Source organism: Lactuca serriola, chromosome 2 (assembly GCF_051521515.1).
Source record: "Lactuca serriola cultivar US96UC23 chromosome 2, Lser_US96UC23_V15, whole genome shotgun sequence".
NCBI classification, from domain to species: Eukaryota; Viridiplantae; Streptophyta; class Magnoliopsida; order Asterales; family Asteraceae; genus Lactuca; species Lactuca serriola.
The window spans coordinates 149,920,547-149,992,635 of NC_136409.1; the positions used below are offsets into that span (position 1 = coordinate 149,920,547).

The 72,089-nt window shown below is 34.2% G+C and overlaps 2 protein-coding genes across 2 annotated transcripts; both read left to right on the forward strand.

Moving 5' to 3' along the window:
* Positions 1-2,707: 2,707 nt before the first annotated feature.
* LOC145086994 (phytyl ester synthase 1, chloroplastic-like) lies at positions 2,708-35,251 on the forward strand. The gene is made up of 13 exons (XM_079024879.1): positions 2,708-3,291; positions 31,764-31,815; positions 31,907-31,962; positions 32,050-32,208; positions 32,294-32,398; positions 32,501-32,601; positions 32,939-33,060; positions 33,178-33,286; positions 33,368-33,498; positions 33,588-33,957; positions 34,364-34,477; positions 34,744-34,829; positions 34,939-35,251. The coding sequence occupies exons 1-13, from the start codon at positions 2,862-2,864 to the stop codon at positions 35,237-35,239; spliced, it is 2,136 nt and encodes a 711-aa protein (XP_078881005.1). The 5' UTR covers positions 2,708-2,861; the 3' UTR covers positions 35,240-35,251.
* Positions 35,252-71,048: 35,797 nt separating this feature from the next.
* LOC145089649 (protein FAR-RED ELONGATED HYPOCOTYL 3-like) lies at positions 71,049-71,855 on the forward strand. Its single transcript, XM_079028060.1, has 2 exons — positions 71,049-71,468; positions 71,586-71,855. The coding sequence occupies exons 1-2, from the start codon at positions 71,049-71,051 to the stop codon at positions 71,853-71,855; spliced, it is 690 nt and encodes a 229-aa protein (XP_078884186.1).
* Positions 71,856-72,089: the final 234 nt, after the last annotated feature.

Consider the following 72,089-nt stretch of genomic DNA (forward strand, 5'->3'; position numbering starts at 1 on the left):
GGTCTACGGACCCACAAAGTTGTAGCCTCAAGTGGCTAATATGTGTTATATGTGGTATTTTGGGGAACTCACTAAGCTTTGTACTTACAGTGTTAGTGTTGTTTGTTTTAGGTACTAGTGGTGACCGTGGGAAGGCTCTGGCTTGATCTGTACACACGCATGAGATTTTTATGATATGTGATCTTGGGATTTTGTATGGTGTGAATTGGAGATTTAAACTTGATGTTTTATGAAAATTAAATGAGAAATGTTTTTATATTTGCGAAAAATTATTTTGAAATTTACGGTGTTACACTTTAAGTAAACAAGCTTACAGTAAAGGGACTTCTCATACACCCTTTCGGGCATGGAAGATGTTGAAGAAACAATGTCTGCTAAAGCTCTCCGAGCGATTATATCGCGTTTATAGTCCCTCAAAATCAACAATAAGAGAGATCAAAAAACTACTGTAAGTAACTTGAGTTTGCTGCACAATGCAACCGAATCAAGGATATTTTATATATGAGAAAAATTTGAAAAAAAAGTATAAGTTGATGAAAGAGACAAGGGCAAAATGGTCATTTTGACAAATTCGACAACTAGGCTGTTAAACTTGACAATCCAAGAACATAAAAAAACGCTTTATCAAATTGCAGCTTGCATCACTCTCGAGACTACACTCTATTTCTTTCTTTTTCACATGGGAAAGAGTTGCACTAGGACTAATTTTTTTTAAATGTTGCATTAGTCTATTTCAGATACAACCACAACCACCTAATGGTTGTGGGTGGTGGTAGAGAAACACGTCGGTAGCCTAGGCTGCCGGCCACGACGGTAGGTGGTGCTTAATTGACGTAAAAAACAAAAAAAGAAGGAGAAGAAAAGAACAAGAATCGATACCTTAGGCTGGAGCAAAGTTTGTCTTGAGGTCCTCTTCCGTCTTCTCCCTCGATGGTGACTCAAAAATCCGACAGCCCTACATAAAAACTTGAACAACTCCCTCTCTAGCCACTAAGATGAACGAACGAAAGATTAGGGTTATTTAATTTGGGATGCTAAGGGTTTGAGAAATCGGCCCTAACATAAGAGCCCAAGGGGATCTCTACATCAAAATGAGGCTTTCATCTCAAGGGTACCTGACGTCAACATGTGGCTGCCAATTAGGGTTTTTTTTTTGTTTTTTTTTTCATGTAGAGGATGTAGTTGGAGGTTTTCTTGCAGATTAAAGCCCGAGTTGTGTTGGACGAACAAAGAAGGGTTGGAGGTGCTGGATGTAGGTGAAGATGAAGGCCCTAGGGTTTCTTTCTAGCTAATTCAAAGATTAGCATTGGTGGAAGAAGGTGGAGGCATCAGTAGAGGGAACAAGGGAGACTGAGAGAGGAGCAAATAGGTTGGGGGGGGGGGGGTGTTTAATTTTTGGGATGCCATTTCCCCTGACTAAAAACGTGCGTTTCATTAAAAAAATTATAAAACGACATGTTTAGATGACACACATTTTATAATATGCGCCCTCCGTGTTTTTTTTGTGAGACACTGATTTTAGGGCCCGCAAAAATGCGCGTCCTAAATTCTTCAAATTTCTAAAGATCTAACATTATTTTTAGGGCACGCCTTTTGCGTATCATTAATCGGTGCGTGTCGTAAAAAGCGCATCATTAAAGGTCTGTTTTCTAGTAGTGATTGGTTGTACTATCACAAGAAAAAGTTTTATTAGGACAAAACTTACATCTCGCTTGTGTGAAAACCATATTTTTCAGTATACTTAACAAATAATCCCAACCACTTGATCTTTGGTTCATTCGCTTTCTTTTTATTCTGTCTTTCAATGGTTTATCTGGACTTCTTGTTGCATATCTCTGATTGAACTTGGTTCTTGATTCATTTTGGTTAATATATATGCATAAATAAATAAAAAAAAACAAAATTATGTCAAACGTTAGCTTATGTAATCTTACTTACTAATCAATGGTCATAGCACGAAATTGCAAAACACACGAACATAATATACACGATTGAATCAATCGACAACCAAAGGAAGCGCCGAATTAATCAATGATTCAAAATTTCATATGCTTTTTGGAGTTGTTTTGATAGACATAAGGTAAGCGACGTTTGATTTCCTTTGGCATTTGATTTTTTTCCAATTAATTGTTAAAAGGTTTACATTAAGGGGTTTGATATTTTATTGCATTATGCATGATTTAAAAAAAATAAGCGAAGTCCATTAATTACTATATAGTATTAAAGATATAACTTACAAATAATAAATTTAAAGATTTATATTAAATATAAATAATATAAATAAATAAATATCAAAGTTTTATTCGGGTTTTTTTTTGGACTAATTGGTTTTTTAACATATCCAAAACCAATTTAACATATGAATTTGGTTTTACTCGAATCAATCCAAAATTACAAATATACTAACCAAATAGTCTAATAAAAATAATTCACCTTTTTATGATAGTAGTTAAGTGTCCTATTTCAAAATCAATCAAGCATACACTTAGGTACGCCAAATTTAAACTGCATTAAGACTAACATTAAAGGACGAAATACATATTCTCCGCTGTACTTGCGCATCATTCCCTTTCTAGGATTCTATCTCTACCACTTTCCATGGTGTTAACAGTTGTTGCATGTGGAAGCTTTCTGTTTGGTACTCGTACACCCACTCACCTTCTGCTTTCTATTTTTGTTCAAAAACCTCACGTTACGTTTCGTTGTCCTTGTATGGGTTTTCACCATTCGCTTGATACAAAACTGGTAACTGTTTTTGAGCCATTCTTGCTGAAGCTACAACCCTCAATATTTAATGCAAACTGCAAGTGGTTATAGCAAATTGTGATACAAGAAACCAAATTTGAATCTGGTCTAAAGATATGTTTGTAGAAGCTACAACTTCAGTTGTGAATTTGTCACCATGTTTTGCTTTGAAATCAGGTTATTACAAGAATCCATCCTCCCGAGTTTCAGTTAAGTGCACTAAAACAGCATCAGATTCATCTCTTGAGAAGTCTGCAAATTCAGTTAAGGGAGTTTCTTTAAATAAGAGAGTTGGGTCTTTGAATGATGTTGAAAGGAGGGAGATACTTGGTTCAAATGTTATTGATGACAAGAGTAGATGGAAAGAAGAAAAGCTTGAACCTTTGTGGGATGATGGATATGGAACTCAGAGTGTGAAAGATTACCTTGATTTAGCCAAAGACATCATTAAACCTGATGGCGGACCTCCCAGGTGGTTTTGCCCAGTGGTAGCAGATGGGAATGAAAGTCCTTTACCCAATTCACCCGTTCTTCTGTTTTTACCAGGTAATGTCATTTTTCTCTTCAGTAGATTCAGTATACACATGTACATATAGTTCTCTGTTATACATGATTGCAATAAGAATACTGGTATAGTGGTGCATGTTATGTATTCTATCTGTTCCTGATAGAAAGAGGTAAACTTTGTTAACCATTTTGGAAGTTAAACTTATGAAGAACGATGCTTGAGTTACAGGGCCAATATATGCACATTCTGGGAATCTGGGGTGGGTGCTGCTTGGATACTGATTAAAAAAACGAAATCACATTAAAATGATAAGGGTGGCATGCTCGTTTGCATGGGTCCCACATCTTTCTTATAGAGAGTTTGGCTCATATTTTGTCATTACAAATTCTTGTACGCTTTCAAGCAAAAAAATAGACATAATACTTTAAATTTTTTTGATTTCTTATATCTATGGTTATAAAACATAAAATATCTAACTCCCTCCCTTCAAATGATTTGTTTTGACAATTTGTCTTCTACTTTTCTCTACTACGTACTTTATTTATGTTCTTCTTGATACATACTTGCTTCTTAGCTTTCTTTTTACATGCTCGTGTTTTACTGAAACATGAAGATATAGGAAGAAAATGTGGTAATTACTTTTGGTCTTTATTTGGTAAGTCAACTTTATTTGTGAGGGATAAGAATGTGGAGAGCACTAAAAGACTCCAAAAGACTTAAGGTGAATGTTTCTACCCAAAGATTAAAAGTGAGGACGTGAAAATGCATTAAGGAGGCTAGGAAGGGACAAAGACATAAGGCCAAACCAAATCCCTATTAGTGTGTGGTTGTGCCTTTGAAAGAGGGAGTTTGGTGGCTGATGAACCTTTTCAACATTTTAAAGACAACAAGATATCATATGTAGGAGTGGAGATCTAATATTGTGATAGTAATAGGGCTGACAATTCTCGACATGACACGCGATACGACACGAAATAAATGAGTTTGGGTTGAGTTTTTCAACCCGCCAACCCGTTTATTAAACGGGTCATATATGAGTTTTTCAAAAAATAAATATTCTTAATAAAAAAAATATTTTATTTTTAAATGTATTTATGTATCAAGTATTAATATTTAATAAGTATTACAAAAATATACCATTTATTCATAGACCATTTGACTGTTTTAATATTATGACTCGTGGTGAATGGTCTAATGTCATAAGTCGTAACCTATAAGGCTAAGTTTGTAACATGTTTCTATGAATGTTTTTAATTTTCATTTGGATGTTTAAGACTTAAATATGTAAAATTCAGACCCATGAACCCAAATCTGACACACAAACCCGCCAACTTGTGAACCCGTTAAAATAAATGGGTTGGTGGGTCATATATGAGTTTATGTTCCAAACCCACCAATCCGTGACCTGTATATTTAAATGGGTTGTGTTTGGGTTGACATATTTTGACACGCCAACCCGCCAACCCGCGACACGCCAACCCGAACACGACACGATTGCCAGGCCTAGATAGTAATATAAAGCTTCTTAGTAACACAATGAAACTATAGGAGAGAATGGTAGAGGTCATGTTGCGATGTGAAACAACTATATCAGAAAATCAATTCGATTCCATGTATTGGATGGGAGAGCAACATCTAACGTGCTCACCTCCTATACACCTTTTAGAGAAATTTAGAGAAAAATGGGATATATAATGCTCATTGGCGTAGAGAAGGCATACAGGGATGTACTACGGGAGACGATTTGGAGGACCCTGGAAGCAAGAAGGGTAACAAGGAGGTATATAAGAGCTATAGCCTATACATAATATTTGCTAGTTGTAGTAGTCTGCTACATGTATGGTTGTATCTGAAGCCTATTCGTTGACATTGACTTTTTCCTGATCGAATTAGATCACGTCAAGGATTGCCTCTTAGCCATACATATTTGTTTTAATGATGGGCATGATTTCTCTAAGCCACGATGTATGTTTTTTCTATGACATTGTGTTGGTTGTAGGTATCAGGACCGAACAAAAGGCTAGATTAGGTATGTGGGGATCGATGTTAGAAGAAAAGGGTTTATAATTAAGAAGGAATATTTTTGGTGGAATTCCAACAGGGTGCGTATGATGAAGGAGTAAAAGTACATATCTTTGAGAAAGTACTATACCTAAAGGAAAGTTTCAAGTACTTGGTATCTATTATCTACAAGGAAAGGGTGTTAAGGACAATATATATATATATATATATATATATATATATATATATATATATATATATATATATATATATATATATAGTTTGTGTATTTACTTCGTGTTTTTTTCTCTCAAGTACAAACAAGTATTCTTTGCATTATAGTTACTAATTAAATGGTATTAGAGCTAATCTTAGGGTTAAAGAATTATTTGTGTTGAGCACCCTATAAGTGTGGAAGCACTCTTCATCCGAGTGAGTTATTATTCGTCATGAGTATTGTTCATGCTAATTCAGTATTCATCTTGAGTGTTGTTCACATTAGCTCCACTGTTCAAACTGAATATTGTTCACGAGCGACTTATCACGGACATTGTTCATAACAAAATTAATGTTTATATTGAATTTACGGTTCAAAACACATTCATTATTCATATTTTCTATTTTTTGGCTAGGGCGCCCTATGAGTATGTCGTTTTCTTCTATTTAATTTTTAAGTTTTGATTCGGGCACTATGTAAGTGCAATGTATTATAAGTTTTCTAGCCTAAGAATCATGTGATTGTGTTGTTTCTTCTGGCAAGATCATATTTTTCTTATTGAAACCCCTTGGAGTTGTGACCTAGTTTCCAGAAAGATTAGAAAATGACTAAGGATGGTCAAGTAGTTCCTGGTTCTGGTTCTATTACTATATCTTTGGAAGTGTGTGTTCAAATTTTGGGATACAAATATTCACATGTGTTGGATGCCATTTTTCTTGAGACAAACATCTATAGTAAATGTTTGTTATCTTATGCGTCTAAATGGGTTATTGATTCTAGTGGCTTCAGATCACATGATATGTAACCTTAGTGTCTTCTCAAACTTACATACTCATATGTCTATATCCTATGCTACCATTATTGATGGGTCTACCCTTAAAGTTATAGGATTTGGCTCCATTGATCTTACCCTATCTTTTACATTATCTCTAGTTTTAATGATTTAATCCTACCTAATTTCTCTTTTAATTTGCTACCAGTCAGTGAAATTACTCATGGATTGAATTGTAGTGTCACATTTTTCCTGATTATTTTGTTTTTCAAGATCTTTCAACAAAGTAAATAATTGGTAGAGGACAAGAATCAGGTGGACGTTATATATTTGAACTTTAGAGACCTAAATCCCCATTTGGATTATTGTCATTATCTCCATTTAAATTACATTTTCATTTGGGTCACCGATCTCTTCAATTTTGAAGAGATTATATTCCTAATTTGGTCATCTGTCAAACCTAAATTATGAGTTGTGATAGTTTGCTAAATATCAACATGTTTATTTGATCCCTAGAGTTAATAAATGAGTCACATACTTATTTGAATTGGTTTACTCTAATGTCTAGGGTGCTTGTAAAATCTATGCAATGTATTCACTTATTTTTTTTGTACCGGCTATATCCTACAAAAATTGCACCAATGTATTCAATTATTTTACAAAAATTGCACCAATGTATTCAATTATTTTTTACTGGTTATATCCTACAAAAAATCGCTCTGATGTATTCACTTATTTTTGTTCATTTGTTGCTGAGATCAAAACACATATCAGTGCCTATGTGAAAACTTTGTGTAGTGATAATTAAAAACAATATACCTTTAAAATGTTTCAGTCTTACATGATTCAACAATGTATTCTTCCTGAATCTTCTTGTGTTGACACACCTGACCAAAATAGAGTTGCTGAAAGAAAAAAAAATCACGACCATCTTGAAGTAGCTCGATCCCCATTATTTCAAATGACCATTCTAGAACCATTTTGGGTTGGAACAATCACGCTTTCTCATTAAGCATACACTCATTGAAATTACTGGAAGTTGTGTTCCATATTATGTATTTTGTTTTAGTTGTTTTGTTCGGGATTCTTGATCTCAAATAAGGAAACTAGATCCCAAGTCCCTAAAATTTGTTTTCCTTGGATATTCTTGCATTCATAAAGGTTATAGGTGCTTTTCTCATACACTCAATCAATACATTGTTTCACGAGATGTCATTTATTTGGAGAACGTACATTTCTTTCCGGTGACCACTTCACATGAATGAATTCCCTTGATCATAATGACACATGAACTCTTGGCCTATCCTCGACGTCGTTCTCTTATAACTGAAAAAATGAATTGCCTTGATCATAATGAGATATGGAATTTAGCTGAGTTACTAGTTAATGAAAATCAAATTGGATGCAAATGGGTGTTTATTGTTTAGGTTAATCTAGATGGATCGATGGCTCATTTAAAGACATGATTATTTGCCAAATGTTATGCTCATAATTATGAAGTGGATTACTCTGAGACCTTTTCTCATGTAGCTACATTATCCTTTATGCGACTATTTGTGTCTCTAGGTGCTACTTATAATTGGGCAGTTTATCAACATGATGTAAGAATATGCATTTCTGTATGGTAATCTACACGAGGATGGTTACATGGAGCAATCACATGGGTTTGTTGCTCAAAGGGTGTGGGAGAGTCTATAAACCTAGAGAATGATTGTATGATTTAAAATAATCTCTTAGTGCTTTGTTAGGATAATTTAGACACCATGCTTCTAAAGTATAGGTTTCTTAATGAAATAAGTAACCAACACAAAAGTTTGTCCCCTCTAAGGGGCGTATTCGATTTTTCTTCAAAAAAATAAGAAGAATATAAATTTTTTAACATTAGTCATATCTTTTATAAGTTATGTATATTTATTTAAAAGACAAAACCCTTTTAGTCCAAAAAGATGTACATAACTTTATATATATATATATATATATCATGCCTTATGATATATATAAACTTTGATACTTTTATTGGAAATATTATTTTCATAAAATATTAATTTCCAATTAAAAATGCAAGAGGTATTAACATTTATCACGAATAAAATTCTTATACATATTCAATTTCTGTCTACTTTAATTGGTGTGACCATATAGGATCATATGTTATTGGTGATATCATTCTAAAATGATTCTTGAGCATATAGATCCTACAATCGTCCACTCATAAGATTCATTATAGATTGATATAGACGGCGGTGAGCGTTTATCAGCATTTCACTTTCCCCAATAAGACACTAAGAGGCTCCATTCAACAATATCTAATTGCCAAAAAACTCACAGATTCAATTGGTGTATACGGTAAGTAATCACTTATCTCTTGTCACAAACATCATGTTGAACATGAGATATGAATCACAATCAATCTAATATATTCTTCAACTAGGCGAATGCCCGCGCGTTGCGCAGAAGCATCTATATAACTGAAATCTTTATATGTTTTTTTTTTTTTTTTAAATATAACAATAATGTTATTGTTAAATTTGATATAATAATTCGTATATTAAGGATATATAATATATTGATTATTTTGAAGAGTAAATTACACGAATGGTCCCTATGGTTTGGGGTGATTTGCACGCTTGGTCTCTAACTTATTTTTTTAATTCGGAAGGTCCCTACTATTTGTTTTTATTATGCGTTTTGTCCATACTATTTGTTTTTGTTACGCGTTTGGTCTCTGTCTTACCTAAAAAGACTATTTTTTAAATAACGAAAAATTGTGGGGTACGTAAGGTAAAGTGAATGGGTGAGGTTGAGGGTGTGTTTATTTAAATAAATTAAAAAATCAAGGCAAAAATAACGTTTTAGGTAAGATAGGGACCAAATGTGTAATAAAAACAAATAGTAAGGACCTGCCGAGTTAAAAAAATAAGTCAGGGACCAAAAATGCAAATTACTCTAAACCATAGGGACCATTCATGTAATTTACTCTATTTTGAACTATATGATAATATATACATCTATTAAAATAATCTCAATCTTTTGAATGACCTCTACCCGCAGGTTACTCATGAATAAAATAAAATATAATATATAGTTTAATGTTATTTATAGTTGTAGTTATCATTAATTAATTTTTTTAAATTTATTTGTTTAATGTTTTAATTTCTATAATTGTAATTATTTAAAACATCAAACATTTTTTTTTATTTTAAAGGTAACAATATAATCATTTATATAAAGTTATTTTTAACTATTGATATTGTAATTTATTTTAAGATAATTATTTGAAAACTTTTAACGATTATAAAAATATCTTTAGGAAATATTTTAGTTAAATTAATATTACAAATTAGTTTTGCATTTAGCACTACAATTTATCATTTTTAACTATTCACAAAATATTTTTTTAGGTTTTTTAAGTGGAACTGAAATTTATATTGAAGTTGACCTTGTAATGTTATATTTAAATTAACAATTTAACTATTTTGTCCAAACTGTTCAAAAGTTGTAGCTTTAAATTGATAATTGTTACATACAACAATATATTAAATCTAATAAATTAAGTATAATATGTTAAAAGTTAAAGACATAACTTTATAAGTAGAAGTAAAAATATTATTTTAATATTGAAATTTAGTTTATTTATGATTACACTTTAGGTTTAATACTTATTTAACCTTATTAACCAACTTATAATCATTATTAGAAAGACACTACAATTTATCACTTTTAGCTATTTACAAAATATTTTTTAGGTTGTTGAAGTTGAACTAAAATTTATATTTAAGCTGATCCTATAAGGTTATATTTAAATTAACAATTTAAGTATTTTATACAAATTGTTCAAAAGTTTAACTATTTACAAAATATTCTTTAGGTTGTTGAAGTTGAACTAAAATTTATATTTAAGTTGATCCTATAAGGTTATATTTAAATTAACAATTTAAGTATTTTATACAAATTGTTCAAAAGTTGTAGCTTTAAAATGATAATGGTTTACATACAACAACATATTAGACCTAATAAATTAAGTATAACATGTTAAAAGTTAAAAACATAACTTTATAAGTAGAAGAACATATATTCTTTTAATATTGAAATTTAGTTTATATATGATTATACTTTAAGTTTTATATTTATTTAACCTTAACCAACTTATAATCATTATTAGAAAGAAATTGAAAAGGCATGGGAGTTTCAAATGAATGTGGAGAAAGAAAAAATGAATGGAAGTTTCAAATGAATGTGGTGAAAGGAAAAATGCTAGCTTTATAAGTATACTAGGTGAATGCCCGCGCGTTGCGCAGAAACTCATATATAGTTGACGACTTTACAAATATATGTTTCTTTTAAATATAAACAATAACGTTGTTGAATTTGATATAATAATCCTTATACTAAAATGATATAATATAATGATTATTTTGAATTATATGATAATATATACCTCTATTATAAGTACATAATATCAATCGTTTAAATGACTTCTAACCGCGAGTTACACATGAATAAAATTAAATATAATATATGGTTTAATGTTATTTATAGTTGTGTTATTTTTAAATAAATTATTAAAATTTATTTGATTAATGTTTTAATTTCTATCATTATAATTATTTAATACATGAAACATTGTTTTTTTATTTTAAAGGTAACAATATTATCATTTATATAGAGTTATTATTAAATATTATTATTGTAAGTTATTTTAAGCTACTTATTTGAAAACTTTTATCGATTATAAAAATATATTTAGGAAATATTTTAGTTAAATTGAGATTGTAATTTAGTTTTTGCATTTATCACTACAACTTATCACTTTTAACTATTTACAAAGTATTCTTTGGTTTTTTAAGTGTAACTAACATTTATATTTAAGTTAACACTGTAATGATATATTTAAATTAACAATTTAAGTATTTTTTTCCAAACTGTTCAGAAGTTGTAGCTTTAAACTAATAATTGTTAACAACAACAACATTTTAAATTTAATAAATTAAGTATCATATGTTAAAAGTTACAGACATAACTTTCTAAGTAGAAGTAAACATATTATTTTAAAATTGAAATTTAGTTTACTTATGGCTAAACTTTAGGTTTGATATTTATTTAACCTTATTAACCAACTTATAATCATTATTAGAAAGAAGCTACAATCTATCACTTTTAACTATTTACAAAATATTTTTTGTGTTGTTTAAGTTAAACTAAAACTTATATTTAAGTTGACCCAATAATGTTATATTTAAATTAATGATTTAAGTTTTTATATAACTTGTTCCATAATTGTATTTTTATAACGATAATGGTTTACATCCAACAATATATTACAACCAACAAATTAAGTATAATATGTTAAAAGTTAAAATACATAACTTTATAAGTAAAAGTAAATATATTATTTTAATATGTAAATTTAGTTTATATATGACTATACTTTAAGTTTGATATTTCTTTAACATTATTAATCAATTTATAATTATTATTAGAAAGAAATTGAAAAGTCATGGAAGTTTCAAATGAATGTGGTGAAAGAAACATTATGGGAGTTTCAAATGAATGTGGTGAAAGAAAAAATGCATCCTTTATAAGTATATAAAGAAATGATTTTTAGTAATGGACCTTATATGTTTAAATCTCAACACACAAGAAGAACAATTCCCATCTTGACTACATGTGCCTCTTCTATAGTTCATATTATACCGAATAATGGCCTTTATAACTTTCTAGTCAAAGAACAATGTTTAATCATATCAACACATAATATTTCCTACACTCAAGTCCCAAATATTTATCTCGGTCTAAGGCTACAAAGATATTACCTTTATAAAATTCACTCATGATATCGATCCATGAGGTGATCTTGAACATAGTTCATGTATAATACTTATTCTCTAACAAATACCTATGAACTTGGTTGCAACACTTTGCTACTTTCATCATATGAAAATTAACCAATCCAATTCATATAGTGTTGCCTTATAGTTGTCACACCCCCGAACCAGACGGCGGAAACGTCCGGGGGCTGTCGTGACTCAATTGAATACCATAACATTGAATATATATGAAACATAACAACATTCGTCACCGTGCATTAATATATTACAACCAGCAGTGTTTACATGTCATACATTGTTTAAACATTACATTCCCAAAAAAATTAAATTGTTTGATTCGTACATAAATAAACTGCAATCGTCACTGAATATGATTTCCCTTGATTCACTGGTTCCCTGAGAATACAAGTATTTTGAAAAACGTCAACATATGAAATGTTGGTGAGTTCATAAGTAGTGTTTGAAATCGAATGTTTGTATTGTTTGAAAAACCACCAGAAAATCCGATATTTTCTGAAAAGAAAAGCTTTTGAAAACGTTTGTGAAGATCCATAAGTATGCCTGTTTGTTCCTATACTTGTGTCAAAAAAAATGTTCATTGAAGATGTATGCAGTTCAAATCTGTATGTATTAAAAACCCTAGGAAAACCCGATGTTCCCCTAGTTCCTTTGAAATCCATTAAGTTGCGTTGAAACCATTACAAAGATAGAAATGTCAGTCCCATGCGACGTTGGAAGGTTCTCGAGTAGGATTATTTACTACAAACCCGCGTTACACAAACGCCCAGTTTATAGTTATACTAACGATTCCCGTAGGCGTCGTCAGTACTAATCGCGTTATCCAATCGCCCGGACTAGGTGTCGTCCCACATCCGAAGAGTAAGAGGACACGAAGGCCTCGATGACTCTATTAATCGGTTGGGGATAATATGCGTGCGAGGGGTCCCCGACCCGCCTCGTAAAATATGCAGACTTTTCTAGCAATACCAAGGACCCTTGGGGACCAGTGGTATACAAGCCATTGAAAGTCCCTCTACGTTGTGCCGAATCGGTGAAACTCAACACTTCATAGAAAATATGCGTCTTCGGGCCTTAAGATCAGGTCATTGGGCTAGCTAGGCTCAACGAACAAGATTTTACACTTGTGGGGCCCAAAGATGGTGCGTAGACGTCTGTGCACACTCGTATGTAAGCTAAGTTCCCAAACGTTATTTATATGAACCGTAGTGTTGTAGTGTTAGTAGTTGTAGAATTCTATTGGCTCGAGACCGAGCCAATTCGTTTAACAACGACTTTTGGTATTGTAATGTGTTGTATTTCGTCGATAGTCGCGATGCTATTATTTAATCAAATGGTGTATATTGAATTAGCCTTGAAATATTTCTGTTTTCAGCCCCTCATTATTTGTAAAATTTACATTTTCAACCCTTTTATTAAATACTTCCCGGTTTGGTCCTTAAACTAATTTTCTTGACATTTTAACACCAAAAATTATTGAAATTAATATTTTTCAGTATATTTTTCATAGAAAACAGTTTAAGTCCCTGAAAATGCAGTTTTCTCGGTTTTAATCCCTTCTTTTCGCAACTTTGACAATTTTGGCCCAAATTGGAAAATTTTTGCAACTTTGGTCCTTTTTAATTTAAAAAGCATTTTAAACCTTTGAAAAGAGTTTGGAACACTTATAGTCCACTGTTTTACAGAAAATCACAGTTTTAGCCCTCCAAAACAGAAAAATTCGCATAATGGGCCTCATTGGGCCGAAATTTCCATTTTTAGCCCATTAAGCTTGAAATTCATGTTTTTAATCCTCTAATTGAGTATAATTCCAGAAATAATTTTATGGAAACTGTTTTGGCACACTTCATCCATCAAAATCTGTGAAATGTCAATTTGGGCCCTTAATTTTGTGTTTTTCACATTTTTGGCCCAAAATTTGTGTTTTTAGCTTAAAGAAAATTGTTACTAAACCATTTAGCTATCTTTCTTGAAACACTTTGTATTTAGAAATATATTTGAAGCTAAAATCATTTAACACAAGATATATCTCGGTTTTGAGGGGTTTTATGGCTAGATCCAACATTAAAACACATAAAAGCATACATATAAGCATGGAAATCATACAAGGCATACAAACACATATAGATCTACACTTTCACTTGTATTCCCCCCCCCCACAAAACTCATAAAAACAGAAAATAGGGGGTATGAAGCTCACCTTGGGGTGTTGATTCGGTTTTGCAAGGAAAAATGGAAGGAAAATGAAGTGTTTTTGGCCTTGGCTCCCTTTGATGAAGATCTCGAGTTTTGAGATGGTTCTAGGGTGCAAGATCACGATTTTTGCATGGATTAGGAAGAGATTTTTGATAAATAAGGAATACAAGTCATAGATCCAAGCAAAACCTTATCTTAGATGATGATTTTTTGTGGAAGAACTTCCTTGAATGCTTCCTTTTTTTTCGAGATTTTCGAGAGGGAAGAAGGGAGTGTTCTTGAGTGAATCTAGAGAGGATTTGAGATATTTTTGTGGTGTGTATGTGCGTATGGCCGAGAGTGAGAGAGAGGAAGGAGTGAGATGATTTTTGAAGTGATACTTGCATGGGAAAAGGAAATATCTTGCATGGAGATCCTATGGACAATAATGAGGTGGCATACTTAAGTCAACTCTTCCTTATCTTCTTGGATTTGGGCCTTTGGGCCGAGATTTTTGAAAGGGAAAAGAAAATTTTGGGCTTTTTCCCTTAAGCCCAAAATTAGAGTTAGTTAGAGTGTGTTTTATGCTTAAAAGAATGTAGTATGATTTTTATATCTTTATTGGACTAGTTTAGGTTATTCATGGCTCAAAACTTTCAATTCATTTCATTATAGGCCCAACATGGCCCAAAATGTTGAAATAAATTAGTGTGGGTCCAATTAGAGCCCAATTAGGGTTCTAAGCCCATGATAGTCTAATTGGAAGCTTATTGGTCCGTTTGGATCCAATAAGGAAGTTCTAGTCCAAAATAGACTTAACAAGAACTTCTAGGGTTTTCCAATTGTTTGATGACTACTTGTAGTACTTGTATGATGTATTTGATTGAAGTTTTTGATTCACATTTACTTGAATGTATAGATTACATAGCTCAAAATTTTCAGTTGTGACATCATCCCCCCGTTAGAGGGAATTTCGTCCCGAAATTCTGTTTGAAAGCTAGATTTGAGAATGCTAGAATAGGTGAGGGTACTTCTGCTTCATTTGATCCTCGCGTTCCCACGTGAATTCTGGCCCACGCCTTGCGTTCCACCGTACTTTCACGATCGGGATGCGGCTCTGTTTAGTACGCTTCACCTCCCTGTCCATGATTTCGACTGGTTCTTCGACGAACAGGAGATTCTCATTGATTTCGATTTCGTCAAGAGGAATGACAAGGGTTTCGTCTGATAGGCACTTCTTTAGATTTGAGACATGGAACACGGGGTGTACACCGTTTAGCTCCGCGGGTAGTTGTAGTCTGTATGCTACTGGACCTATTCGGGCGACGATTTCGAAAGGTCCAATGTATCGCGGGTTCAGCTTTCCCCGTTTTCCGAAACGTATAACCCCTTTCCAGGGTGAGACCTTCAACAATACTCGATCACCGACCTGGAATTCTAAGGGCTTTCGCCGTTTATCAGCGTAGCTCTTTTGCCGGTCACGCGATGCCTGTAATCGAGCTTTGATCTGGACAATCTTTTCTGTGGTCTCGCGAATGATTTCCGATCTTGTTATTGCCCTATCCGACATATGCGTTCTTGCTAGCTGGGTGTCGCCTACTTCAGCCCAACATAACGGTGATCTACATTTACGCCCGTACAGTGCTTCAAAAGGGCCACCTTAATGCTCGAATGATAACTATTGTTATATGAAAACTCGATCAACGGTAGGTGGGTATCCCAAGACTTTCCGAAGTCTATCACACATGCACGAAGCATGTCTTCAAGCGTCTGAATGGTTCGTTCGCTTTGACCGTCCGTTTGTGGGTGATACGCACTGCTCATATCAAGATGAGTTCCCATGGCCTTGTGGAGCGACTGCCAAAAGCGTGACGTGAACCTACTGTCCCTATCCGAGATGATAGATTTTGGCACTCCATGAAGTCTTACAATCTCTCGTAGGTACAAACGCGTCAGTCTCTCCATCTTGTAGGACTCTTTGATTGGTAGGAAATGGGCAGATTTCGTCAGTCGGTCGATTATTACCCATATGGTGTCCAGTCCGTCCGACGTCTTGGGCAGCTTGGTCACGAAGTCCATAGAAATCCCCTCCCATTTCCACTCAGGGATTGCCGGTTTCTGTAACAATCCGGAAGGTTTCTGGTACTCCACTTTTACTTTGGCGCACGTAAGGCACTTTCCAACATAAGTCGCGATTTCCGCCTTCATGTTAGGCCACCAATAGTGTTGCTTGATGTCCAAATACATCTTGTCCGAACCGGGATGAATGGAGTATTGTGTCTTGTGGGCTTCCTTCATAACGGTCTCCCTAAACCCTCCGATTTTTGGGACCCAAATACGGTTCATGAAGTAGTATACCCCATTCTCCCTGACTTCTAGGTTCTTCTCCATTCCGCGTAATGTCTCGCTAGTTCTATTTTCCGTTTTCATAGCCTCTGCCTGGACTGATGCAATTTGAGTGGTCAGATGAGACTGAATGGTTATCGAGTGCGTTTTCGTACGGCGATTTGTGTACTCCTTCCGACTTAATGCGTCAGCTACCACGTTGGCCTTGCCTGGATGGTACTTGATCTCGCATTCGTAGTCGTTTAACAATTCCAACCATCTTCGTTGTCTCATGTTCAGCTCCTTCTGATTCAAGATGTGCTGGAGGCTCTTGTGGTCTGTAAAGATGGTGCACTTTGTGCCGTACAGGTAGTGCCTCCAAATTTTCAGAGCGAAGACCACGGCTCCCAGTTCTAGGTCATGGGTCGTGTAATTTACTTCGTGCGTCTTTAGTTGGCGGGACGCGTATGCTATCACTCTTCCACGTTGCATGAGAACGCAACCTAGGCCTTGATTCGACGCGTCACAGTATACTACAAAATCTTCCGTTCCTTCGGGTAGAGATAGCACAGGAGCACTACAAAGAGCTTGCTTCAAGGCTCGAAACGCAATCTCTTGTCGGTCTCTCCACTTGAATGGCACGCTCTTTTGCGTAAGCAAGGTAAGTGGCTTGGCGATTTTAGAGAAGTTTTGGATGAATCTCCTATAGTAGCCTGCTAGGCCTAAGAACTGACGAATTTCTGTGGGCGTAGTCGGAGTTGTCCATCCTTCCACAGCTTTGACCTTAGAGGGGTCCACATGAATTCCGTCTTGGCTAACCACGTGGCCTAGGAAATTCACACTCCGAAGCCAGAACTCACACTTGGAGAGTTTGGCGTAAAGCTTTTCCGATCGCAGAGTCTCTAAGATTTGTCGGAGATGTTGGCCATGCTCCTCTTTGCTTCGAGAATAGACGAGGATGTCATCGATAAACACAATGACGAAGTTGTCCAAGAACGGTCGACATATTCGGTTCATTAGGTCCATAAATGCGGCGGGTGCATTTGTTAGACCGAAGGGCATTACGATGAATTCATAATGTCCGTAGCGGGTTCGGAAAGCGGTTTTAGGAATATCTTCTTCTCGGACCTTGAGTTGATGGTATCCGGATCGTAAATCTATTTTTGAAAAATAACTAGCTCCTTGGAGCTGGTCGAATAGATCATCGATTCGCGGAAGTGGGTAGCGGTTTTTGACAGTGAGTTTATTTAACTCTCTGTAATCGATGCACATTCTGAAAGATCCGTCCTTCTTTTTGACAAAGAGTACCGGAGCTCCCCATGGCGAGTAGCTAGGTCGGATAAATCCCTTGTCCAGAAGCTCACTGAGTTGGCTGGACAATTCCTGCATTTCAGCAGGAGCCAATCGATATGGTGATTTAGCGAGAGGAGTTGCTCCTGGAACGAGGTCGATTCGGAACTCAACCTGTCTCTCTGGGGGTACTCCTGGAAGATCTTCGGGAAACACGTCCGGAAATTCACACGCTACCGGAATGTCTTGGATGTTAGTTTCTTCTTTGGTCTTGTCCACTATGTGAGCCAAGAACGCTAAGTTGTTCTTTCGCAGATGTTTTTGTGCCTTGATGCACGAGATGAGGCGAAGGTTCGTACTGGGTTTATCTCCGTAAATTACTAGGGTTTCGTGATTTGGGAGACGAAGGCGAATGGCCTTCTCATGGCACATAATCTCAGCATGGTGGGGGCTTAACCAATCCATGCCGATAATCACATCGAAACTCCTAATTGACACTGGCATCAAATCTATTCGTAAGACGTGTTGGTTGAGGGTTAGGGTACATCCGATGTAGATTTCCCTAGTGGATTCGGTTTTCCCATTGGCCATTTCCACCGTATAGGTTTCATTTAGCTTCTGGGGTTGTTGTTTTAATAAATGTTTAAACTTCTCGCTTACGAAACTTCACTCCGCTCCGGTATCAAATAAGATGCATGCATAAGTGTGGTTTAGGAGGAACGTACCGGTCACAACTGCGGGGTCCTGAACTGCATCACTCTGACCCATAGTCAGCATTCTTCCTGCCCCTCTGTTTCCTGAGTTGTTGTTGTTGTTAGGGCAGTCTCGACGGAAATGCCCCGTCCTTCCACACCCAAAACAGGTGTGGCTAGGTCCTGCGTTGTTGCCGCCGGCGTTGGTGTTGATGTTATTGCGGTGGTTGTTGTTGTTGTTCTGGTTGTTTCCCTGACTCTGATTCTGAAAAGGATAAGTCCTGCAAAACCTTGCAGTGTGTCCCCTTCGGTTGCAACTGGTGCAATGGAACTCCTTGCATTCTCCATGGTGATGGAATCCGCACTTATTGCACTTGGGAGAATTACCGGAATAGGGTCTTGAAGCATTTGAAACAGCTGAGGCTGGAGCATGTGATGTGACTGGAACCGGCGCAGTGACAGCGTTAACTGCCACCGTTTGCTGCTTTTTAGAGGTCTCGGGGCCCTGACGCCCCTTCCTCTTGTTGTTCCATCCTTTCTTACCATCACTCTCCTTCTTCTTCTCAGTCTCTACCGGTTTCTCGCCCTTTTTGTGGTTATGATCATATAGCCTCTTTGCCAATCTCTTCGCACTGTCAAAAGTTTCAGGGTTCGCAGCTATCACATTCCCTTGAATGGGGGATGTCAGTCCCCAGATGAATCGTTCGATCTTCTTTCCCTCTGATGTGATCATACCCGGGCACAACAGAGATAGTTCACTGAATCTCGATATGTAAGCATCGATATTCCCATTCTGCACCGTGAGATTCCATAGTTCCTGCTCCATCTTCTGTATTTCGCCTCGGGGGCAGTACTCAGCCGTCAACATCTCTTTCATTTCTGCCCAGGGAATAGAGTTGGCAACAGGGAGTGTCATAGCTTCTACGTGACCATTCCACCAAGTGAGTGCTTGGTCCACAAAAGTGCAGGCCGCGAACTTCACTTTCATCTGCTCGGGGCACTCGCATATCTCGAATACCGACTCTACCTTCTCGATCCATCGCTTTAGGGCGATCACTCCTCCGGTGCCGTTGAAAGTTCGGGGTTTAGCGTTCGCAAAATCCTTGTAGGTGCACGTTTTAGTGAGTCCTTGGTTCGTCCCGTTGTTCGAACTTCCGGATCCTTGCCCGTTACCTCCTCCGTTGTTCCCTCGGTGAAGTTGTGCCATAGCTGCTGTGACCGCAGCAGACACGGCTGCCTGGAAAGCAGTGGAGTCAACTTCTGGCGGGGTTGGTTCGGGATTTCCGCGAGTAGCTGGGCGAGGCATCTTTCTGTCATGAAACGGAAAGATGTTGAGTGTACGTGGTTTCTGTGAGGTGGCGACCCTACTAACTAGGTGTATGGTACGAACCTAAACGTTACTATCATCAAGCATAGAATCATAACGTCTCAACACATAACAACTGAGAATATCATAGCAAAACACACAAAAGTTTATTAATATTATTATCCGCATTTAATACAAGAAAATTTGCTCGTAGGAGCATACATAAGTAACACTAATCCGACAGCATAACGGCTCCATGAGTAGTGTAGTCACTTAAACATAGAGCCGGAGTACATAGCATAGTTCCTAATAACCTACTATGATAAGTCTATCCCTAACCGCGATGAGCTGCATCAGGAGGTGGTGCCGAAGTCATATGCCGAAATGTTGTGCCAGTAGCTGCGCCATCTCTGCCATGTCTCCTATAACCTCATCCCTCTCATGCTCTGCTTGCACTGCCCGAGCCTCCATAGCATACAGCTGTTGTCGCAGTGCGGCGATCTCATCTTCGAGGGAACGGTTCTCTCTTGGGGGGTTCGCTGGTGGAGCAGGGTGATCTAGTCGTGCCTCGTCCTCGCATGGCGGGACGGGGTCCTGGTCCCCGACCTGGTCGTCTTCGTCGTCATCGTCGAGCTCTCCAAATTCGTAGTCAGTGTCCACGTATTCGTCGGGTCCGACATCGTGTGCTTCACCTGGATTCTCTCCTGGCTCATCCACAAGCATCTCGTGAGCTACTAAGGCCTGATGAAACTGGATACCCTGCTGTTCCTCCTCAGGCTCCTCCTCCTCCTCTAGCCACCCGTTGTTTCCCTGATTAGGGAAGTAGGGGTCTCCAGGGTGATGAAAGCCATCCATGCTGTCTGCGCGAGTACGTGAATATGCTAACATTATTCCTAGGGTACTATGACTATTATACATACTAAGTAAACATTCTCTTTTTGGGTGATAAAGGGTAAAATTTTAGGTTCCCTGGCTATCCCGATCTCATCAAGACGTGTGTTAATTTTACCTTGGAGAGAATGTAGTTGATCAGGCTACATTCACTCCTTGGTATCACTAAGAACAGTCCCGAATTAACCGAGATACCAGTGTTATTGTTGTTTGATTCGGTGTTAGATTCTTATCCCTAATGCAAGCAAATGTGTTTTATTTACTTGTTTTGTTCAGAGTTATGTTAGTCCCTCTTTTTGGTTTATAGTTGCATATCAATGTATGGCTCGACATGCTAGTTCACTATAAACAAGGCTCTGATACCAACCTGTCACACCCCCGAACCAGACGGCGGAAACGTCCGGGGGCTGTCGTGACTCAATTGAATACCATAACATTGAATATATATGAAACATAACAACATTCGTCACCGTGCATTAATATATTACAACCAGCAGTGTTTACATGTCATACATTGTTTAAACATTACATTCCCAAAAAAATTAAATTGTTTGATTCGTACATAAATAAACTGCAATCGTCACTGAATATGATTTCCCTTGATTCACTGGTTCCCTGAGAATACAAGTATTTTGAAAAACGTCAACATATGAAATGTTGGTGAGTTCATAAGTAGTGTTTGAAATCGAATGTTTGTATTGTTTGAAAAACCACCAGAAAATCCGATATTTTCTGAAAAGAAAAGCTTTTGAAAACGTTTGTGAAGATCCATAAGTATGCCTGTTTGTTCCTATACTTGTGTCAAAAAAAATGTTCATTGAAGATGTATGCAGTTCAAATCTGTATGTATTAAAAACCCTAGGAAAACCCGATGTTCCCCTAGTTCCTTTGAAATCCATTAAGTTGCGTTGAAACCATTACAAAGATAGAAATGTTAGTCCCAGGCGACGTTGGAAGGTTCTCGAGCAGGATTATTTACTACAAACCCGCGTTACACAAATGCCCAGTTTATAGTTATACTAACGATTCCCGTAGGCGTCGTCAGTACTAATCGCGTTATCCAATCGCCCGGACTAGGTGTCGTCCCACATCCGAAGAGTAAGAGGACACGAAGGCCTCGATGACTCTATTAATCGGTTGGGGATAATATGCGTGTGAGGGGTCCCCGACCCGCCTCGTAAAATATGCAGACTTTTCTAGCAATACCAAGGACCCTTGGGGACCAGTGGTATACAAGCCATTGAAAGTCCCTCTACGTTGTGCCGAATCGGTGAAACTCAACACTTCGTAGAAAATATGCGTCTTCGGGCCTTAAGATCAGGTCATTGGGCTAGCTAGGCTCAACGAACAAGATTTTACACTTGTGGGGCCCAAAGATGGTGCGTAGACGTCTGTGCACACTCGTATGTAAGCTAAGTTCCCAAACGTTATTTATATGAACCGTAGTGTTGTAGTGTTAGTAGTTGTAGAATTCTATTGGCTCGAGACCGAGCCAATTCGTTTAACAACGACTTTTGGTATTGTAATGTGTTGTATTTCGTCGATAGTCGCGATGCTATTATTTAATCAAATGGTGTATATTGAATTAGCCTTGAAATATTTCTGTTTTCAGCCCCTCATTATTTGTAAAATTTACATTTTCAACCCTTTTATTAAATACTTCCCGGTTTGGTCCTTAAACTAATTTTCTTGACATTTTAACACCAAAAATTATTGAAATTAATATTTTTCAGCATATTTTTCATAGAAAACAGTTTAAGTCCCTGAAAATGCAGTTTTCTCGGTTTTAATCCCTTCTTTTCGCAACTTTGACAATTTTGGCCCAAATTGGAAAATTTTTGCAACTTTGGTCCTTTTTAATTTAAAAAGCATTTTAAACCTTTGAAAAGAGTTTGGAACACTTATAGTCCACTGTTTTACAGAAAATCACAGTTTTAGCCCTCTAAAACAGAAAAATTCGCATAATGGGCCTCATTGGGCCGAAATTTCCATTTTTAGCCCATTAAGCTTGAAATTCATGTTTTTAATCCTCTAATTGAGTATAATTCCAGAAATAATTTTATGGAAACTGTTTTGGCACACTTCATCCATCAAAATCTGTGAAATGTCAATTTGGGCCCTTAATTTTGTGTTTTTCACATTTTTGGCCCAAAATTTGTGTTTTTAGCTTAAAGAAAATTGTTACTAAACCATTTAGCTATCTTTCTTGAAACACTTTGTATTTAGAAATATATTTGAAGCTAAAATCATTTAACACAAGATATATCTCGGTTTTGAGGGGTTTTATGGCTAGATCCAACATTAAAACACATAAAAGCATACATATAAGCATGGAAATCATACAAGGCATACAAACACATATAGATCTACACTTTCACTTGTATTCCCCCCCCCCCACAAAACTCATAAAAACAGAAAATAGGGGGTATGAAGCTCACCTTGGGGTGTTGATTCGGTTTTTCAAGGAAAAATGGAAGGAAAATGAAGTGTTTTTGGCCTTGGCTCCCTTTGATGAAGATCTCGAGTTTTGAGATGGTTCTAGGGTGCAAGATCACGATTTTTGCATGGATTAGGAAGAGATTTTTGATAAATAAGGAATACAAGTCATAGATCCAAGCAAAACCTTACCTTAGATGATGATTTTTTGTGGAAGAACTTCCTTGAATGCTTCCTTTTTTTTCGAGATTTTGGAGAGGGAAGAAGGGAGTGTTCTTGAGTGAATCTAGAGAGGATTTGAGATATTTTTGTGGTGTGTATGTGCGTATGGCCGAGAGTGAGAGAGAGGAAGGAGTGAGATGATTTTTGAAGTGATACTTGCATGGGAAAAGGAAATATCTTGCATGGAGATCCTATGGACAATAATGAGGTGGCATACTTAAGTCAACTCTTCCTTATCTTCTTGGATTTGGGCCTTTGGGCCGAGATTTTTGAAAGGGAAAAGAAAAATTTGGGCTTTTTCCCTTAAGCCCAAAATTAGAGTTAGTTAGAGTGTGTTTTATGCTTAAAAGAATGTAGTATGATTTTTATATCTTTATTGGACTAGTTTAGGTTATTCATGGCTCAAAACTTTCAATTCATTTCATTATAGGCCCAACATGGCCCAAAATGTTGAAATAAATTAGTGTGGGTCCAATTAGAGCCCAATTAGGGTTCTAAGCCCATGATAGTCTAATTGGAAGCTTATTGGTCCGTTTGGATCCAATAAGGAAGTTCTAGTCCAAAATAGACTTAACAAGAACTTCTAGGGTTTTCCAATTGTTTGATGACTACTTGTAGTACTTGTATGATGTATTTGATTGAAGTTTTTGATTCACATTTACTTGAATGTATAGATTACATAGCTCAAAATTTTCAGTTGTGACAATAGTTGTTTCCAAAACTATGAAAGACTATGGACCTTTTAAATTAACTAGATTATTCATGGATTAAACATGCTAATATAGAACACAACAAGTATTAATGAAAATATCATATCCTAATTTATCAAAACAATACAATGTTTTTGTTACAATTTTCCATTACCAAAATACTAAATACTAAATACTAAATCCAAATCAAATCTCATTACTAGAATAACGAAAACATGTTGCTAAAGCGTGATCTTCGTGTATAGCTTATGGAAGGGCTTCGTGAACGAGTCTAACTTAATTTTGATTTGTGTGAATTTTGTGAATACAATCATCTCCTTATTTAACTTTATTCTTGATATAGTTAAATCTTCGGAGGAAATGTTTGGTGCTCTGATGTGACTTATGATCCTTAGCTAGAGTAAGTGTACCCTCATTGTCATAAACGATTTTTAGGGGATCTTGAATGGAAGGATCATCATAGTTTTTTAATGAGATTCTTTATCCAAGCATATTCAATTCCAGCTTCCAAAGCAACAATGTATTATTATCATGTAGTATATTGTGCAACCATGTTTTGGTTGGATCTCATTCAAACAAAATTCCTTCTTAATTCACAATGAATTCATAACTCGATTATAATTTACAGTTATCTCGATCTGTTTAGAACATTCTTCGGTTCTTATTAGGTGCTCTTTGAACATTCTTCATAGTCAATAAATGACTTTCCCTTGTATGTTTTTGGTATCTTATAGCCATGCTCAAAGAATTATCATACATATGGTGTTGTCTATAACATGTCATACATGTTGGATCTAACTACCGAGGAAAATGAGATACCATTCATATTATGTTGCTCAAATTTTGTGCTAGGGCCTTAACACAAGCTCAAAATCGTGTCATGTGGCATCACCAAGAATCCTCTCTAAGAGCCTTGAATATTGAACCTTTTCAAGATCTTGTTAATATATTCACTTTGAATTAACTTTATTAGTCAGTATATGTCATCTACATACAAGACTATGAATGTCACTGTACTTCCACTAGTTTTCTCTTAAACATAAAACTCCTCTTCATTTTTATGAAACCATACATTGTGATTTTCTCACGAAAGCAAAGATTCTAACTTTGAGATATTTTCTTTAAATCCATGAACGGATCTGTAAATCTTAAACACTTTATTAGGATGTTTTGGATTTACAAAGCCCTTCACATTGAACCGTAAGACATCTTCAAGTAAGTGTTTGTTAAGGAAAGAAGTTTTGACATCCATCTTTAATATCTCATAGTCATAATTTGTAGGTATGAAAATAATATCCTAATTGATCTAAGCATATAAACAGGAGAAATTAATATATTATATTAATGTCTCTAAAATCATTATTTTAAACTTATTAATTTTATTCTTCAAAATTATATGTTATAGAGTTTTAAACTATAAAACTCCTTTTAATTTTAAAACTATTATACCATCTTATACCATATTATGTTAAAAGGGAAAATTATGAAACTTAAATTCCATGTTATGATTATAATGTTCAAAATATTATCTTGGATGTAAATCCTATTTTCAACCATTCATCATATCAACATTAAAAATAAACATTGCATACATGCAAATGTGCATAAACCAAACCATAAATTAACGATAATTTTTGTAAGTCATCATAAGATATGTTAAGTCCATTTCTAAAGGACATAAGGACCAAAACTTTCAAGTGATGTCCTGAAGCTCCTACATATTAAAAAAATTATTATAGGTGATACTAATCTATTATAAACCTTTTAAAGTTATCATAGAAAATATATATGATCATTTTCTTACAAAATAAAATAATCCGTGTTTACCCAAAAAAACAAGATTATACAAATAATCAAATAATCTAAACATACATGCATAGATGACTCTGATACCACTTGTTGGAATTAATTGAAATTTTCGGTTTCTAAAACGAGATAATTGTCAACGGACGCTTTATAAATTTGAATAAGATAAAACTATTTTCACCAATGATCGTTTTGCACGAACATTAAAAATTAAGTCGCAACCATATGAAGATTAACAAATTACAACCTTTGAAGAATTTGAATCCTCTTGGGGGGTTGGAAGTTGATGAAGATGAAAAGAACACAAAATAGAGTTCCTTTAGAGAAGTCCACCAACAAGTTGCAACACTTTAGATGCCAATCCATTACATGCAATATTAGGCTCTTCAGTTTTTAAGCACAAATCATAATTTTTTTAAAAGAGAGAGTTCAAGTATCAAGATATTTCTTAATATCTTAACACTTCAAGAGAGAAATGAGAGGGAGGGTGAAAGCTACAGTTTCATCAAGGAAATAAGCAAGAGCATGGAAGCCTTTATGCACCTTTAAGCAAGTATTTATCATTTATCTCTTAAGACTTTAAGACACACCTTACCTCTAATGCCTATACTTAGTGATTATGAGACACCATGCATGATTCTAAAGTATGGTGTTCTTAGTAAAAGAGTAACTAGCAAAAAAGCTTATCCCACTAAGGGGTGTCCATGGTTTTTCTTCAAAAAAGAAGAAGAGGAATATAAAAGTTTTTACATTCTTTATATGTTCTACAAGTTATGTACAATCATTTAAAAAGCCAAAACCCATGTAGTCCAAAAAGATGTATATGAATTTATATATCATAAATTATGAGATATAAACTTTGATACTTCATTGAAAATATTATCTTCATAAAATATTAATTTCCAATTAAAATTGCAAGATCTATTAACATTTATCAAGAATCAAATTCTTATTTTACAATGAGGAGTCAACTAGTTGACGTGTTCACAAAAACGTTACATAGAGTAAAGTTAGTTACCTTTGTATCAAATTGTTCATGATTAATATCATGCCTAACTTGAGAGGAAGTGTTGAAGTGTATACAATAGTTAGGCGTAAAATTGGCCCAAGAGGCGTAGGGTTTAGTTTTAGTCATATTAACACACTCACACACACATAATATATATATATATATATATATATATATATATATATATATATATATATATATATATATATATATATATATGCTAAGAACCATCTTAAAATGATAACTTTTTTTTTCTACACAACTTTTTCAAAAAACACAAAAAAATCTTTATTTGCTTCTTCTAAGGCATTGCAAAAAAAAAAATTTGAATATTTTTTTTGTAAATTTGCATTTTTCACAAAAGAAATTTATGAATATGCATCAAAAAAATGCATTTTTGTAAAAATTCTTTTTTTATTAACAGTTTCGAAATACATACAAATTTTTCGTTGAATTTAAAAAAAATTAGAGAAAGTTTTATTTATATTTCAAATTTAATAATTAAAGAATATATTTTTGATACATATTCATATTTTTTAAACATATGCACATTTAAAAAAAAAATACACATATACAAATAAAAAAAAAACCATTTCTTTTTCATATGCATATATGTATATGTATATGTATATGCTCATACGCAATATACATATGCATATGGAAAAAATTTCATATTCATATAGCATATGCACATATACACATACACTATATACATATGCATGTGAAAAATATGTTTTTTTTTTTTTTTTTTTTTTTATTTAAATATTTATCACTTAGGTGCATATGTATATGAAATACTTTTATCACCATACACTTTTGGCATGAAATTCCATATCTATACCACATATGATACATCTAAGAGAATTGCAAAAAAAAAATTGCATGTGCATATCTATATTTTATTAAAAAATATATATACATATCCAACAACAAATATGAATATGCATAAAAAAAAATATTTTTTAAGTATTAATTTCGAAATATAAAATCTATTTTTGCAAAAGTAAAAAAATTATTCATTTTTTTAACTAAAAGAAATTTTTTTATTCAGCGAAAATATTTTATATATTACAAATTTTACTCTTAAGAAAAGATATTTTCAAAATAAATGTATTTTGGATGTATATTCATATTTTAAAAAATAATATTTGTATATGCACAAAAAGAATTTCAATATTTTTTTTCTAATGTCTTAGATGCAAAAATAATGATTTTTGTTTGTTTTAAATAATATTGTGTAGAAAAAAATTATCAAATTTGTGTTTTGTGGTTTTCACTATAACTCAACAATATATATATATATATATATATATATATATATATATATATATATATATATATATATATATATATATATATATATATATATATATATATATATATATATATATATATATATAATTTGAGACCATAAATATTTTGTGAAACATGGGGACGCAATCGTAGCCACTCATTTTAGAGATAAAAAAATAATTTTAAAATGAAAAATAAATGAAAATTTTTGAATTTTTTTAAATATTATTTTTGTCATTTAGGTTATTAAAAAAATTGCTATTTTTTTAAATATACGTGAAATATTACAATATAAATATTAAAATAAAATTTTTAGAATATTCAAATATTCTACTAGAGTATTAAATTATAAATATTCAAACAATTCTAAAAGTATATTAGATTATTCTAAAAGTTTTAACAATTCTAGTAGAATATTAGAAAATTTTAACATATCTAACATTTCTAGTAGAATACTAGAATATTCTAACATTCTAAGAATTTTATTTGAATATTTATAATGTAATATTCTTTTTGAGTATTTCACGTATATTACAAAAGAGACAATATTTTTTAATTTTTTTTTGGCAAATTAAAAGACGAAAATAATAACTAAAAATAGAATTTTCAGATTTTTCCTTTTAGATTTTATTATTTTTATTTTTTTATATCTAAGATGAGTGGTTTGGATCGCGTGTTCCCATGTCTTACAAAATTAACATGGTCTCAAATGAGCATTTATATATATATATATATATATATATATATATATATATATATATGTGTGTGTGTGTGTGTGTGTGTGTGTATGTGTGTGTGTGTGTGTTCTCTTTGTATTTTTTATTAAGAAAATACAAGTATTCTTTACTTTTTTTCACCGGTTAGTCGGTTACAATATGTTTGTTGGAAGTGATGTTAATCACCAAAATTTAAGGGAAGTAAGATTGTATAGTCCGTGCATGTCTACATGAGGAAACCGACAACTGTTTAAGGAAGGTGGAGAATGTCACGAATGATAGTATGAGGAGGAGAGGACATCTAAGACAGAAGTGGGATGATGGCGTTAGGTTAGCATGAATGTTTTGGTTCCAATGGAGTATAAGACCTCAAATATGAGGATGCCGAGGCTTAAAATTAGGAGGAGTTGCATACGGCCTGGAAGGGGCGGAACACAGACATTTGAACTAGGGGGACGAATCCAACTTTCAAAATAAACCATATACAAAGTAAAGAATGTTAATTACAATAAAAAGAAAAACTATAACCACATCAAGTAGTAACTATACCAAATACCAATCATAGTAAACATTAACAAAGAAAGTATAACCATTCTTGATCTGTTTAGGAAGAGTTCATATTCTTTGCTATATCATCATAGTTACGTTTGTGAATAACACTAAAAAGGGCTAACAAGTGATCATAAGAGATTAAGTATAGATAGCCTCAAAAAAAACATACAAGTACATAGTGTAAAAGCAAAAGTTATTGTGTGTGTGAGAATCTCCAAGCATCAAACCTATTTATTAGCTATTTTCAAGATATTCATATGTGAAATAAAGCATGTAGAATGCCCAAATGATGGATCTAAGTAAACCAAACACAACTATTTAATTGAATTGGACTTATGAACTCATTATTCATCTAGTAACTAAAAAGACACATTTAACCCTGTAATAAAAAAATGCAATGATCATGAACTGTCATTAATTTAATGTAGAACAACCTACAAAGGTCTTAAAGGATTCTAATCTTTTAATCATGTAATTAGATATTTAGCTCAAAGTATTACATCCTACAAAAGCCTTCAAGGATTTTAATCCTTTAATCAAATATTTTGCTTAAACTAATAAAATATGATGCTGCCATACCAATATGAATCAGATTCCAAAAAACTAAGAGAAACAAAAAAAAAAAAAATACAATACATTTACCTCAAAAAAATTTCAATAGCTAACTTTTTCAACTTTTCAATCGGGAAAAGAGTCTACGATTACCAAGGAGCGATGACTCTGATTTTATTGTTGATAATTTTGATTATTGAATCTTAAAATACTCATTCCTGTACATATTCAAATCTACATGTTATGAGTATGAAATCTGATTTCAAAGCCAAAATTGATGTTAACATTGAAAAATGAAAATAAATTTGTATAAAAATTGGGTTGTAAAACCCTAATAATCGAACTCCAAATACAAGTAGATAGCAATTTTGGAAAAGAAAATAACTAAAAAGGAGACGGAGAAAGAAGCATACAGATTAATTTGGGTAGATTTCCATAAAACATGAGCAATTTAGCAGTGTAGGAGTCCCCAATTCTGCCACCGGTAATTAGTCACTCGAAGAAGAATCGTTGAAGCAAGAGGGTTTGAGTATGAATAAGGGCATTAAATGGATATCGGGAACGTTTTGCAGATATTCTTCGAAGGCCCTACTTGGTCTCGTCAATCATCACAGATATGGCCCAAACAACGGGGAGGCCACAACCTCATCGGCCCTAAGAGATCCGTTTCTACATTCATACTCCTTGAGTATTGGACTTGGAAGGCTAAAAACCGGAGGGGACATGGCCCCTCCTGGCCCCTTAAAGCATCCACCCCTATGGCCTGGTTTCTTTTTTCTCTCATGCGTTTTTCATAAAGTATTTACTCTTCAATGTTATTACTAGTATTTTCTTTCCTCCCCTGCCACTTTTATACACCAGTGTGAGACTGCGTTTCTAATATTGGAGGTCATGTATGGAAGCAGTCTCTCCACTTGTAGGTGGAGGCAGGATTGCCTACATCTTACCTCCCTTTAACCAATTTTTATGGAAACTGTTTATTGTTGTTGTTTAGTTTTTAGGTTGTTTATGTGCATGTAAAATATTACATCCTTAAAGAATTTTGTGATGAAGTACTTCAAATCTCCACTGGATTTCTTTGTATGAGTACAAAGGATTTGATGATTTTCACATGTGTCTTACCTAATTTATTTTGGTTTCCAATTAAAAGTATATTACCCATGTAGCAAATATCGCACTCGCTACACACATTTCTCCACATGGTTCCTCGGATCAACTACTTTTGGGCTTCAACATTAATATATGTCTTCATTTGGAAATTACATTAAACTTTACGAAATACTATGACCTTAATATTGTTCATAGTAAATTTCTAATATAATCTAAAGCAATTCTGACTTGAAAATCAATTAATATGTATTCTACGAACTAATCAAAGTATAGAAATGGGACATTACTTTCACAAAAAATAATTACTACAATAATACATCATTTTTGTAATATATTCGAGAGAAAAATGAGTAACTAATTTTGAACAAAGAGAGAATGTTCCTTAAGCATGTTGTCTTCATTTTTAAAATGAGTTTCTATGATGAATCATCTTCTTCATACCCACATGAAACTAGTTCTATCAAGATTAGTTCGATCAGAGACCATTTCTTTCTTCAATGTAGTACATAATTCTATGTACTTGGAAACACACTTATGTATAGTATGGACTTTTTTAGTTGACTTGTTTAAACTTAATGATTTTCTATAGGGATTGATGGTCTTGGTTTGGGCTTAATTTTGCACCACAAGTCTCTTAAAAAGTTAGTAAAGTCTTTTGCTAACATTTACATGGTACCTAATTATCATTTAAGACATATTTTAGCTTATTATAAAGTGTTATTCTGATTACAGGGTGTTTGAAGTTCGATGCTTGCACATCCCAATTCAAGATCGAACACCATTTGAAGGTCATATGTTTTCTTGTTTATATAACTATATGCAGAAAATACATCATGGGGTGTCATAATTATATAAATTTTACTTTGTATATGAAGGTTTACTGACAATTGTGGAGGACACCTTGAGGTTTGAGCATGATTTATTTCCAAATAGGCCAATATATCTTGTTGGAGATTCTTTTGGAGGGTGTTTAGCTCTTGCAGTTGCTGCACGCAATCCGACTATAGATCTTGTAGTTATAGTGTCAAATCCATGTTAGTTCTAAAAACAACCACCTTCAATATAACTATCTTCTACAAATTGTTTTTAGTATCAACTTATTTCAATTATCTATTTCAGCAACTTCGTTTGACAGGTCACAACTGCGGCTTATGTTTTCTGTCCTGGAGGTCATGCCTAGTACACTTCATGTCACAATCCCTTATATTTTTAGCTTTGTCATGGGTACATACATCATCTGTTTTCTTTTAGATGTTATGATTTATATGTTACAAAGATCTAAATATTGTTAATTATCAACATGATTATATCTTGTTGATCTATCAGGTAATCCTATAAAGATGGCAATGGTGACTGCTGAAGCCTCACCTACTCCAAATGTTAGGAAAGTAGCTGACAACCTTACTGTGTTGCTTCCTCGCCTTTCGGTATAGATTATCTAAATGACCATTTTACCCCTACAATCAATAAATAATTTTTAGAATATTCATCAGTTTTAACATGAGATGAGTTAGGAGGATAAAAGAACGAAAAATAGGTAAATGATTGGTATCTGAATACATTAAGCCAAGTTTTCTTGCTTAACCCATTAATTCAATATATCCAGATTAAATAAAAAAGAAACAACCACGTATAACTTTCTAGATTAAATACTTAACCCATTATGCTCATTAAGTAAAAAAAGAATAACCAATATTATTTGATAATTCACTTAGTTTATTCACTTGTCTAGTTTGCCACCGTTTATTTTTCATTTGACTTTAGGGGTTGTCTGATATTATTCCAAGATCAACACTTTTATGGAAGTTGAAATTACTTAAATCTAGTGTTGCCTACACTAATTCTCGGTTGCATGATGTTAAAGCTGAAGTGCTAGTGCTTGCAAGGTTAGTTTTATTATTCTTTAAAAAAACATACTCATACATCCATATGCACAGACTCTAATTAATATAAAAAGCATGTCGATTATGGTGTATATTTTGAATTATGTATTTATATTTTAGTGGCAAAGATAACATGTTTCCGAGTAGCAATGAAGCTCAAAGGCTTTCAAAAACGTTGCAAAACAGCAAAATATATTACTTTAAGGACAACGGTCACGCTCTTTTACTGGTACTTCATAATTTTTTGTATTTCTTTAAGATTTTTCTGGATATTTTTTATAACTAATTAAATCCAATTATGTTTTTTTAGGAAGATGGTATTAATTTGTTAACAATACTCAAACAAAGCTTAAAATATCGAAGAACATGCAAGCATGATGTTGTAAAGGACTACCTGCCACCTAGCATGTCAGAGTACAAAAATGCCCTTGCAGGACACATGTAATTAATTTTGCATTAATATGCTCCATTTTTATATTATTCACACACGTATCACAAAGTTTTTACTTGCATCATAATATAAAAATCAGGTGGTTCCAATTTGCTACAAGTCCAGTGATGTTTTCAACTTTAGAAGATGGAAGAATAGTGAGAGGCCTTAGTGGGATTCCAAATGAAGGTCCTGTTTTGTTAGTTGGTTATCATATGCTCATGGGATTAGAACTTGCACCACTTATTATAGAGTTTTTAAGAGAAAAGAATGTTATTGTTCGTGGTTTGGCCCACCCTGAACTTTTTACATCGAATTCTATAAATGAGTTTCTTAAATTTTCATATGTTGATTTGATGAAAGTTTTTGGTGCCCTTCCTGTTACCCCAACCAACCTCTTCAAATTACTTTCAACAAAATCTTTTGTATTGCTCTACCCTGGTGGTGCACGTGAGGCTCTTCATCGTAAGGTTAGTTGACTTAATTAGTTTAATTGTTAAGCACTTAATCTGGACAATTACATATGGTTGTTTCTTTTTTTAATTTATCTAGACTTAATGGTTGAATAGCTCAAGACAAAAGCACATGGATTAATATATTTAGACACTAATTCATTAATTACATCTCATTTTTTTTCTTCCAAACTCATCTCATTCACGAATATTGTCAAAATTGTTTGTTTGAATGTAAAGGTAAATGGTAATTTAGTATTGTTAAGATGTTTATTCGGTTTAGAAAAGACATAAATAATATGTATTCAACACTTAACCCATATAAGGATAAAATTGTAATTTAGTCTCAGCTAAATGGTTAGTTTATAAAATTATTTGTTGAAATGTAAGAGTAAAATGGTCATTAAGATGGTGATTTTGGCAGGGTGAGCAATACAAGTTATTTTGGCCTGATAAACAAGAATTTGTAAGAATGGCCGCAAAGTTTAGGGCTACTATCGTACCATTTGGAACTATTGGAGAAGATGACATTACTGAGGTAAGTTCTTTTGAGAACTTAGATATTTGTATGCGGGAACTACTAATCCAAACATTATTTTTCAAAATCAAAATCACAAATAGTAATGAAATTCATCGTCTAAACCATATCTCTAGACTAAAAAAAGATTTAACATTTTTTTAAAGTGTTATATATATATATATATATATATATATATATATATATATATATATATATATATATATATATATATATATATAAAACTTAATAGAGAAAATCAAACACTAATATTTTAATTTTTTCAGTTGGTTCTTGACAATGATGATATGATGAAAATCCCTATCCTAAACGATCAAATAAAAAAAGCAAACGAAGAGGCTATTAATGTAAGGTAAATTTTACTTGGCCTTTGCTCCCGACATTGCTTTCAACTATCTAAATTAAAAAATACAATTTTTTTTTGCTAACGGTGGCAATTAATTAATGTGATCTGGTTGTAGGGCTGGAGTGGATGGAGAAGTTGGTAATCAGAACTTATTTTTTCCGGTATGCGTACCAAAGGTACCTGGTCGATTCTACTATTTATTTGGGAAGCCTATAACAACAAAGGGAAAAGAAAAGATATTGAAAGATAGAGAAAATGCAAAAGAGTTGTATATGGAGATAAAGTCTGAAGTGGAAAAGAATATGACTTATTTGATTAAGAAGAGAGAGGAAGATCCTTATCGTGGGGTTGTTAATAGACTTGTAAATCAACCGCTTTTAACCCCCGTGCACCAAGTTCCCACATTCGAGCCTTGAAAATGTATATATATATATATATATATATATATATATATATATATATATATATATATATATATATATATATATATATATATATATATATATATATATATATATATATATATATTTTAATTATTAAGTTAATGATATACCATTTTCCATAATACATGAGTTATGTGTACATATTGGCATGATTTGGAGGGTTTCTGATAAAAATTACTCTTACGGATTTATGTTAGAATATTTTAATCAAACCATGCATCTGTTTTTAAATGAGTCAATACTTCGTTTGATTATGGATTTATAACATGTCTTATGTAATGATTTTTAATATATAATTTTTAAAAGAAAATTTAATTGAAAAACATATTTGTTGTATGTATAATTTGCTATTGAAATAATTATACAATATACTTAAAAGGGAAGTCACATTTCATTTGAACAATTGACATTTAAACTACCATGTGAAGGTCTCAATTATTTGAGCATATTCAGTTGGGAAGTCGTTTTTATTTTTTATTTTCTAAAATAATTTACGAAATAAAAATATTAAAAATATATAATTACACCCAACACTTTTACTAGTTATGATATTTTTATCTAATTTTACTTTATTTATAATCTATTAGATATTAACGTTCTCTCCATTATACTTTTCTTTTCGGTGGTAGAAGAGAAGCTTGTATTGTTGTTGTTTGTGTCAATACTCGACTATTTTTTTCTGCCTTCTACTCTGGAGAGCTAGATCAGGTTTTTTTATCTGGCTTCTAGTCTATTAAGAGCAACTGGCTTAAATACGAACTTTAAGTTTGAATTATTTAATCTTTATTTTATTTTATTGGACAAAATAGTACAATTCTGATAAGAAGTAGGAAAACATAGCTATCTTGGAAATTATGATTAAAACAAACACAAACATACACTTCAATTAATGATACTTTGTCATTTTATAATTAGTCCAATCAAGTTTTTCGGTTTGAAAAATAATAAACGAATGAGAGTGCTGGGTCGGCCCTTGTTGGGCCTCCATCTTGATTTGGCACTTTTATTTTTAATATATTGTTCACATGGAAATCACATTTGATATATATATTTTTTGTTAATACCAAATTTGATTTAGCTGTTTGTGTTTCTGCAATTACAATTTAAATATATTTATTAAAAATATAACAACATCATTACAGATATGCCAATTATAATACTTTTATTTTATTTTTATTAAATCTCTTCTTTCTATTCTAATAAAAAAGTAGTTTTATTCTCTTTTTGACATGTATCGCCATATTAAGCCTCATAATTAATGCAAATTTTATTTTTCTTTTGCCATGTTTCACCTTATTATGTCTCATAATTAATGCATACCATTTGTCAATATATTGATTTTTCTATTTCAAATTTCAAATTTTAAATTTTTCATTCTAATTACATTAAATTAACAATATTAGAATAAAAATTAAAATAAAATTAATACAAATTATAAAGTGATATAATTTTACATATTTATTTAAATCAATGATTATAAGTTTATATAACTAAAAAAACCTCTTAATGAATAATTTATTTAAAACAAGTTATTAATATTTTTAAATTTTAACTATTAATCTTTAATTAATTTTATAACCGTGGTTCCCACGGGTTATAAACTAGTTACATAATACATTTATATATAATCTACCAGCTATTAGAAATTGGAAAAGAAAAACATAACTACCCTGAAAATGACGATAAAAATTAACACCAACATACGCTCAAGAATTGTTTGTCCTTTCATAAGCGGTCCCGAAACTATTCAGTCCAATCAGGTTATTCAGTTTGCAATAGTAATTTTGTATAAGTACGAGTCTTTGGTTGGTCTTGATCTTGATATGGACTTCTCTTTTTCAAATATTAAAAATATGAAAATTCAAAAAAAACAATTATATCAAAAAGTAAAATGTTGTCAACACTAATTTACAAAATTATGAATAAGAAGATACATATTATATTCTTAAAACTTAAAATATCTTTAAAGTAAATTTGAAGTTCCATAAACCACAAAAGATAAAAACTCAATTCGGATCCATTAGAAACAACTAAAATATTAAAAAAAAAACAATTCAAAAAATATAGATAAGGCTAGAGGTGACTAAAACTGACACGATATGAAATCCGATCTATGAAGTTACGAAATTTACAAAAATCTAAAAATCGCACGCATTCGTGCATGCGTCTTCTAGAGAGCAACACGTGGACCACCAGGAAACTTACATGTGGCACTCCCAGGTACCAACGAAGTGCGCGACGCGTCTGGTAGGTGTGCACGGCATGCATCCTCGAAAATGGATATAAATACCTTTCCAAGCCTCCATTTGTTCATTACTTCTTTCCAAACCCTCTCTATGATTTTCTGAGTTATAATCTCAAAAACTCTTAATAGTTATGGTATTTTGACAAAGCCCAGAGGTCTCTGAGCGCCCGAAATTAATAGCTATTAGGTTATATTTCTGCCAGCGTAATTTCCATCCTTTCGCTAGAAACTCTCTGTAAGTTTGGTTGTACTTACTATGCTTTAAGTGTAACTTATATTATATTCATAGTCGTTATTATGAATATGTAAATAAGGTTTAGCAGTAATTCCAGTCATATACTGATTGATCTACTTACGGGAGAGGTGTCTAGAATGTTGATGTTGGTTTGGTTGTTGGATTTAAGAAACACAATATGCCGAAATGGTTCTGCCTCCCAACTGTCGTGCCTGACTGATCCTTATTTGATAGGACTCTTGGTATTCATTGGGATTAGTGAAACATCTAGTTTTCCTTACCAAATTTCCATAAGGATTAATAATTTATAATACTATAGGTTAATACTTGTTAAGCGTGTTGCCACCTGGATTGGATCATCAGTAGAAACGCCCAGATAGTTGTCAATTGGTTGAATAACTCTCCAAGTGAGTTTTCTCACTATATTACGTGCTCCAGTATATATCCTCTGCATGTTAGGATATAGTTTCCCTATAATATGCAATTAGGCTAGTTCTGTTAGTTGTCTGTAGTGCTAAATTGAAGTCTGCTATATATATATATATATATATATATATATATATATATATATATATATATATATATATATATAGAGAGAGAGAGAGAGAGAGAGAGAGCTAGGTTCATCTATTTAAAGTAATTATTGTGTTATTGTATGCATAAATGTGGGTCAATCAAAATTTAAAATAAAAATAAATAAATAAGGGTAAATAGGTAATTTGATAATTAGTTTCCATAAATAATATCTTATAATTATGGTAACCATTGACTTCAACTACCTAGGGTTTCTCTATCCATCAGCTTTTTAAAACCACCATCTACCTAGGTCCGCCAAGTGCTGAAGCAAGAAGCGGGAAGGTGTATCAATTGTCTGTCACCGACGGATCTTGTCGACACCAAAATCACGTCCCTTCTCTTCCAGCCGTCAAAATCAACGAGAACAGGCACGCCTTCCTTCACCTCTTGCAAAATTGATCGACATGAGCCAAGGAAATAAGAAAAAAAACTGCAGCTCTCCTTTTGTACGTTCTTCGGTTCTTCCTGTTTTGGTTTCAACAATCACGTCCCCAAAAATCGATATGGCTCTTGTTCTGTCTCCACCTTTTATCGACGTCACACACACAAGAATAAATCGCAGGTATCAATATTAAACTCGAAATTGGATCTCTTCTCTTCTTTAATCGATCACACCCTTCTTTCTCTTTTTGCTTTCTTGAAACCGATCACATGTTCCTGTTGATCTAGAGTGAAATAACAAGCCACTAGTTGACTCTTCACCCTTCAAATGCACTGTTGAAAACTGGTTTTCTTAGTTTCTGATTTCTTATTGATCCATCCCAAACGAAATCCCCAATAAAAATGTACGAAATTAGGAATCTTCTGTTGGATGATTAAAAAATATAGTCTTGAATGATGACATTGAACGAAACTTGTGCAAAATTGCTTACATTTACAAGCTCCAAGGCATAGATTAACGATAATTTGATAGAAACGAATGTAAGGTACAATGTTTTTCTGATAGACTCGATGTGTTTAGGTTTATTGGGAATTTGTTCTGATTGTCTAATTTTACAGGAAATTGTAAGTTGTTTTGATGCACACCAAGCGCTCGTTAAAATGCTTCAACTGAATGGTATTTCTTTGTTTATAGTATTCTATCAGAAAAAAATGTTTTTTTTATGATAATCATGAACATATTTTATTAGAATGTCCCAAATTAATATAATTATTGGTAAATGAATTTTAATTTTATCAGAATGAAATCACGAATTCCAATTATGCTGGAATAGAATATGGATATTTTCTCACTAATTTATTCATTGAATTTGTTTCCACAGAAGCTGATGCTTGAAAAACGGACCACGAAATTTGAACGACGCCTCTTAGCAACATTATTCTTTTAGAATAAATTAGTGTATTTGTTAGATTTTGATGTTTTTTTTTCGGAATTGAAAGTTTTTTAGTTTTATTCTTTAACAATAAATGTAATTCTTAGCAATTGTTACATGTATTCTATAAGAATTAATATAATTTTTATTTTAATTCTTCAACTGCTGGTTCCAGAATTTGTTATTCTACAAAAAATATGTTCAAGAATATTTTTATTATTTTATGGTTCTAGAATATTTTTATTTTTGAACATACTCAAACATTTTCTGTCATATTGTTCGAATTAAAAATCTTATAATTTGTAAAATCGGATTTTTAAAATTAATAAAATCAATAATCCCTTAAAATATGCAAATTTTTTTTATTAAATCTATATTAATTGACTAAAATACCATTCTAGTTAAATTAGACGGTATTTTTCGATTATTTTTAATTCAATAATATGTATTAATCACCTTTTTAAAATAAGTAAAATGATTGGCTCATATTTATGCATATAATCACACAATAATTAATTTGAATACAATAACCTAAGCCTATATATATATATATATATATATATATATATATATATATATATATATATATATATATATATATATATATATATTTGCCGAAAAACCCTACCCGTACCGGCGCGACGGAAGAAAGTAATATTCATGTGTGGATATTAACCATAACCATATATTTCTTTTTGTTGCAAAACCCTTCAGCGTACCGGCGCGACGGAGAAATGTAATATTCACGTGTGAATATTAAGTCCCTATGTCATGCCGCTACGCCAGAGGGTTTTGACGCAAAAAAATATGTGGCGCAAATTTGTTCTCGCGTTCTCGATTTCATAATTGTTATCATTTGGACCTTATGTATATATATATATATATATATATGTGTGTGTGTGTGTGTGTGTGTGTGTGTGTGTTGATATACTATCTGGGGAGTTGAGGGCGAATCAACCTCGTGTTAAAGGCCAATATACTCTGGCGCATTAACATTATGCTGAAGGCCATGTAGTGGACCAACTTTATGCTGAAGGCAAAAGGGCCGCCCAACTTCGTGTTGAAGCCCAAGGGCATACCAACTTTATGTTGAAGGCCATTATGTGTATGCATTGTATATGTATTGTGAGATATGATATTTTTGGAAACCCATTAAGCTTCGTCTTTACCCAATTGATTATAAATTTTTTCAGGTACTTCATTGACTTGTAAAAAGGACATGGTTCGACTGTACACACACATTCATATCATATTTTCTGAAAATGTAATTATACTCCTATATATTTTGACAAATAAAAATGAAAATTTAGGTTGAAATTTGGGACGTTACAATTCATATGATTAGATTGAAAGGAAATATACTTCGATTCATATGTAAATTTAGTAAAATTAATTTGTGATGATTAAAGTGTTGAAATAGTAAATCAGATTCACATTGTGAATGCTAATAACAAAATTATATACATTTCATATTCACATTGTGAATCTATTAAATATATTAGTTTATAACCCGTGAGAACTACAGTCATAAAATTAAATAAACTTTCATAGTAAAAATTCAAAATTATTAATCAATTATTTCAAATAAATCATTAATTAAGATATATTTTTTAGGTATATAAAATTATAATCGTGGATTTAAATAAATGTATGAAATTACATCACCTTATAATACATATTATTTTTATTTCATTGTTATTAATTTAATGTAATTAGAGTGTGAAATTTAAAATTTAAAATGAATAATCAATTATCAATTATTAATTTAATTTAAATAGTGTGAGAAATTTAAAATGAAGAATTAATAGGTTGACATGTGGCATGATTAGTGACATATAATATTAAGTTTCATGTTTGATATTGTGCTGACCGGGTCGAGTCAGTACCTTTTGGCTAACTCGGTCCGGTCAGCGTGTTTGATACATGCTAAATATGTTTCTGACCCGGTCATTACTTCATGACTCGGTCCTAGAGAAAATAGCAGTTGACCGAGTAGGTGATAGGAAAAAGACATTTGTGCCCCAGTAAAAAACATATCTACTCCTTCCAACACCTTCACAGAGCCCATCAAACAACTCTTCCTCCTTCAAAACTGATGAGTTTTAGCCATAAGAACTTTCCTATGTGCGCATGCAAAACCTTAATGCTTGGATCTAGGCTTTCTAATTAAATATGCTTTGAATCCAAGACTTCTAATGGCTAATTAGGTTAAATAACAACATTGAAACAGATCTAGAACCATACCTTTGAATTCCTTGTTGATCTTGTAGTCTTGGAGCTTTTAGAGTCACAAATGTCACTCCTCTAATGGCTTACAAACACCAATAGCAAGGAAGATGATTTAGGAGAGAGGAGAGGGGAGGAAATCGGCCAGGGTTCTCTTACTTTAGGTGAGGTGCCAATTTCCCTTAGCCATGGGGTCTATTTATACTTGTAGACTCCTTAAGGGTTACAATCTAAACCCTAATTGGATAATCTTCTCTTAAGGCTATCCAAATCCATTCCATAGATAAGTCATGGACGATTTTGAAGCTATCCTAGCTTCTAGAATCCGTCCACTATATATCTATATGGATTTATAGTCTAAAGCTTAACTATCAAACAATTGACAGTTTATACCCCTTTATTTAATTAATCTCTTTAAGTCACCAAATTAATTCTAATTAATTCTATGACTTATATTAATCAAATAACAATATATTATACTTTATATTATTCTCATAATATATTAATAATATTTACTCTCTCTTAATAAATCATCCTATCAAGTTGCTATGGTGAAGGCAACCCAAAAGGACCATGCACAACCGGGTCAAATACTTGCCAAATATAGTCGCAGCCTTAGACACTATTCCAACAGTCTCCCACTTGGATAAGTCTAGTAACTATATGCACAAGTACAATTCGGTTTGCAATCGTAGCTCTCAAAGACGCTGTCAAACTCTGATCTAATCAATCTTGTCCTTTAGATAAGGGATCGTACAGTCCTCTGTTAGATATCATGCTGACAATCCTATGGAATGGTTAGTCAAGCATTTAAGTTTCTCGATCTCTGATTTATTTGACATAGAACTTAATCAAACACATCAATTCAGTTCTGACTGGGCCCGGCACATAAGTCAAATCAAATCACTGAGTGGCCGAGATATCGCTTTTACCTTCTTAGACAAAAGTTACAGATAAACTTCGACTTATATGCATTTACTTATTCATTAATCAACTATACACAACAATGCGTTTAATAACATCGAGTTACTGATGCGTTTTCGCATTATCAATGTACAATCAATTAACAAATAACAAACCATATATCTAGGTTTTAAGACTATATGATATTATCGTCTTGCGATCACCTTTTATATCGTATTCCATAAGGTGATTCCAGCAAGCGCGGGTTTGTTCCAATGCTCAAAACTAGTTCATAAGCACTCATGAACGTTGCAGCAACCCTTTGCTATGTCTAACACCATTTAGACAATCTACACACCAATTCATGACAATCTTCATTCATATCTACTTCCAACATATGAATGATTGTGGACAATTTGAACAATTCGATTATTCCTAATAAACTCAATTATTCTGGAAGTCAAAATATGCAAAGTGAAACAATAGTTAAACAATTAACATAAGACAGTAACATTACTCATAAATAAAACTCCTTTATTTAATCATCAAATGTTAATTACATTTATCTATTACACGTTTCTAATACTATCTAATCTATGCTAATATCATCCTTCAGCCCAATACTCCTAGCATGCTGCAAGTGCTTAACCCTACTCAGTCCCTTCGTAAGCGGATCTGCTGGGTTATCTTCTGATGATATCCTCTTCACTACGAGTTGTCCTTCTTCTACACGATGTCTAATGAAGTGATATTTTCTGTCGATATGTCTTGATCTACCATGATCCGTCGGTTCCTTGGTCAAGGCAACCGCTCCTTCGTTATCACAAAAAATCTCCATGGGCTCCTTTATGGCAGGTACAACTCCAAGATCACCGATGAAGTTCTTTAGCCATATTGCCTCCTTCGACGCTTCGCTCGCTGCAATGTACTCTGATTCGCACGTTGAATCAGCTACGGTCTCTTGTTTGGAACTCTTCCATGTCACTGCTCCTCCATTTAGGGTAAAGACCCAACCCGACTACGAACGGTAGCTGTCCCTGTCGGTCTGAAAACTGGCGTCACTATACCCTCGCACCTTCAAGTCATCACTCCCTCCGAGGACTAAGAACCATTCCTTCGTCCTCCGAAGGTACTTAAGGATATTCTTCACCGCAATCCAATGTGCTCTGCCAGGATTCCTTTGATATTTGCTAACCATGCTCAACGCGAAGGCTACATCAGGGCGAGTACAAGTCATAGCGTACATGATTGAGCCAACTGCGGAAGCGTATGGTACTCGGCTCATTTCTGCTATCTCAGCTTCGGTACTCGGACTTTGAGTCTTACTCAACTTGGCATTATTTTGTATCGGTAATTCTCCCTTCTTTGAGTTTTCCATACTAAAACGTTTTAGTACCTTCTCTAAGTAAGTATTCTGACTAAGTCCAATTAGTCTCTTACTTCTTTCTCTTACTATCCTTATTCCCAAAATGTAAGAAGCCTCTCCGAGGTCCTTCATAGCGAAGCACTTCCCGAGCCAGGACTTAACCTCCTGCAGAGTCGGGATGTCGTTTCCTATGAGTAATATGTCATCGACATATAGAACGAGGAAGCTTACTATACTCCCACTGGCTTTGCATATACACAAGATTCGTCTTTGCTTCGTACAAATCCAAACTCTTTGACTTTCTCATCGAAGCAAAGATTCCATCTGCGAGACGCTTGCTTAAGTCCATAAATGGACTTCTCAAGCTTACACGCTCTATTCAGATGCTTCGGATCCACAAACCTCTCCGGCTGAGCCATGTAAACATCCTCAGCCAACTTTCCATTAAGGAAGGCGGTCTTGACATCCATTTTCCAAATCTCATAATCATGAAATGCGGCAATCGCTAGCATCACTCTAATAGATTTTATCTTCGCAACTGGTGAGAAGGTCTCATCATAGTCAACTCCGGGAGTTTGAGTAAAGCCCTCCGCGACCAATCGCGCTTTATATGTGTGCACGTTTCCATCCACGCCGATCTTCTTCTTGAAGATCCATTTGCACCCAACGGTCTTACGTCCGGGCACATAATCAACCAAATTCCAAACTTGGTTGTCATACATGGATTGAATCTCGCTATCCATTGCCTCTTCCCATTTTGCAGACTCCCGGCCTGCCATGGCTTCCTTATAGCTATTAGGTTCATCAAGATTTACTAGTGTACCATCACTAATATACGTGTCCCCTTCAGTAGTAATATGGAAACCATAAAACTGGGGATGAACTCTAACTCTATCGGAACGTCTAAGAGGTAAGGACTCGTCAATCGGTTCAATTGGAGTTTCCTCCTCGGGTTGAGTGCCAGCGGTAGAGGTTCCTTCATCTATCGACTCTTGAATCTCTTCAAGTTTGATTTGCCTCCCACTGTCTCCTTGGCTTATGAGTTCTCGCTCTTGGAAAACTCCTCTCCTCGCAACGAAGACAACATTGTCCTTCGGTATATAGAAGAGATATCCAAAGGATGTCTGCGGGTAGCCGATGAAAATACATCGCTCACTTCGAGGTTCAAGCTTGTCGTGAGTATCTAGTCTTACGAAAGCCTCGCAACCCTAAACCTTGATATGTGCCAACGAGGGAGCTTTCCCTTTCCACATCTCGTGAGGTGTTTTGGCAACCTTCTTAGTAGGGACTCGGTTAAGGATATGGGCGGAAGTCTCTAAGGCATACCCCCAAAAAGAGATAGGTAGTGAAGCACGACTCATCATAGAGCGAACCATATCCAATAAGGTTCGATTACGCCTTTCTGCCACACCATTCAACTGCAGTGTCCTAGGAGGCGTCAATTGCGAAACTATTCCACACTCCTTGAGATAATCGTGGAATTCAAGACTTGGGTACTCTCCTCCTCGATCGGATCGAAGCATCTTGATTTTCCTGCCCAATTGATTCTCCACTTCATTCTTGAACTCTTTGAACTTTTCAAAGGTTTCTGACTTTTGCTTGATTAAGTAGATATACCCATATCTACTATAATCATCGGTAAAAGTCACGTAGAAGCGGTTCCCATCCTTTGTGGTTGATCTAAATGGTCCACATACATCGGTATGTATTAGGTCCAATAGACCCTCACCCCTTTCACACGTACTCATGAAGGGTGATTTAGTCATCTTTCCAAGTAAACAAGACTCGCATGTGTCATCTTCCCTAAGGTCGAATGACTCAAACACTCCATCCTTTTGGAGTTGGGCTATGCGTTTCTTGTTGACATGTCCAAGACGACAATGCCACAAGGATGCTTTATCCATACTAGTGGAAGAATCTATATTCAAAACATCATTTCCTAAGTTATTAACAATCATAACAGTTTCATATATTCCATTACATGGTATAACTTCAAAGTAAAAGACACCATTTAGATAAGCCAAAATAGAACCATTCTCATTATTAAAAGAAAATCTAAATCCTTGTCTATATAAACCATGAAATGAAATGATGTTTCTAGCCATTTCTGGCGAATAGCAACAATTGTTCAAATCTAAACACAAATTATTCCTAAGCACTAAAGAATACACTCCAATCTTGGTCACAGGCGACGATCTTCTGTTCCCCATGATTAGATTGATCCTTCCTTGCTCCACATCCCTACTTCTTCTTAGTCCCTGCACATTAGAACAAATGTGATAACCACAACCGGTATCAAGAACCCAAGAAATAGCATGATTAGAATCGTTAGATTTAATTGTGTATATACCTGCGAAGGATGGCTTGATCTTTCCTTCTTTGATTGCTTGCAGGTACTCTGGGCAGCTTCTCTTCCAATGTCCTATCTTGTGGCAGTAGTGGCACTCTGCCTCCTTCGGGTTAGGACAGGGCTTAGCGGGATCAACTTTGGCCCCACTAGAAGAGGCACTATCTCGGGCTTTGACCTTGCGATAGTTCTTCGATGAAGCCTTCCTCTTCTTTCCCTTTCCTTGACCAATAGCCAAGACAGGAGCAGTAGGCGGATTGGGAGTAGGTGCAACAAACTTGTCTTTGAAGTTGCTCTCAGCAACCCTCAAGAGACCTTGGAGTTTGCTTAGGGTGACCTCTTCTTTGTTCATGTGGTAGGTCATCCTAAATTGGTTGTACATCGGAGGCAAAGAGTGAAGCACCATGTCGATCGCCAAGTCTTCTCCAAAGTCAACATTTAACTTGCGAAGGCGGTCGACATACCTTTGCATCTTTTGCAGGTGCACGGTAAGAGATTCTCCATGACCCATCTTAGCGGAAATCATGTTGGTGAAAATCTCATAACGCTCTTGTCTCGCGTTCTGGTGGTATCTCTCCAATAAGTCTTGGTGCATCTCGTACGGGTACATGTCCTCGTAGGACTTTTGGAATTCGGAGTTCATGGTGGCAATCATGACGCAATGTACCTTCGTTGCATCTCGCTCATGAGTCTCAAAAGCGGTGATTTCGGCCGGAGTAGCGATTTCAGGGTTGATTTTATCGAGCTTCTCATCGAGGACATACTCCTTATCCTCATAGCGAGCAATGGTGCGAATGTATCTTATCCATTCGCTAAAGTTCGTTCCATCGAAGGTGACCTTTTGGCAAAGGCTCATCAACGTGAAAGAACTAGCAGCAACGTTGTTTGCGTTCGACATCTACAAAAGAAAAGGACAAAGATAGATTAGAACAAGAATCCCTAATTATCACCCAATAAGAAAAATTAGGGCTAGGATCCAACAATAACATTTACATACTAGAAAAGGGATGTCATAATCTAACATGCAAATAAATTGAAGGTAAGTGAATGACGATTCACTAATTCTCCATCACAAAACTTAACTATTAGTCCTAAGTGTATTGAGAATTCCTAGGTTCGAATGAGATTCATTGAAACTATTCAATGGCATGTTTAAATCTCGATATGCCCCTCTTGTTTGTGACTGGGATACCGAGGATCACAAAGCGGGTGTGAATTACCATGCAAATTTACATGGTGCCTTCATTGTAACGATCACCTATTCGATGTGCCGGTAAACCACACACGCACCATCGAACTATGATAAACAATGAATCACCCTTTGCCATCTTTGCTTAGAACCAATTAGTGTGCCGGTAAACCACACACGCTCCACTAACTTCTTAGCAAGGGTGCAAAGTGTAACTTCATGGGATTGCATCAATTCACTTTTCCTAAAGTAACTAAGATTGGAAAATTTTAAAATATGTGTAGTTACTTTGTATTACTTATTATACTTTTAATGAGAGGATGAGGTTGCCCTATCCTACCCATTCGGCTAACGACCCTCCACCGATCAAGCAAGCGGTGGGTGTGAGTGTACACCCATTAAGCGCCATTTTATAGGCCGCAACCTTATACCCACCTTATAGATCGGCTTCGTGAATGAGGCCTACTAACGGTAAGACTAGCATTTAGTTATACATATATATATATATATATATATATATATATATATATATATATATATATATATATATATATATATATATTATTCTAGTAATATCATATTAGTATAGGGTTGTATTTTAAACTTTTTAAATCTAGGGTTTGAAATTTAAGTTGTCTAAATTAAAACTTTTAATCACAAATATAAATTTCAAAACTTGAGGGCAAGTTTTAAACATTTAAAACATAGAGGATCAAATAACAAATAATTCCAATTAACAATTAATATCCTAATTATCTATATTTGATTTTATTCAAGATTTCTTTGAAAGATAATTACCAAAATCATTAAAATAATTAATTAATTATCATATAAGGAAATTAAATATTTTATTAGTTGATAAATACCTTGAACTAGATCAAGATGATAGTCATATATATCAAAAAATCGGATTTAGGTTGATCTATTATGATTAAGGTAAGTTTCCATAAGATAATTATGAAAATATCCCGAATCTGGCCATTCCTGACGCCTGGACTCGCCGAGTGCACAAAGGGACTCGCCGAGTCAGACCTACTCGCCGAGTCCACTTTGGAACTCTCCGAGTCCATGACTAAGAAACCAAAAAATCGAATTTTGCAGGTTTGTTTCAGTTAATCAAGCAACAATTTAAAGAAAACCAAGCTAGGCTCTGATACCACTGATGGGTTTTAGCCATAAGAACTTTCCTATGTGCGCATGCAAAACCCTAATGCTTGGATCTAGGCTTTCTAATTAAACATGCTTTGAATCCAAGACTTCTAATGGCTAATTAGGTTAAATAACAACATTGAAACAGATCTAGAACCATACCTTTGAATTCCTTGTTGATCTTGTAGTCTTGGAGCTTCTAGAGTCACAAATGTCACTCCTCTAATGGCTTACAAACACCAATAGCAAGGAAGATGATTTAGGAGAGAGGAGAGGGGAGGAAATCGGCCAGGGTTCTCTTACTTTAGGTGAGGTGCCGATTTCCCTTAGCCATGGGGTCTATTTATACTTGTAGACTCCTTAAGGGTTACAATCTAAACCCTAATTGGATAATCTTCTCTTAAGGCTATCCAAATCCATTCCATAGATAAGTCATGGACGATTTTGAAGCTATCCTAGCTTCTAGAATCCGTCCACTATATATCTATATGGATTTATAGTCTAAAGCTTAACTATCAAACAATTGACAGTTTATACCCCTTTATTTAATTAATCTCTTTAAGTCACCAAATTAATTCTAATTAATTCTATGACTTATATTAATCAAATAACAATATATTATACTTTATATTATTCTCATAATATATTAATAATATTTACTCTCTCTTAATAAATCATCCTATCAAGTTGCTATGGTGAAGGCAACCCAAAAGGACCATGCACAACCGGGTCAAATACTTGCCAAATATAGTCGCAGCCTTAGACACTATTCCAACAAAAACGCCTTCCCACCGGACACTTTCGCCACCGCCACCGCCGCCGCAAGTAGCGTAGCCGACCTCCGCCTCTCCTGATGCAGATTCCTCCTGTCGTCCTCCACCAATCCTGATGGTTGCAATAGAGGGTGAATTTTGATCGAAATTTTCAGAAGGAGGGAGCTATCAAGCAACAGAGGGAGATCGTGAGCACTGAAGTGGATTGAAGCTCAAACAATTGATTAATTAACCTAGGAATCAAAGGTATGATCTTATGCCTTTTGTTATTGCAATTCTAAGAACTGAATTGGGCCTTGTTTGCATCTAATGGTCGAATTTAAGCTAGAGTTTCATTAATTTGCTGAAATTGGATAGTTGTGGAGTTTCATTAATTTTACTTTGTAGCTCGTTTTGGCACTTTTGATCTATTAATGCAAATTTCGAAATGTTTAAGGCAGATTTGGTGATCTTATGTTAAAAAATTCACCATTCTTACCTTAGTATTTGCCTATTTTATGAATTAAACTCAAAAAATGTAAGGTAAAACCGTTCTTTGTTATTGTTGGGTTGTTGTAGATATGGTTATGCATATGCTTTGTAATTTCAAATTTTCTAATGAAATTCTATACAGATATCCATGAATTTACACTTGTTAGTATAATTCAACTATTGTTAGGTAACTCGAGGTATACAGATTTTTACAGTAGATGATATTTATGTACAGGAAACAGTTAGCTACTTCTTTTGTTTCGAAGATAGGACTTTACTATGCAGAAAATGTCATGTTGTAAAACATACAGTCAACACTTTTGTTTCATCAGGTGTCCGGTGCCTCTTGGGAAGTTCCACAAATCTGCTCACCACCAACTAATTTACGCATAAAGACTTGGATCTAAATGTAACAACTGGTTATTTAGAGGAAATTGTGTGATGTATTCAAGATCAAAGGGGGTTTTTTCATGTAACTTTTGTCTAAATGGATTGGTAATTGTGTAATTTTGCTTAGGGTTTAGTTTGGCATTTGAGAGATGTTAATCTCTTATTGTATTATAGGTTATTTCTTCATAAGTTATACATGGCAGTGTGTCAATCTTGTTTTAAATGTGCATATATTCATGTTTAAAACTCATGCGTAATAACCAATGGCCTTTGTATTACTTGAATTGAATTACTCGTTATCATCGAATTGTCTTTCATGCACCTCATGTTTTGTTTGACATGAACATAAAAGTAAATTGATTTTGGTTATTAAATTATCTACTTTTAGAACCTTTGGAATTTATGATTTCAACTGTGAATGTGTAATATATTGTTGATACAAGTCTAAAATCCAAACACCCAACCATTATGGGGATAATCTATTAGCAGTTGTTCGGTTGGTTGAACGATTTTATAAAAAAATGTAATGTTATAAGTTGAATGGTAAATTATAAGGGAATTATTACAAAAAATATTGTTTGAGGGTAATATAGTATAGTCATTTTCACGGTCAATCAGATGCAAAATCAAACAAGTTTCGGTCAGAAGTTAACTCAGTCAAAACTTCTAACTCATTAGCTTCTAACCCGGTCAGCTCCAACCCAGTTAGCAACTATCAAACGACCCTTTACAGGGTGAATGTGACCAAGAAAGTGAAACAAAAATTCAATTTTTTTAACATCGATATGAATTTTGATATGTTTATTTTTTTTCGATAAAAAATAAACCTAAATATTAAAAAAAAAAAACATAACAAAATGTAATGTGTGTGTGTTTGTAAGTAATCAATTTTTGTATATCAACATATCTTTAGAAAGTTGATAGAAATTTGGAATCTAGGTATATTCTGGTTTTTAATGAAGAAAACAAAATAGTTTTTTTCTATGATCTGGTGCATGTGCGTCAATCTCTGAACGTACATCCATTTTCTTTACTCTTGATCATTTTCTTTCTAACGACCAAGATTTATTATTTGGTTCATTGTTTAAAAGGGTTCTTTATTGAACTCAATCTTATATATATATATATATATATATATATATATATATATATATATATATATATATATATATATATATGTGTGTGTGTGTGTGTGTGTGTGTGTGTGTGTGTTTTGATATATTGTCTGGGGAATTGAGGGCGAACCAACCTCGTGTTGAAGGCCAATATACTCTGGCAGACTAACATTATGCTAAATGCCAAGTAGCAGACCAATTTTATGCTGAAGGTAAAAGGGCGGTCCAACTTTGTGCCAAAGGCTAAGGGCGGACTAGCTTTATGTTGAAGGCCCTTATGTGTATGCATTGTATATGTATTGTGAGTTATGATATTTTGGGAAACTCACTAAGCTTCGTCTTTACCCAGGTGATTATAAATTTTTTTTCGGTACTTCATTGACTCGTAAGAAAGGCAATGTTCGACTATACACACACATTCATATCATATTTTCCGCAAATGTAATTATATCTTATATTGTTAGACAAATAAAAATAAAAAATTCGGGTTAAAATTGCGGACGTTACAATTCAAAACGTTAAAATATTATCAAATTGAAAGAAAATATACTTCGATTCATATGTAAATTTTATAAAATTAATTTGTGATGATTAAAGTGTTGAAATAGTAAATTAGATTTACATTGTAAATGCTAATAATAAAATTATATATATTTCATATTCACATTGTTAATCTATTAACTGGATTTACAGTGTGAATGTGACCAACAAAATGAAACAAAAGTTAATTTTTTTTAATATCAATATGAATATTTATTTAAAGAATACCAATGTTATGAATTATTATATATTTATTTTTTTCGATAATAATAAACCTAAATATTAAAAACAACTCACAAAATGAAGTGTGTGTATGTGGTTTTTAAATACTCAATTTTTGTATATCAATACATCTTTGGAAAGATGATAAAAATAATGAATTTAGTTATATTCATTTTTTTAATGAAGAAAACAAATGAGTTTTTTTTTTTTTTTGCTATCTGGTGTATGTATATCAATCTCTTAATGTATATCTTTTTTTGTTTGGTTTTTTTTTTTGATATTTTCTTTCTTACGACCAGATTTGTTATTTGGTTAATGGTTTTTATTGAACTCAATCTTATATATATATATATATATATATATATATATATATATATATATATATATATATATATATATATATATATATATGTGGTTGAGATCCGTTAAGAACTCATAGTTTCCCGAGAACCCGAGAATTAAAGGTGAAACGTTAGATCAAAACTAATTCATTAAGGCGTGATCGTCATCTTACCGATTTCATTTAATGTTTAATTTTTTTTTGTTATTGGAAATATTAATAAAAAGTTTTAAAAATTAACATAATAAACCAAATTTCGGATTTTTTTTAATAATTTTCGGGTTTAAAAAAAATGGAGATTTTTTCATTTTTTTAATTAAAAAAAAATATATTTTTTTAAAAAAACTGTAATTAAAAAAAACTGCATTTTTGTTTAAAAACAAAATTGCAATTTAAAAAAAAAAAAAAACTGTAATTTTCTTAGAAAAACTGTATTTAAAAAAAACAACATTTTTTTTAAAAAAATAAAATTTTAAAAATCATTAAATTAAAAAAAAAAAAAAACTGGAATGTTTAAAAAAAACTCTAATTTTTTTAACAAAAAAATCAACGTTTTAGGTGCATATTTGTATATTTTTCAAGTGTGTGTGTATATATATATATATATATATATATATATATATATATATATATATATATATATATATATATATATATATCTTTCTTATACTATAATAAGCGTAAGTAATCATATAAAAAAATTCATTTTTATTTAATATGCTATAAACACAATAATACAGGTATTTTGTTCGATACAAAATAAAAATATATAAAAAAAATACTACAAAATTTCAAAACATTTTTATGTCATCGTGTTCCATATTTTCTTTAATTTATCATTTTTCATCTTTTCAATGTTTTCCACAAATGCTTCCAAATCTACAAGAAAAAAAATGATTAATGCAAGAAAACTCACAAAAATACATGTGTACATATATACATAATTTATATGTGGTTCACTTATGATTTATATGTGAATGACATATAATTCATATGAAATTTACTTGTGAGTTACATGTGGTTAACATGTGAATTACATGTGAATCACATGTAATTCATATGTGATTCACTTGTGATTAAATGTGAATTACATGTAATTTATATCTGAATCACTTGTGAATTACATGTGATTTATATGTAAATTACATATGTATCAAATGTAACTCAAATGTGATTCACTTGTGATTTACATGTGAATCACATGTAATTCACTTGTGATTTACTTGTGAATTACATGTGATTCATTTGTGATTTACATGTGAATCACATGTAATTCATATGTGATTCAGTTGTGATATATTGCTAAAATGAAACAAATTAAAACAAACTATATGGTTAGAAAAAATAAATAATTAAAATGATTTACATGTGATTCACATGTAAATCACTTGTGATTCACATGTAAATCACTTGTGATTCACATGTAAATCACAAGTGATTCATAAAGCTCAATATAGAAGTAATTAAAATAAACTATATGGTTAGAAAAAAATAAATAATTAACATGATTTACATGTGTATCACATGTAAATCACAAGTGATTCACATGTGTCACAAGTGATTCACATGTGAATCACAAGTAATTCACATGTAAATCTCTTTATTCATCATCATTTTTCTATATAAACTTTTTGATATTATATGAGAATTACCTGAAATCCAAGAAATTTGCAATTGTAGAAGGCTCTCACAACTATAGCTTGATAGGAACCTACCCAGCACTCACTAAATATAAATATCATTGGTGTCAGAAAATTTCCTCTTTGTCTTTCCCATAACATGTGATAATTCCTAAAAACACATACCACAAAACACAAGTCATAAGTCATACATAATCAATGTAACGGGTTATGGGTAAGCTTTTTTAAATTAAAAAATGTTTTAATTAATAAGATTTTTGGAAGCATAACTGCAATAAGGGAAAAACTGAAAACGCAATGGAATAGTGTAATCTTTTTTCTTGCATATAAAACTAACAAGTCTTATAAAAAATGTTTTCTAGTGATGAAATATTTCATCCTCTTGTTTTGTTATTCATATTTCATTTCTATAGAAAAAATATTAAAACGATCATTGAACAAGAAGGAAAGAAGAAAATGATTTTGGATACTTACAGTTTAAAAGATATACACTAGTAATGAAAGGTTAAACTAATTTATTAATGAGAATGAAGATATAATTTAATACCTAAATTTCAGCTTCTTTAGCAATGAAAAAGTTAAGCTGAAAGAAATGATAAGGAAAATAAGTTTCTCTAAGCTCTACAACACATTATTATAATTATAAAAAATATAAAATGCATTGTTTCAAGTAAAAAATTCCAGATACGTAAGAACTTAAGAAAATCAAATACAATATCCGACATTCATTGCAAGAATCTGGTACTCATCCAATGCAACACCAATAGTTGATGAAGGTTTGCTTATAAAGCACTTGGAACCTGAAGGTTGCAGAATGTGACATCCCCTAATTTCGCGGCCAGAAAAAGACCAATTTAATTTATGCTTTTTAAAATAAAATTAGAGAAATCTTTTCAAAAGATGTTGCGGAATTGGTCCCCAAACAAAATATGATAAAAGTTTATCAAAACCCTTCATTAAGAAGGTATATGTTTTCCATATATATATATCAAAAGCTCGGGATGTTATGTTCCGATACAGATCAAAAGCATAAACAAGACATTATAAGCCTTTCAACAGTTATTTACAACTACTGGCCTATAATCCAAAATCTCTCGTCATCCTCCGACTATGCTCGGGGTCCACTACCTGTAACATAAAAAGCTGAGTGAGTCAGGCTTGGGAGCCTGATGAGCATATAGGGTTTTCAACCCACAATAATAATAAACTTACTAAGTTCATCAATCAACAATAACCCTGATTACCCGTTCCCGTTATCCTCACTTTATGTCCCTAAACACTTGTCACAAGGGACCTAGCTTAAAGAATATCATCGGGATGGACACTACTGCTAAGGGGTTTCCTTAGCCATACATGTCCTAAAGGCAACCATGAGGGGGATGGAGTACATCGAATGAACACTGTCAGTTCATTAACACCTACAGGTTGCGGACCTGCTAATGTTTCCCACTGGACTGTCTAGAAAGTCCGTGGTCGTCATCCAAACTCAGGGGCTGTTTGGCAGGATCTGAATTTTAAAGATCTGAATTTTTAAGATGTCTGAATTTCTAAGAGGGTCTGAATTTTTAAGATCTGAATTTTTAAAATGTTGTTTGTTTGGAACATCTGAATTTTTGTGTCAAATAATACCCTCTTAACAAAAACAACTTGAAATACATATAAAATTGACATGTTCTAAAATCTAATAATATATAAGCAATTTTTTGTCAATTAAAACTAAAATTAATATCAAAGCACACACAAAAATCATATCCATATGTATAGTTATAATTTCTTCACCATAACATAAATAACTTCTCTTGAGCATTCCATCGAACACCTCATGTGCATAATTCATTATATAAAATCGAATAGTCCTGCATACACAATCAACAAACCAAATACCTTCAAAAAAATTATGTGAACACTAAACACCTTTATAAAAAACACTTTACAGATTGTATCCTTTAATCTTTGGATAATGGAAATAATAAACAACATTTGTATAACGAAATTCATCTATAACGGAATGATAGTTTGGGAACCTTGCTATCTCATGTTTTCTACCTGGAAATTTACATCAGAATTAAGAAACAATATGAACGAACGAAATCATCAGAAATTGTTATATGTTAAAAATGGTTCCACATTTTTGTAGAATAAACAGTAAAATTTTACTGCGATTGAGGGGAAGGAGTATGCAGCGGCGGTCGGTGTGCGAGGGGAAGAAAGGCGGCGTCTCTAGCCGGAGGGAGGCAGAGCGGAGTGGGGGTGAGTGGGAGGAGAAGGGGGCAGTGGTGTCGACGGTGACCTGCGACAGAGGTGGTGTGTGCGCCGGCCGGCAATGGTCCTCTGTGAAGTGCAACGGAGAGGATGGAGGCGGGTCTTTTTGAGGGCTGCAAGAAAAAGAAAGGAGGGTGAAGACTGAAGAGGATAGGTTAGGAAAAGTGAAATACGCGTGCCTCTTTTTTCTTTTCAGATGCATACTCATATCTGAAATATTAAGAGCCTTTTGAAAAATAAAGAGGCAAAAAATAAGATGCTGCCAAACACTCTTAATTGAAAAAATTCAGATATCTCTATTTTTAAGAGGCATTAAGAGGTAAACAAACAACCCCTCAGCTAGATGACTTGATCTCAAAACACATCGAGGCCTCTCATCAATTTTATTTTATCACACATCACTATCTACCCATGTTCTACCCAACATATTTGTAGATAAAAATACTTATACAATTTAAAAATTGTATAAAACATCAACACAACAATCACCTCGAATAAACAATTAATATATTTACACATAGCACGTGTTATAAGGTAAATACTTCATATCTATGTGTAAAATGAAAGTGACTATACACTCACATGATTTGATGATAACCGGGCAACAATTCGTTTCCTAAAACGATCGTTTATAATAAAACCGGGAGTTTTATTGAGAAACCGGACTTTGTAAAAGTCGGGCTTCGAAACCGAAAAAAATAAAATTTTCGGGCTTCTCGGGCACTTCGTGGAGTATTCCGGGCTTTACAATCGATACCGGGGCTTCGCGGAATGTTAAGATGAAGAAAATATGGGTTTAGGGGTTAAATATGACAATTTCTTAAAAAATATCCGAGAAGGCTCGCAGCCTTCTATTTATAGGGGAGAGCTTCTAATCGGACGGCTGAGAAGGTGCCACGCTTCACAGATTCGAGGGTTCGCAGGGAAGGCTCGCACGAGGGCATGTGCATGGCTCGCACCTGCGAGGGCTCGCTGGCGGCTTCTAAGTGGACCGGAGTCTACAGGCGCACATGCGAGGTTCGGAACACGCGACAGCAGGGCGAAGCTTCGGCTGGGGAGCTGGCTGCTTCGGATTGGGCCTCCTCCTCGGTCGAATCATGATCCGACACGTGGCTTCGCATGACTCAGCAGCTTCGGTAACTCAGCAGTTTGGTGACTCAGCAGGACACGTGTCACATTCTAAGCGAGGGTGACATGGCAAAGTGTGACTATGCGAATTTTCTCGATTTTCGCGCCAAAACTTCTAAAATCCATAACTTTCGCATACGAGCTCCGTTTTTGACGTTCTTTATATGCACGCGTAGCTAAAATTACGCTCTACAACTTCCGTTTAGAATTCGTCGGCTAATTTTGACTTTAAATTTTATATTATTATTTTTAACAGACCGGGACAGGAAATCCGTTAAAAATTCATAACTTCTTCATCCGACGTTCATTTTCGTCAGACTTTTTACCGTTGTGCTCCTAAGGACGAGACCTTCAATTCTCGTTTAGGTTGTGTCGGCTAAAAATCGCTCGATCTAAAATTCGAGTTTTTAGCTGTCTACTGCTAAGCTGAAACTTCGAAAAATCATAACTTACTCATACGAAGTCAGATTTGGGCGTTGTTTTTATCGAACTTCTCGGTTTAACGAATAATATGACTTTCGTTTAGATTACTAAGGCTAAAAAGTAGTTTATCGAAAACTCACTTTTTACGACATTCAGCACCGTGTCAGTTTTGTCGCGAAACTTCGACAGGTCATAACTTCTTCGTTATAACTCGGATTTTGGTATTCTTTATATCCCCGAAATCCTTGTTTCGACCACTACAACTTTATGTAATGATATCGGGCTTATCTCACACTTTAATTTTGACGCTTATTTTTATTCTTAATTAATTAAGCCCTAATAAGTAAGCATAAAACCCATAATTCACATAATATTCACATAATTCCTTTTCATTTCTTCAAAATGAGCTACAAAGGTTAACCTAGACTATCAACTCAATATAAATGCCTAGGCTAGAAACACGAGTGTTACAATTCTCTCCCCCTTAGGATGATTCCGTCCCCGGAATCACATATCACCAAACAACTGCGGGTAGCGACTCATCATGTCACTCTCCGTTTCCCAAGTGAGGTTTGGTCCATTCGTATGTTTCCAGCGCACAAGCACTAAATTGACCATCTTGCGTCGTAACTTCATAGTCTTACGGTCAACGATTGCCTCAGGTTCTTCGATCAACCTCTTGTTTTCATCCAACCTTAACTCATAAATCAGAATTATGTCGGGCACATCTCCTGTGAACTTTCTCAAATAACACACATGAAAGGTGTTATGAATACCCTCTAGTTCTTCCGGTAACTCTAGCTTGTAAGCTTGATTCCCGATCCTCTGAAGAACTTTAAATGGTCCAATAAACCTTGGACTCAACTTCCCTCTTTTACCAAATCTTATAAGTCCCTTCCACGGCGAGACTTTAAGTAAAACCGAATCCCCAACATCGAAGGATATCGGTTGTCTTTTCTTGTCAGCGTAACTCTTTTGTCGATCTTGAGCAGCTAACATCCTTTCCCTTATCACTTTCAACTTTTTAGCAGTCTCATGGACTATTTCAGGTCCCATAAACTGCTTTTCCCCAGCTTCCAGCCAACATGATGGCGTTCGACACTTTTCCCCATACAAAGCGTGATAAGGTGCCATCTTGATGCTTGAGTGGAAACTATTATTATTGGAGAATTCTACTAAAGGTAAGTGTTCATCCCAGTTACCTTGGAATTCTAGGGTACATGCTCTCAGCATATCCTCCAATGTTTGAATCGTTCACTCGCTCTGACCATCGGTTTGCAGATGGTAAGCTATACTCAAACACAACTTGGTACCCAATTCCTCTTGTAGACTCCTCCAAAATCTCGAGGTAAAACGGCTATCACGATCAGACACAATCGTTAACGGAACACCGTGAAGCCTAACAATTTCCTTCACGTAAGAATTCACAAGTTTATCCATAGACCATTTCTTTTTGGCCGCTATGAAATGCGCACTCTTAGTGAAGTGATCAACGACCACCCAAATCATGTCGTGACCGTTCCTTGTTCTGGGCAGTTTAGTCACAAAATCCATGGTGATGTCTTCCCATTTACCCATGGGTACGGGTAAAGGTTCTAAACTCCCATATGGTTTCTGATGTTGTGCCTTAACCCTAGCACAAGTTACACACTCGGCCACATACTTAGCAACATCGAGCTTCATCGTCGGCCACCAATAATAGGGTTTTAGATCCCTATACATTTTTGTACTGTTGGGATGAATCGAGTACATGGTCTTGTGAGCTTCTTTCATCAGAAGATCTCTTACTCTGCCCGTCTTAGGTACCCAAATCCTATCTTGGAATACCTTCAACCCTTGGTTGTTTGTACCGAACACTAACGTTTTGCCCAAACGTTCTTCCTTTCGGTCATTTTTCTCCAAAGCTTCCTCTTGAGCTTTCTGTATACTTTCCATAATTGTCGAGATAACTTCAATTCTCAATGCTCTTGGCCTTTTCTTTTCAAGGTTTACCTTCCGACTGAGAGCATCAACAACAACATTTGCTTTACCAGGGTGGTAAAGTATCTCACAGTCGTAGTCCTTGAGTAACTCTAGCCAGCATCGTTGCCTCATGTTCAATTCCTTCTGATTAAAGAGATACTGGAGACTCTTATGATCAGTGAAAAGTTTACACTTTGTACCATAAAGATAATGCCTCCATATCTTTAGGGCGAATACTACCGCTGCCAACTCCTAGATCATGAGTGGGGTAGTTCTTTTCATGTTCCTTCAATTGCCTCGATGCATACGCTATCACTTTATCCCTTTGGGTCAGAACACAACCTAACCCAACTCCAGACGCATCGCTATAAAACTGCGAAGTCATCAACTCCTTCAAGCAACGAAAGAATCGGTGCTTCACACAGTCTCTTCTTCAACTTCTCAAAGGCTTCCTTATGCTTCTCATTCCAAGCATAAGTAGCTCCTTTGTGGGTCAAAGCTATTAATGGAGTAGCAATCGAAGAAAAGCCTTGGATAAACCTTCGGTAATATCCAGTTAATCCTAAAAAGCTTCGAATCTCCATAGGACTTTTTGGTTGTTCCCACTTCATCACAGCTTCAATATTTGCTGGGTCAACCATTATTCCTTCTTGGTTAACCACATGACCTAGAAATTGGACTTCTTGAATCCAAAATTCACATTTGGAGAACTTTGTGTACAACTTCTCCTTTTTCAGGACTTCTAGCACTTCACGTAGATGCTTTTCATGTTCCTGCTTGCTTTTCGAATAAATCAAGATATCGTCTATGAATACTATCACGAATTTATCTAAAAATGGTTTACAAACCCTATTCATCAAATCCATGAAACCTGCTGGGGCATTGGTTAGTCCGAACGACATAACCAAAAATTCATAGTGTCCATATCTCGTTCTAAACGCAGTCTTTTCGATATCCTGCTCTCTCACCTTTAGTTGATGGTATCCCGACCTAAGATCGATCTTCGAGAAATAGCTCGAACCCTGCAACTGGTCGAACAAGTCATCGATCCTTGGCAACGGGTACTTGTTCTTTATTGTCACTTTGTTCAGCTCTCTGTAATCGATGCACATTCTCATGCTTCCGTCTTTCTTCTTTACAAATAACACCGGAGCTCCCGAGGGTGATGAACTAGGTCGAATGAAACCTTTGTCCAATAACTCCTGAAGTTGTGTCATAAGTTCTTTCATTTCGGTTGGCGCTAATCGATAAGGTGCTTTTGCTATCGGTGTCGTTCCTGGTAACAAGTCGATACGAAATTCTACTTGTCGATCAGGGGGCAATCCGGGAAGATCTTCGGGAAAGACTTCCGGATAATCACACACCACCGGAATATTCTGCACCTCCTTCTTTTCCATCTTAGCATCGATCACGAACGCTAGATATGATGTACATCCCTTGGTCAAACACTTTCTGGCTTTCATTAAGGAAATGATTCCAGAGTTTACTCTGCGTTTGTCTCCATACACCATAAACGACTCTTTCCCTGGCGGGTTTACTTGTACTATCTTCTTTCTACATAATATTTCTACATCGTTGGCGCTAAGCCAATCCATTCCTAAAACTATGTCGAATCCATTTAACTCGATAGGCAATAATTCCTCGTGGAACTTATTCCCATCCAAGTCAATGAGGATGTTTTTCATACAATGGCTAACAGGTACAAACTTGCCACTAGCAATCTCGACTAATAAGGCATTAACTTGCCTATCTACAGGCAAAGCTAGCTTTCTACCAAATTCATGCGATATAAAGGAGTAATTGGCTCCAGAATCAAACAAAATTTGGGCAGACAATTCGTTTACGAGAAAAGTACCTGAAGCGACATCGACTTCTTCTTTTGCAGCTTCAAGTGTCATCTGAAAGGCTCTCGCCTTCGGCATTGGTGGTAGATTGGGCTTTGCGGCATCCTTCCTCTTTGGACAGTCTTTAAGAATATGCCCTACTTCATGGCACTCAAAACATACCCTCCTGTCGGAAGGACACACGTTGGCATAATGCCCAGTCTTTCCACATTTGAAGCAAGTCACCTCCTCACTACATCTCCCAGAGTGCTTTTTCTTGCACTTCTCACACCATTTCACTTCACCTCCTCCTCCTCCAAACTGCTTGGATTTAGAAAATTTGCTTTTCTTGTTGGAACCCGAAGTTCTTTCAAATTTTCTCTTTTCACCAACTTTTGACCTCTCTAGACCTTCTCTTTGATCTGAACCTCGACATTCTTAGCGGCCCAAATGGCGGCTTTCAAAGTGGCTGCTTGCTTAACCATCGGACCAAAATCCGCTGGTAATCCGAGGGCAAAATTGTTGACCTTAGAGAGTTCAGTTGGAACTAGATGAGAAACTAGCTTCATCTTTTCCATAAAACTAGCAGCGTATTCAATAACGCTCATCTTTCCTTTCTTTAAATTCTGGAACTCATTGTTAATTTCCAGAAGATCCTGCTCAGAGCAGTACTGCAATTTCAGTTGTACCACAAATTCTTTCCAAAACATCTTACTAGCTTCTCCCTTGGGCATTGAATCAGCTAGTAACTTCCACCAGCTCAACACACCAGACTTTAATAGAGGAATCGCAAGTGCAGTCTTTTGTTTGTTGCTGCACTCGCAACTTTCAAACATCGTCTCCATTTCGGAGATCCAATTTATGACTTCCACCGGTGTCGGACTTCCAGATAGACACGGCGGTTTAGATGCCATGAAATCTTTGTATTTGCATCCGCATCCATCAACTCCTCCATCCTGGTTGTTTTGTCTAACTATCGGTGGGTTGGCTTGACCAAGAGTCCCACTGTAGTTCCCTCCTACTGGTTACCCTTCATTCAATACGGGCTGTTCAACAGGCATCGTAGTCTCTTCCCTATGTTGTTGTAGTAATCGCCTTGTCTCCTCCATTTGGCGATCTAACATCATTTGCATCATTGCTTGTACCCCAACCATCGTCATTGGCTCAGGTGCAACTCCTACAACAGGTACTTGCTCAACTACTTGAGGTTGAGGCTGTTGATCCCTGTTTCCGTTTGCATTTGCAGCTCCACTACGAGTTCTAGCCATTACTATCTATATAACGAATAAGGCGAATTTAGGTCTTTATCCTTGTTAGACATGTCAATTCCCTTATCACTCCGAAATGTTTACATGATAGTTCTAATCTCGTAATCATACGCTTAGAATCCTACACACATAAGGTTTCCAGATCCGGCCGGCAACAGACCATAGATCCGAACAAATAATGGCACACATGGAAAACACATAGCATTTAGCACATAAGGGCATTTTAGGCATATTCCCTAAAATAAAATAGTGCTCGTGTCTAAAATATGGTAGACACTCATCTCACAATCATCACTTAGCATTCTAAGTTTAAGTTTAGAAATTCTACAATTTCTTAGTTCGCTTAAACTAATGCTCTGATACCAACTGTGACATCCCCTAATTTCTCGGCCAAAAAAAGACCAATTTAATTTATGCTTTTTAAAATAAAATTAGAGAAATCTTTTCAAAAGATGTTGCGGAATTGGTCCCCAAACAAAATATGATAAAAGTTTTTCAAAACCCTTCATTAAGAAGGTATATGTTTTCCATATATATATATATATATATATATATATATATATATATATATATATATATATAAACCTCGGGATGTCATGTTCCGATACAGATCAAAAGCATAAACAAGACATTATAAGCCTTTCAACAGTTATTTACAACTACTGGCCTATAATCGAAAAATCTCTCGTCGTCCTCCGACTATGCTCGGGGTCCACTACCTGTAACATAAAAAGATGAGTGGGTCAGGCTTGGGAGCCTGATGAGCATATAGGGTTTTCAACCCACAATAATAATAAACTTACTAAGTTCATCAATCAACAATAACCCTGATTACATGTTCCCGTTATCCTTACTTTATGTCCCTAAACACTTGTCGCAAGGGACCTAGCTTAAAGAATATCATCAGGATGGACACTACTGCTAAGGGGTTTCCTCAGCCATACATGTCCTAAAGTCAACCATGAGGGGGATGGAGTACAACGAATGAACACTCTCAGTTCATTAACACCTACAGGTTGCGAACCTGCTAATGTTTCCCACTGGACTGTCTAGAAAGTCCGTGGTCATCATCCAAACTCTGCTAGATGACTTGATCAAACACATCAAGGCCTCTCATCAATTTTATTTTATCACACATCACTATCTACCCATGTTCTACCCAACATATTTGTAGATAAAAATACTTATACAGTTTAAAACTTGTATAAAACATCAACACAACAATCACCTCGAATAAACAATTAATATATTTACACATAGCACGTATTATAAGGTAAATACTTCATATCTATGTGTAAAATGAAAGTGACTATACACTCACATGATTTGATGATAATCGGGCAACAATTCGTTTCCTAAAACGATCGTTTCTAATAAAACCGGAAGTTTTATTGAGAAACCGGGCTTTGTAAAAGTCGGGCTTCGAAACCGAAAAAAATAAATTTTTCGGGCTTTTCGGGCACTTGGTGGAGTATTCCGGGCTTTACAATCGATACCGGGGCTTCGCGGAATGTTAAGATGAAGAAAATATGGGTTTAGGGGTTAAATATGGCAATTTCTTAAAAAATATCCGAGAAGGCTCGCAGCCTTCTATTTATAGGGGAGAGCTTCTGATCGGACGGCTGAGAAGGTGCCACGCTTCATAGATCCGAGGGTTCGCAGGGAAGGCTCGCACGAGGGTTGCGCATGGATCGCACCTGCGAGGGCTCGCTGGCGGCTTCTAAGTGGACCGGAGTCTACAGGCGCACATGGGAGGTTCGGAACACACGGCAGCAGGGCGAAGCTTCGGCTGGGGAGCTGGCTGCTTCGGATTGGGACTCCTCCTCGGTCGAATCATGATCCGACACGTGGCTTCGCATGACTCAGCAGCTTCGGTGACTCAGCAGGACACGTGTCACATTCTAAGCGAGGGTGACGTGGCAAAGTGTGACTATGCGAATTTTCTCGATTTTCGCGCCAAAACTTCTAAAATCCATAACTTTCGCATACGAGCTTCGTTTTTGACGTTCTGTATATGAACGCGTAGCTAAAATTACGCTCTACAACTTCCGTTTAGAATTCGTTGGCAAATTTTGACTTTAAATTTTATATTATTATTTTTAACAAACCGGGACAGGAAATCCGTTAAAAATTCATAACTTCTTCATCCGACGTGCGTTTTCGTCAGACTTTTTACCGTTGTGCTCCCAATGACGAGACCTTCAATTCTCGTTTAGGTTGTGTCGGCTAAAAATCGCTCGATCTAAAATTCGAGTTTTTAGCTGTCTACTGCTAAGCTGAAACTTCGAAAAATCATAACTTCCTCATACGAAGTCAGATTTGGGCGTTCTTTTTATCGAACTTCTCGGTTTAATGAATACTACAACTTTCGTTTAGATTACTAAGGCTAAAAAGTAGTTTATCGAAAACTCACTTTTTACGACATTCAGCACCGTGTCGGTTTTGTCGCGAAACTTCGACAGGTCATAACTTCTTCGTTATAACTCGGATTTTGGTATTCTTTATATCCCCGAAATCCTTGTTTCGACCACTACAGCTTTATGTAAAGATATCGGGCTTATCTCACACTTTAGTTTTGACGCTTATTTTTATTCTTAATTAATTAAGCCCTAATAATTAAGCATAAAACACATAATTCACATAATATTCACATAATTCCTTTTCATTTCTTCAAAATGAGTTACAAAGGTTAACCTAGACTATCAACTCAATATAAATGCCTAGGATAGATACACGAGTGTTACACAGAAACCCCTGCAAAAGTAAATAATAGGTTTTTCAGCAAACAATTTTTAATTATCTAGTTGGCAGTTGCAATGAAAACAGAAAAATAAAAGCATATTCATATCTTCAGGGAAATAGAGTGAAAAGAACAATACCAATTTTTTTGTTCTTTGTTCATAGGAAATGATATGAGAGCAAATATGAGCATCCCTGAGAATTGTGGTTCAGAGTGTGTTCTTCAGTAAGTAGTTCATCACTCAGATGATGGGGAAGATGACGGAGAATGGGAAGTTGCAGTCTACCTTGAGAGGGAGGATTTGTTGGTGGATGATTAGAAATCATCTTGGAATGAGTTCAGTTGGGAGGAAACTAATACATACAGAAAGAATTTAGTATCACTCAATTGTATCTTACAATCACAATGAGAAAATTCAAATTCAAAAAGAATAATAGCAACAGAACATACCTAGAACTGAATATAAACAAAATTTCTTCTCTGACTTTCCCATATGAATGAACTAGCCAAAATTTTGATTGAGTGGCAATTCATCAAATAGTTTATGTGTACAATCCGTACTCAGAACAAAATAGTGAAACGTATGAATCCCAAAAGCTACATGGTAACAAAAATCAAATGTACATTCAAAATCTCAAACTATATCAGAATACAAACCTTATAATCCATCCAAATACTCTCATATATAACCATAGCTCCTGTTAAGAACAAATGAACAAATCATACATTGAGATAAAGTTATAGAAAAGCAGTCAATGTTTTTTTTACATTTAGTTTTTGTGCCAAAAGAATCAGATTACAAAATCAAACGTTAAGCTATATCTTTAATCTTCCTAAACTATCTTACAAACCACTTCTTCTTTACTTATGACATAAAACATAACTTAACAGAGAAAGTAAATATGGATTTCCTAGTTAACTTCTAATAGTTAACAAATATTTCCCTAATTTGGCATTGTAGCATCATCTTTAGTGATTAGCTGGTCAGCAAAATCTTGCCAATCATTTGGTTTGGAAATATCCTCAGGTGGCAGGCCACAAGAACCATAGTCAATAGGATGAAATTACCAATACAGAAGCACAATTAACAAAGGTAAAGGGTGAAAACATTCTTTGAAGCATTTCAACAAACACGTTGTGTGCTAAAAACAAACAAAAGATATTTTCCAACTCTGAACGGTTGAAAATCCATCAAGGTGAAGGAAACTAATACAATATTCAAGATTAGAGGAAGAAAATAGGAAACAAGCAATGGTAGTTACAAATATGAGAATAAATGAAGAACACTTATCCTTTTCTCCTTTGTTATCTAATCAGTAGTTGCAAAAATTAGTTTACCAGATATTAGATTTAAGATATCATTTAATTATACTTTTATTCCTATAATACCCCTAACTGAATTAATTAAGATACCCCTCATTCTTTTTTTGTCTACTTATTTACAAAAATGTCACCTTGCATCTCGACCCTTTAATTTTTTTGATCCAATGTTCCACCTTTAGTGTTCGGGTTCTCAGGAAACTTTGAGTTCTTAAATGATCCTTCCCCTCTCTCTCTCTGTATATATATATATATATATATATATATATATATATATATATAGGGATGAGTTATATTGAGAACACTAAAAGGTTGAGAAACGCGAGAACAAATGTGGACGAATCGTTTCATAAGGGTCAAAAATAGGAAAGTATATAGTTACGTAAACAGTAATTAGGAAACATAAACATAACATAAACGTATTAAATAAACATGTAACAGACGTTTTCCATGATTGAAGCCAGAACGATGATGAACGTTAATTGGTTAAAAGTTATTGAAACCATATTCGTTTTTCCTGCAATCCATAACGTTGACATCAGATGTGTAATCAAAATCTGCAAAATATTACATCAATACTCTTGTCGTCGTCTGGAATCAAATTACAATTCATTGATTGAATTCGGCTGTGATGAAGCACACCGGACGTGGGGATTGTTATGGCGATGAAAGTTACTTAATTCACTGATCGATATTGATGATGAAGGTGAAGGTACATGTGCTTGATTTCATAAATTATTATTTGAATGTAATCCTATTGTGAAACGAAAAAAGAATGTTAGTGTCTACTAAAACGAAATAGAGCTGTTTAATTTGATTGAATTGATTTATACTGATGAATTATACAGATTTGAAGTAAATGTATATCACTAGTAAAAGCAGTGGCGATTGAGTTAGATGTTGTATTGGAATTAAATGTTGGAATATAATAATCAATAATGAATGAGTATTGTGTATTGCAAAGAATAATTAAATTCAGTGTTGATTATGATGTTGTGTATGTACGTAGCTAATTAAGTTGTGGCAAACATAGAGTTATTTTTTCCAAAGTTTGTGGTCGTAGGTTGATTCATAGCTGAATATATTGATTAATACTTAGACCCTTGTTCACTGATGATTATAATATGTTGTACATACATATATAATTTATCAGTGACAAATATATACTTGTTATTCCATTAATTTGTGTAATCTTGATTATATATGAATTATTCCTTGATTTATGGAATTATGTAGTTTTACGTTGAAACATATTTGAATAGGTTTGTAATCACAAATGATTTAATATAGTTGTTATGGAATTGTCGGTATCTATAAATGTTGTTGTAGTCACAAATGATTTAGTGTAGTTGTAATAACAAATGAATTATACAATGATCTCATTGTAACCTCAAATATACACAAATTGACTTCAAATCAAATCAATTGTTTTCAATCATGAATGAAACAACAACATTTGTAGATACCCCTTTTCCATCACAACTACTTTAAATCATTTGTGGGTACAATCCTATTCAAATATGTTGCATAGTCTTGGTTATTAGGCAAAACAGTTATGTTTATTTCAATTTTAGACTTTATATTCCATTAGGTTGCATAGTCGTTGTTATATGTGAATCATTGCTTATTTTAAGGGAGTATGTGGTTTTATGTTGAAACAGTTATGAATAGTTGTGAAAACATAAATGATTTAGTGTATTTGGGATGGAACAGGGGGTATTTATAAATGTTATTGTTTCAATCAGCATTGAACACAATTGTTGTTTATGGAATTGTGTGGGATTATGTTGAAACATAGTTAAATATAGTTGTAATCACAACTGATGTAACGTATTTGTGATTGAACTGGGGTGTCTATAAATGTTAGTATTTCAATATACAATTTAATTGATTTGAATTCCATTGGTTGTGTATCTGTAGTTGTATTGAAATCATTGAAGAATATATGTTGAGACCATCATTAATGTTTCCAGCTATTTATTATGCAACACAGCTTTTTTATGTCATGGAATGGCTAAATGTATTTATAAAATGGTAGTTATATTCAACAGTGGTTGTTAATGTTTAATAAATAATATAACAAAATGGTAGTGTTATAAGGTCAATATTTGATATATTTGTTGTGGTGGAACAGATAACTCTACACAAGAAAGTGAAGGTGGCTACGAAGATACATATGACGAAAATGAGAGTGACAATGAATCAGGTCAAAGTCTTGATGATTGTGATGGTAATGAAATCTGGTTAGTGTTTAAAAAAATTATTATCTATATAAATATAAGTTATTTGGAACTGTTTGGATCAGGTACGAAATCTGATGAAAATGAAAGTGTCAACAATAGCATTCTATATTCACCTGGTGGATCTAATAAGTTGTGGAAACCTAGTGTCGCGAAAGAATTTATGCTTGATGATGAGGTTACATTCAAATCAGTAACACATGCAATCAATATGTACAAAAAATATGCAGAACATGTTGGGTTTGATGTTCGGTTGAACAAAACTACAAGGTTTCAGCATGACAAATCAATAAAGATAAAGTATGTTGTTTGCAATCGCGCTGGGAAAATACCAGATAGAAGCGTGGATACAACAAATACAAATAATGGTGGAAGGAAACATAGGAATTCAAACTTTATTGTAACGGATTGTAAAGCATTGATAAACTTTGAGCGTGTTGGTGTTGGAACAAATGAGTTTCAAATTAGAGAGTTTCAAGAGCTGCACAACCACCCTCTTTATACCATAGAAGAGCGCAGACATTCAAAAAGAAGGTAGAAAATTAAATTATGCAGACAAGGAGTTTATTATATGCGCAGCAACAGCAAACATGGGTGCAACAAAGGCGCATAAACTTCGTGTTGCGTTAAAAGGTGGATATGAGTGTGTTGGTCCCGAAGAGAGTGATTACAAAAATTTTAGGAAAAAACTGGGTAACATTATAGGCAACAAGGATGCGCAATTGGTAGTGAATAAAATGAATGAGAGGAAAACATATTATCCAAATTATTCTTTTGAGTATAAATGTGTCGATAGCGTGTTAAATCCTATGTTCTGGGTTGATGAAACAGATAAGGTATTCTATAAGGAGTTTGGAGACGTGATATCTTTTGACACTACCTTTCGAACAAATAAGTAAGTGTTATGTTGTGTTTTATTTTGGTTGATGTGTATTCTGGATTAATTTGTTTGTACGATGTCATTAATGATGACAAATATTATTATTTAGGTATGGAATGGTATTTGTCCCTTTTACAGCTATTGATAATCACAAAAGATCTATTATTGTTGGTGCTGGCCTACTCAGTAATGAGAAAATAGATTCTTATTGTTGGTTGCCTGAAACTTTTTTAAAAGCTCATGGAAAAGAACTAACATTGGTGTTAACAGACCAGGATCCAGCGATTCTGCAGGTAGTTGAGGCTGTATTACCAAACGCCAATCATATACTATGCTTATGGCATATAACGAAAAAACTACAGGCAAAGGTATGTTGTATGTGTAACTGAATTACATCTAGTGAATATGTAATGAGATTTGAATTTTGTTGATGAAAGTACATTTATTTGTTAAAATATATGTGTAATTTGAAGTTTAAAATGGTTGTGTATCAGATTAGTGGGGATGTTTTGAAAAACACAGATTTCAGAAAACGCTTCAACAAACTAGTATGGAATATATATATATATATATATATATATATATATATATATATATATATATATATATATATATATGGATCACATTGAGTTTGATACATCATGGAAGTCATTGATGAAGGATCACAATCTACAAGATAAATGATGGTTTAAAGACATGTATCGTAGGCGGACTTCATGGATACCCGCTTATTTTAAGGACATGTCAATGCATGGACTGATGAAAACAACTTCCAGGTCTGAAAGTGCGAATTCATTCTTTAATAAGTACTCACATCATGGGGATTTCCTTTTGTATTTCATAGTGAACTTTGACATGGCGATTGGAAAACAACGTAACACACAACGTCGTCTTGATAATGAAACTAAGAGAACCAAGCATAAATTTGGGATGGGCACAGGATTAGAGCAACATGCAGCAAAAGTGTATACGAATACAGTTTTTGCAGAAGTTCGAAAGGAGATATACAAAGGAGCACGAAATTGTTCAATTGATAGTGTAGAAAATATGAACGGGTGGCAGGTAGTAATGATTACACATTCGGACAAAAGAAGACAAGTGAAAACAAAGTGTGAGGTTAGTTCCTAAAATTCAAATGATTGTAAAAGCATCAGTAATGTTTATACGAATCTAAACAAATAAATTTTTTTTTTAAAAAGTGTGTCTAAATTATGAATTAAAATTTTGATGTAGGTGGAACTGAAGTTGCCAGAAAAGGAAATGAATTGTACATGCGAACTCTTCAAGCGAATGGGTATTTTGTGTCGACATGTGTTTGTAGTTCTGAAGAATAATCACATTGAGGAGATACCCGAGCAATATATTATGCGGAGGTGGAGAAGGGATATTATTTCTAGCCATTTGTTGGTCAGTAAGAATGGGCTTGCTGAAATGGAAGATGAAACTTTTAAATTGTTAACCGAAGCATATAGTAACATGGAGTATTGTCTGGAGCGTCTTTAGAATGATAAGGAAAAATTAGAAGATTTTGTGAAGACAACACGTGCGATGAGGAGGGTGTTTGAGCAAGATCCGGTTAATACTATTGCGTTGGATAATAGTTATGAAGTTGTGTTTAGGCTATTTGGGGTTAGTATTCCAAAACACATTGAAGTTAATGTCCCACCAGTGATACATAATAAAGGGAGTGGGACTAAGAAACGGATGGTTAGTGCAGCGGAGAGGCAGCTGCATCTT

Coding starts and splice junctions, on each gene's coding strand:
- LOC145086994 (XM_079024879.1), top strand. CDS start 2,862: ATGTTTGTAGAAGCTACAACTTCAGTTGTGAATTTGTCACCATGTTTT. Junction 32,209..32,293: donor AGTTATAGTGTCAAATCCAT/GTTAGTTCTAAA, acceptor TATCTATTTCAG/CAACTTCGTTTGACAGGTCA. Junction 33,499..33,587: donor AATGCCCTTGCAGGACACAT/GTAATTAATTTT, acceptor TATAAAAATCAG/GTGGTTCCAATTTGCTACAA.
- LOC145089649 (XM_079028060.1), top strand. CDS start 71,049: ATGTATCGTAGGCGGACTTCATGGATACCCGCTTATTTTAAGGACATG. Junction 71,469..71,585: donor AAGTGAAAACAAAGTGTGAG/GTTAGTTCCTAA, acceptor ATTTTGATGTAG/GTGGAACTGAAGTTGCCAGA.